A 72,089-nucleotide genomic window follows, 5' to 3' on the forward strand; every position below is an offset into this window, starting at 1 on the left:
ATTCTCGTGGCCCTACGTTGCACCTTTTCCAAGGCAGCAGTGTCCTTCTTAAGGTATGGTGACCAAACCTGCACACAATATTCTAGGTGGGGTCTTACCAAGGAATTTATACGCTGCTCAAAAAATTAAAGGAACACTTTGAAAACACATCAGACATCAATGGGGAAAAAAATCATGCTGGATATCTATACTGATGTAGACTGGGTAATGTGTTAGGAATGAAAGGATGCCACATCGATTGATGGAAATGAAATTATCAACCTACAGAGAGCTGAACTCAAAGCCACCACGAAAATCAAAGTGAAAAATGATGCGGTAGGCTAGTCCATTGGCTGTCATTTTATTACAGTAGCTCAGAATCATACTCAGTAGTTTGTATGCCCCCCACATGGTTGTATGCATGCCTGACAATATCGATCCATGGTCCTAATGAGACCACGGATGGTGTCCTGGGGGGGATCTCCTCTCAGATCTGGACCAGGGTATCTCACAGCTTCTGGACAGTCTGAGGTGCAACCTGGTGCCATTGGATGGATGAAACATAATGTCCCAGAGGTGTTCTATTGGATTTAGGTCAGGCGAGCGTGGGGGGCAGTCAATGGTATCAATTCCTTCATCCTCCAGGAACTGCCTACATGCTCTTGCCACATGAGGCCGGGCATTGTCGTGCACCAGCATAGGGTCTAACAGTGGGTTCAAGGATTTCATCCTGATACCTAATGGCAGTCAAGGTGCCGTTGTCTAGCCTGTAGAGGTCTGTGCGTCCCTCCATGGATATGCCTCCCCAGACCATCACTGACCCACCACCAAACCGGTTGTACTGTAATACGGTGGCCCTCAGCGGCTGGATTTACAGTGAGAAAGACTACCCCAAATGCAGTGGAACAACACGTATTTATTTTCCATGCAGCTCTTCTTACAAGCATCTCACACGTCGAGCGTCTTCACAGCAAAAAAGAAAAAAAAAAAAAAAAACCCTCTAATGACAACTGGCAGCCTTCAATACTTTCAGCTGTCACAGACTAAACCATTCTTCCACTCACAGGTAATTTCTTAAATCCCCCCCTTCCACCATAGTACACAACACATCAACCTACATAAATAAATATACAACTACATTTCACATTTTCATATTAATAAACATCTTCCTCTTTAATCTTACCCAAAAAACCCATATTATAAAACCCCAAACCCCAGCACAAAAGATTCCCCACCCTTCCTTAAGCCATGGTCTCTCCCGGAACCTTTAAATGGTGTCTGGACCCCAGGGAAATATTTGCCCAAACACCTTGGAGAGAACACAGGAAAGAAAGGTGAGTAACTACATCTTACAATTACTTCTTTGCACCCCCTTTAATTCTAGATCTTTCACCCCCACCCATCTGCATTAGTTGTCCTTACTGGTAAACCTTATTCTCCCTCAATCACCATTCCTTTTCACAGACACCACCACCTTCCTTGATGAGGAGCCGCTGTGCAGTATCTGAAACAAGGCTACCAACTGATTTTAAAATTCCCAATAAATATTCAATAAATAAACTTTGTTTGCAACTGTTCTGTGCAAATCCATGGTTAAAGTCCGAAGCTAAATAAAGTGCTGTTATTAAAAAGGAGGATGTGCTGCTAACGTGCTATACAAATTACAATATAAATAATAGTAAGGGAGTCCTCTTCCTTACACTGGTCATGCTGAACAATGCTGCAGGCAGCATAATGTTCTCCATAGGCTCTCCAGACCCTTTCACATCTGTCACATGTGCTCAGGATGAACCTGCTCTCATCTGTGAAAAGCACAGGGTGCCAGTGGCAGACCTGCAAATTCTGGTATTCTATGGCAAATGGCAATCGAGCTCCATGGTGCTGGGCAGTGAGCACAGGGCCCACTAGAGGACGTTGGGGCCTCAAGCCACCCTCATGAAGTCTGTCTCTGACCAAACAATCAGAAACATTCACACCAGTGGCCTGATGGAGGTCATTTTGTAGGGCTTCAGCAGTGTTCATCCTGTTCCTCCTTGCACAAAGGAGCAGATACCGGTCCTGTTGATGGATTAAGGACCTTCTATGGCCCTCTCCAGCTCTCCTAGAGTAACTGCCTGTCTCCTGGGATCTCCTCCATGCCCTTGAGACTGTGCTGGGAGACACAGCAAACCTTCTGGCAATGGCACGTATTGATGTGCCATCCTGGAGGAGTTGGACTACCTGTGCAACCTCTGTAGGGTCCAGGTATCGCCTCATGCTACCAGTAGTGACACTGACCGTCGCCAAATGCAAAACTAGTGAAAAAACCACCAGAAAAGATGATGAGGGAAAAATGCCAGTGGCCTCCACCTGTTAAACCATTCCTGTTTTGGGGGTCGTCTCATTGTTACCCCTCTAGTTCACCTGTTCATAATTTCATTAGCACCAAAGCAGCTGAAACTGATTAACCACCCCCTCCACTACTTGACTGACCAGATCAATATCCCAGAAGTTTAATGGACTTGATGCTATACTCTAATTAAAAAGTGTTCCTTAAATTTTTTTGAGCAATGTATAATCGTAGCATCACTTCCCTTGTCTTAAACTCCACACACCTAGAGTTGTAACCCAACATCCTATTGGCCTTTTTATTGCTTCCCCACACTGGCGAAAGTGGGACATGGAAGCATCAACATACACACCGAGATCTTTCTCATAATCAGCTACCTTTATTTCAGTGGGACCCGTAAAATATCTGTACTTTATATTTCTGCTCTCTGAATGATTATCTTACATGTATCTACTGTATGTTAAATTTCATCTGACAGGTATCAGCCCAGTCGCTAATTAAATCCAGATCCCGTTGTAGCCTCTCCGCTGCTAGATCAATATCTGCTACGCCACCCACCCTGGTGTCGTCTGCAAATGTAACCAGTTTACTGTATGTATTGGTGTCAATATCATTAATGTAAATTAGGAACAGTACTGGTCCTAAAATTGAACCCTACGGTACCCCACTATGAACGCAGGCCCACTGTCATGCCCGGCTCATACGATCGTTGTGTGCCACGCCCCCTGATTATCCACGTGTGCTTCCCCTATCATGCCCAGCTGTACCTTGTCGTTTCGCCATGTCTTTTGTCTATATCAGTCCACATCTTGCCCTGTCCGATGTCCGTCATTGATGTTAGTGCTGTTGTCATGTCCCGTTCTGCCCATAGCCGTCTTCCCCCTAATAAAACCCCAGTTTTCCCCGTATTCTACCTCCCTGCTTCGTCCTTCCCTGCCTCCTTCCTGCCAGCCTGCCCGTTCGCACACGCAAACTCTGACACCCACAATATAATATTGTGTACAGTACATACTGTAATCAATCCAGAGGTAACATCACTTCTCCAAATTCAAGTTGCCAGTTATGTTTACTGTAGGTCCCAGGGGAAGGGGCTGCACTAAACCAGTATTTCAATTGATTACGAAAAACCTTAGTGCTTAATTAGTAATCACAGATGGTTGCAGCGGAATTTCTGAAGAGAACCGTCAAACGAGAACGAAGGAGTATATTCAAACAACATTTATCCAAAATGGGAAATTTATGACGCTTTCACAAACTAGATAATATAAAAAAGAGAACTTTATTTTAAGTATGCAATGTCAGGAGAAGATTCAACTCCGACCTCCAGCAGAGCTTCTCCCATGTCCTGGAGGACGCAGGGGACATTGAGTCCGAATGGGCCTTGTTCCATGCCTCCGTTGTGGAGGCGGCTGACTGGAGCTGTGGCCGTAAGGTGGTCGGTGCCTGTTGTGGCGGCATTCCCCGAACCCGCTGGTGGACAGCAGTGATGAAATGATGGAATGCGGCTTCGGCGGTCGTCGAGGCAAAAACTCAGGTGTGGGAGGAGCTTAGCGAGGCCATGGAAAATGACTTCCGGACAGCCTTGACTTCAAAGACCTCGATCCCACCAACACACCTTCCAATGAGGAAGCAGAGTCTGGGGAAAAAAAGAGGTGTCAATAGAAACTCACTGTATATTATAGGGAAAGAATTCGGGGTTGGGGGTGTAAATGAGGTTACGTACTGGGCATGCTGTTGTGGGCAGATGGGTTTCTCTCCTCCTTGGTGGCCGTTAGGGACTAACGAGGTGAAGCGTATTTTATGATGCGGGGGTGCGCAGGCACTACGCAGCAGCTGAAGTGTTTTCTGGCTCTGCTCATGTCCTGCGCACGATACCAGCTGCCTGTCCCCGCATCATAACACTCCACCTTGTTAGTTACCCTAAACCCATCGTGGCCGCCCATCACAAACAGGAGGTCGTCCACCACTGCGATGCCAAATTCACTGCGCGGTGTGGACATGGGGGCCACAGCATGCCAGCGGTTTGTGGTAGGGTCATAGACCTCCATGGTCTGCAGGTCATCAGGCCTGTTGATACCGCCCACCTGAGAGATGCCAAAGATTCATTATCACTTGGTTGCCAAAAGGATGGGCAAACATCAACTTTCCCAAAGTCATGAACTCTTAAGCAATTTTCACCCTATGAAGGCAGGCTCTTTAGAACCTCCCATTGTCTATAAATGACACAAGCTTATATACACATGTCAACCTATATGCAATGAAAACATGGATTTGGGCAACAGAATACTTGTATGATTCGGTGAAAACTGTGAGCCTTCAAAAATGACTCCTTATGCTAATATATTTTGCTTTTTTATTGTTATTACTTAAAACGAACACTTGAAGCTAATCAGACACTGAAAAAAACAACAATCTGACCAATTATATCTGGAACTAGGGAAAATAATTAATAAAAAATCTAAACTTTACAGCCCGAGCTAGTAGCAGAGACCCCCAGCAGATCCATTTATAACCCAGAAATAAATGCAGGGAGGCTAAAGAGGGTAGCATATATGTTTTTTATGTGTATTAAGATAAGCCTTTGCAGCAGGTATTTCTGGCATTTAACTGTTTTGTTTGGTTTAAATGCATCACAATGAAAGACACAGCAGCAAAGACAAAAAAACCATGAGTCTTACAGGTAAAATGTGAGATTTGACACAGAAAGGAATCACTCACCGCATAGATCTTCCCTCTATACGCCGTGACTCCAAGGCTGTGACGGGGAGTGCTCATTGGAGTGATCAAGCTCCATTCATTAGTGAGGGGGTCAAAGCACTCCACTGTAGAAAGGCTCTCTGTTCCACTGTGGCCCCCACAGATGTATATCTATGAAAAACAATTTAACTGTGAACACCGTTATACTGTATATGACTGGGGTTTGGAGGTTACAGATGAAGTTCATTGTGACTCAAAAATAAAAGTATATGCTATGCATAGTGTATGACAGGGTTCCCCAGTTCCGGTCCTGGCGGAACACAGTTTGCAGATTTCCCTTCTCAAACACACCATAATCAGCTAATTTTCAGGTTTAGTATGGCTGTTTGAAAAGGGAAATCTGCAAAGAGTTTTGAATTCTGCTCCGCCAGGAACAGAATAAAGGAAACCTGACATGGGAACACCATTTCATCTATCTCACAAGTCTTGGATATGACACCACAGCACTACCCAATGTGCCCCTAATGGAGACCAATAATGCATTTATGCAAATACTTAAATTTATTGAACATAGTAATTATGGATTAAAATCAGCAATCTGAAGAGAAAGAGAACTTATGATTGAGTAAAATACTCAATTTCAAGGGGAAAATGAAGGTAAACACAGGCAGACGCCCTCCCATTACCCTACCTTGCCATTCAGGGTGGTGGCACTGGCATCGTTTCGCCTCTCATTCATGGGCTCGATCTGGGTCCATTTGTTGGTTACTGGGTTGTACCGCTCTACTTTATTGAGGGGCCTGAAACCAATATGGCCACCCATGGCGTAGATGAACCCATCAAGCACGACCACACTAATATTGCAGCGCTGCCATCTGCATTGGGGCCATCTGCTGCCATGCTCGTGTGATCGGGTCATATCTGCGCACGGTATTAATAGAGTTTTGGCCATCAAACCCCCCAATGCAGTACACAAATCCATTATGGTACACCATGCCATGACCAGCTAGGTTGGTCTGCTCCTCCTGCGTGATATCCACCCAGCGGTCGGCCCGTGTGTCATACGCATCGATGCAGTTGGTAGTGCGCATGTTCCAACCACCAACAGCCAGCAAAATGTCAGAGGGCAAGCGTGGGCGGATCAGCGGGTTCTCAAAGTCAGAGAGTGGACTTTCGTCAAGATCATAGATGACCTTTAAGACATCGCTGATAATTCGCCTGCACGCCGCATTGGCCTTCAATAGATCGTTGTTTTTGACGATCTTCATAAAATATTCTGGATCCATACGAGCCATGCGAACCTACACAGAAATCAAGAATGAGAGAATTCCCATGAGTTCCTTAGTGCTTTCTGTGAATCTCTGGAGATGAGCAATTCCTAACATTAAGGATACAGCAGGAAGTGCAAATTTTAATTTCTTTAGCTGTAGCCATTTACATAGAAAGTCTCAGATGTGTCAGCTAACACTTATTTTATGTCAGTGTGTTGTTTTCCATTATTTGTTACACTCTCCTCCCAAGTGTAATACCTGGAAGCCTTGGTTATAGACTTATGGGACATGGAAATGAAGGTTCAGTCTCTAGCTACAGTAATAAAGACTTCACTCAATGAGCATTCTATTGTTATATACACAAGTCAATGCGAACATAGTATAACTATACTCACCTTGGGCAACAGAACTGAAATGTGGGCCTCTCGGGTGGCAGGCTCGTGCTCGATCCAACGGAGGATGGCGTCAAACACCACATCTTCTTCTCTGACATTCAGTTCATCCCGCTCCATGATGTCACAAAGTTCTTCGAGCGTGAGTTCTAGGAAATCGTTTGATGTGATGGCAACCTCCTTAAAGTTCTTCAGGAGGAATTTGAATGCAGACTGGTGCAGCTCATTGAGGCAGTAGACTTCTCCGATTTTGACAAGCCCAACACAGTTGTCAAGGCAGAGATGCTCATGCAGGAAGTCACAGCAGCGCTGTACGATGCCCAGGACACTGAGATAATCAGCAGCTGCCAGGAGGTTCTCCACATTGTCAGCTGTGATGACCACAGAGTATGTGTAGGCGTACTCGATGACCTGCCTCAATGTTTCAGGGGAAATGCCTGGGAGTTGGTACTCCCGCTTTCCTGAATCACTCCAGTCACTGGCGAACAGAGCCCTGAAACACAATCCAGAAGTGACTCATCTAATAAATATGGGTTTTGCAGGCAAAGTTAATTAAGGGGTTTTCTAAATCTTCTGAACCAGGGACCCCCAAATGGAAATAAACCAGAGATAAGGACGCCCTGCTACAGATGATCACATAGGCATCAAAGAACTAGGGACCAGGGGCTTTAACTCTTATTTTTCCAACAGTAGCTCCCCCTTTAATATATTTTAGTTGGGCTGGTGGGCAAGTCCCCCGGAATACTTTGTTTTTCCTGTTTGACATGGTCCCCTTTTTATATATTTATACCATTATTATTGTTATTATTATTATTATTATTATTATATGGTAAAAGTTAAGGTGGTACACTTATCAGAAATATTTCTGATCAGCACTGACCTACATTAATATAATTTAATATAATATATATTAATATAAACTTTCTGTCATCCTAGAGCCTTATTGCCAAGGAGAAGTCATTGCTAATGAGAGATAAAAACTGACTCCTTGCTGTTTTCGCATCTTCATATATGGGTCACAGCTACTTACTGGAAGTAGGAGCTACAGCCACACAGAATCACTCTATGGGCGTTGAACTGAACACCGTCTGCGATGAGGACCATGTCACAGAGCTGTCCTGCCAGCCGAAGCTTGTTGAACACTTCGAACGCCGGGGACATCAGTACTCGCTCCATGTCGTGTGCCATCATTATTCAAAAATGTGGATGTCTCGTCTCTTTCTCCTTTTTATACCACTCGAAATGACGTACATACGTTCTAATACGCAAAAACCGCACTTTTGCGTCACAGTGTTCTAAGATACCGTAACGTTTATTTTTAAATCTATATTTGAGATTCGAAATTGATTGGGGGGAAATATTTTCTATGCGCAATCAGCTGTACAAGAAGAACAAGTGAAATGTTTTTAATATCACTTTTGGTAAATGTATACCGTGCTTATCTTAGCATTTACGTTTTGTATTATGTATGAATTGTCAAATCACGAATTCCCGAAATAAATAAAATAGTTCCTTAATTAATAAAAAAAAAAAAAATCATATTTTTTCTCCTCAGCTGCGTTTCTAAAACTGAAAAACAAAAACGGTCCTTCACATGTCTGTCAGGAACGAGGTTAAAGTTCGTATCTTATTCCCTAGTTTCCACCTTAAACATAAGCCACTGAGCAACAAATGTCCACAGGACATTATTTTATGGGCTAAATCTGGTCGGCTCGTTGTGGCCTTTATTTAGAACAAAAATGGTCCTTGAAAATTGGGCTGCGTAGTCCGTCTGTTTTGGTCCACATTTAGCACAAGGCGGACGTATTTATCGGACCGCATATTTCCCCAATACAGTCATGAAAACGTATTGCAGCAAGTGTGGAATTATCACAATGATTATTGTGCTGTGTACACTTCACCCAAATCCTGAACGCTATTGCATATAATCGATTATATATTATAGAGCAGTTATGTTACAATCAAGGTACAGTGTGCAATATCACTCCATGTGCTATTGACCATTTTCCTGTTTTATGATCTTTTCTTGAGAAATCGTTTTTTTTTTTTTTTGTAATTCCTCACTTCTGCCGACTAACTCCTCCACGTTTAATATATTTCCGTGCAGGTTTATAAGTTTGTTTTCCTGCAGCTTCACGGCACCCATCGTTCTTGCGCACCCCCACACAGATGGACGAGTTAAGTTAGAAGTGGATGGGAGTAGCGGCAGGACAGATATTCCGAGGGCGCCCATTGAACGATGTGAGTAATTATTATTTCTCGTTAGAATTCTCACTTAACACAGAATGTTGTGTTTGGCTGAAGTTTAAACAGTCGAGCTGAATTGTGGCAAGATAAGCTGAAGCTGTTCGCGTCCGTCGCTAATGCTCGCGCCATGACTAGCCAGCACATAGTGAAATGGCGAATGGATTTGGCGACATTTTCCGTTTGAATTGAGCACAGAGACGTAGGTGGTGTTTTATTTGTGGCCCTGCTTTTACAGTGGACGTGTAGCAAAGTGAAGTTGGGATCAGCTTGCGTCTTTTGCAGCTAACATCACACTCGATATAGCCTAGCCGCAGTGTATGGTGGAATCGTCATTTTTGGTGTACACAACGCAAGAGCGCACGAGTGTTTTATATATTTATATATATATAAACAATTCTACTCTGGCTGAGTTTTTTTATTATTATTATTTTTCATGCTATACTATATACAAACGTTGTACAAGTACATCTTAGGATATAGTTCACTGTGACAATATAAATGGTAGGATGGAACTGAAACAGCAACGACTGTGTTTATGTAATTATTTAGGTCTGTGTATAATATCTTACTGTATCTAAAATCCCAAAGTAAATTAATTACTTTTACCCACCCACACACACACAAGACATATTAAGGATTGTACATTAACATATTTTATCGTAAAAAAAAACTGTTGTCCGAAACATACTGAATTTAACTGGATATAGATATATGCACACACAAACAAACATAATAACTAACATATAAATATAACGTTAAATATAAAACAAGCACACACAGAAGTCAAAATATGACATACATATAAAATGTATGGTCGGTTGATGGCCAGTTTTTCGCTGGTACTTGTGACTAGTGACATGGTGTATTGCAACAGCAATAAAGGGTTCTCATCATCATCTCATCATCAAATAGAACTTTAAATAAATATAACTTTAAATATAAAACAAGCACGCACAGAAGTCAAAATAAGACATACATATAAAATTATTATATTAAATAAGTATAAAAGGCAGATACAATTAAAATAAGGCATTCCTAAATGACACAATTAACATGATTGCACTTTGCACAACACACAGTGATATGAAATAATTGTCATCTATATCAGGACCTTCCTTGACTTCCTTGATGCAAAGTCATCAATAATGTCATCATATGAAATCTGGCCAGCAATTGCATGATTAATGCTGATGATAGCAAGGCCAGTGAGGCGTTCTTGAGACATAGTGGACCTCAGATATGTCTTCACAAGTTTCAGCTTTGAAAAGCTCCTCTCTGCTGAAGCCACAGTTACAGGTAGAGTAACTGCAATTCTCAGAGCAATGCACAAATTTGGGTATATTTCTGAGAGTTCGCTGTCATGCACAAAGTTCAGCAGCTCAAGACAGGTCATAGATTTTGATGGTAAGTCAGACGAATTCTTAATCTCCTGTGCAAGCTCTCCGGCATCCAAGTCTGATTGGTCCTGAAAAAGCTAAGTAGCACCGAGGGTCTTACACTGTTCAGTGAGGTCATCATTTGAGAGATTTGGAAAATGTGTCAGTCCTCCAAATTTCTGTCCCACATTTTCCAATGTGGTGAATCTCTCTTGGATGGAAGACACTGCAGCATCAACAACAACATTAAAAAAGGTCACCTCCAGGTTCTTTAAGTCATCACTCAATGGCTCATCAAATGATTTGTGAGAGAAGTGCCGCTTTGTAGTTCTCTGTCTTTTCTGCTGTAGAACAGCCTCTACGTTCATGTCCTCACACATATCTTTGGCTGACATTTGTGCAGATGCAAAGCCTGTTGCCCTGTACTTGCGGAGACCTCTCTCTGTCTTTTTGAGGAGATTGCCCGCTACATCCACATGCATGTTGGGAGACTGCATGAGCTTGCTCACATGGTGGGTTTGGTTCAGGATGTCACACCACACCACTGTACAAATGCTGAATCTGTCTGATCCCACCTCCTCCTCAATGACTGACTGCAAGTGCCTTTCTGGACACGGTTAATATGCTCTTGCATTATGGGATCAAACCTTGCCATGAGTTCAACTTCTTTTAGAAAATTGCCATTTGATGGAGAAAACAATGTTTCTGTGTGTCCCCTTAGTGCTTAATTTCTGATTGCGAGAGACTGAGTGATAATAGTGAGACGAGTCAGCGCCGCTCTCCATCTTATTTTCTCAGCCTGCAGAAGTGCCATCTCTTGTTTGTTAATTGTTTCACCATTTTTAATCCTCACTACCAGCTCTTTCCATGCTTTCATGGAGTTATGGTGTTCAGGACTATTGTCACGTGAGGTGAGAAGAGAACTGGCATGCTTCCAATCTATCAGCCCAGAACTTGTTAAACGGATGTGTCTTTTAGAAAACAAAAAAAAGCAAAAAAGGCTGTTGTTTTTCTCAGAATATACTAGCCAGCTTTTAGGCATCTTTTCACCGCTAACTAGTGTTTTCTTAAAATACTGCTGGTGGCAACTTCTTCCATCACCCTCATTTCTAGGAAAAACAAAGTCAGGTGCTACCTTACTTGGTCCTTTGCAAAACCAGCGGTATTCGAATGCTGTCAGTGATATCTGAAGGCCAGTTTGCAGGTTCTGTAGGCATGGGCTTATCCTCAGGGGGTTCAGCTCCAGGCATTTCTATGAGCATACATTTGCATTAGCATACACAAGTTATTTTGAATACACAGCATTCATCGTGGCGGAACAGTCTTTGCAAAATATTTTGCCACACACACACTCAGGCAACGCACAATCACACCTGAAGTGGCTGCTATTGGCTCTTCATCCTCGGGATCAGACATTTGTGGAGACACATATGTGGCTGAGGAGGTGGACGGCTCCTCATCTTGGGCGGTGGCAGTGGCAGAGGGTGCTCCAAAATGTTTCAGAAGTGCCCCTGAATAGAAACCCACTATAAAACTCTGATACATGCATGCATCATTTTCATGTTTAAAACAAACATATGATTTTGCCCAATTTATCAAATATTCAGAATTATATGTATAACAAGCATTTAATTGAATAGGCTATCACAACATCGCTGTTTGGAAGCAATGCATTACTCTGTAATTACACTAAGGTGACTTTCCTAAATAATGCAGCCTTATAGTGTAAGGGATTTTTTTTGCTAAGTCAGCTAGACTACAACAGAATTCTGTCGTCCGGTTTTCGCATAAGATAGTATGCAAACGGCTAACAAACAGCCATTATAATTCGTCATACACTGAGAATAGGACACAAATCAAAAGTACTTGTCCATCTTCCATCTGTGTTAATTTTGCACTCCAATATCAACACCCATCCCCCAGCCCGAGAGTCTGGTGCTTTTGTGTTTGTTTCTTTGTTTTTATTTTGCTTTATTTTGCGTGCTGGTTATTTGACGCCACTCCAGCCAGCCGGAGAATCCCCCGCCGCCCCGCCCATCCTCTCTCCTCTCCGCCCCTCCCCTCTCCTCCCTGTGTGGCAGGCAGCAGGCACACCCCACAAATGGAGTGTACCCTCACTCCCCACAATAGGGCAATATAAAACCAGTCAGTGCCCATGAAATCCCAAAAATGCGCTGGCATGATGTCGGGGCAGCATGGGAGTGCAAAAAAATATATATATTTTTTTGCCGATACCCATGATGCTATGAGGCACCAACAACCTTACGGCCACAGCTCCACACTGTTGCCTCAATAATGGAGTCCTGGGACATGGTTCATTCAGGCTCAATATCCCCTGACTATCTGGGGATGCAAGAGAAGTTCTGCCGGAGATGTGAGTTAAAGATTTCCTGGACGAGGACCTCCGCCAGACACTCCCTATGCACCATCACCAGTGCTTGGTCCCATACATCCATCCATCCATCCATCCATTGTCCAAACTGCTTAACCTACTGGGTTGCGGGGGGGTCCAGAGCTTATCCCGGAAGCAATGGGCATGAGGCAGGGAACAACCCAGGATGGGGGGCCAGCCCATTGCAGGGCACACTCACACACCATGCATTCACACATGCACATCTACGGGCAATTTAGCATGCTTGGTCCCCTTGTTAAATATTGAGATTGGGAAAATCTATTGTAGCATTATTTTTAGGGGATTTCCCCAGTCCTAGTCAACTCCATTTCCTGGATGGAACCGTGAGACAGTCAGAGAGACAAACCAAGAAACAAAACTAACGGTGGGTGTTTTTGAATATTATGACTTATGACAAAAATAAATATTTATTAAAATAAGATTTCATTTTGTACTTTATTCAATTTTTCACATTTCTCATGTTCTGAAAGGGCAACTCTGATGGAATTTTATGCATTGAAATAAAGAAATGACTTGAATTATGAATTTACAGAGTGTACAATATTTCAATTTGAAAATACTGTTGACTGTAGCAATGCCAATGTAGGCCCATACAACTGTAAATAAGAGGGTTCTTTTTTATTCAGTTTCTTTAATGTGCAAAAGGAACATATCAGTTCAGTCGTGTCATTTGCAAAACATGAAGATTAGAGTTTACACCTGTTCTGTATATTACACAATTAAATGTAATACTGTGACCTGGTTTGAACCCATATGAGACACAGTTTGTTCCGTGCTTTTGGGTTACACGATCAATCTCCTCCCCCGCCTGCAAATTTTATTTGTTCAGACCAAATGTGCCAACTTGAGTGAAGATTGATAGTTTGATCAATGAAGCCATGCATCTCCAGGTAATGGGGGCACATTACCTGCATTGTGAGGGATTGTCAGTTAGGGCACTACGGCCATGTGGCGCGTTTCCCTGAGGGTGATCCGGGTCGCAGGATCCTCATTGCTGAGGACCCAAGCGGCTGGACCAGACCAAGGGGACGCCCACGTACATGTAACACCTACTGTAGCTGTGGCAGATGGATGGCCGATGGATTGGTAGAACTGGACCGTGTATTTGCCTGGGGGATCGCCGGCCAGGATCCCGAGGAGATTCGCTGTGTGGTGGTTGACTTCATACATACAGATTCGATTTTATATCTTACATGAAATGCAAAACACAACAATAATCCTGATGTAGTTTTCTGAAAATCTGTAACAATAGAGTGAAGGAACTGATCAAAGGCTGGGTTACTCATATATGGTATGATGAATACAATTAAGTGTTTGTTTAACCCTTTAGCTAAAAAACACACACACAAATTCCATAGCACAACTGATTATATATATTTTATATATTTTAATCATCCAGCGATATTGTTTAACGTTGTTTCGTTGTTCACATTTCGTGGTGTGTCAACAATGATCAATGAAAAACAAATTAAATTGTTGTTATTCCAGTCCTCCTGCCTGTCGTCTGCCTCAGTCTGTCTGTGGCTGAAGGAGCACAGATGCCCTCCCCAGCTTCCAGATGTCTCTGTATGGTAAAGTGCAGCAGTGTCTATTGGTATCATGGTCTCAGAAAAGAACAGCAGAAAATGACAGGAACAAATGTCCATCATCTGATACTCGGACTCCTGGTGACAGACAAGTAGTCTCTTCCCGCCTCCCAGCCCAGCATTCACCAAATAGCTATAGAGACACTGTTGCATATGCATGAGCTCCTACATAATTGTTAGACTGAACATGTTTCCTTTGTGTGGTTACATTGCAGCATTCTTAGAAAACTAAGAAAGTATCCCAGTGTTCTGTAAGCACTGTACATTTTAGGGAAAGAATTTGAGGGGGGGTGTACTTGAGGTTACCCACCAGGCAGGTGGGTTTATCTCCTCCTGGGTGGCCATGGGGCTACCGAGGTGCAGCGTGCTGTACGATGCAGGGGTGCGCAGGCACTACGCAGCAGCTGAAGTCTCTGTTGGCTCTGCTCATGTCCTGGGCGCTAAACCAGCTGCCTGTCCCCGCATCGTAACACTCCACCTTGGTTGTAACCCAGACGTCATCAGAGCCGCCCATCACAAACAGTAGGTCATCCACCACTGCGATGCCAAAACGGCCTCGTGCCGTGAACATGGGGACCACAGCACGCCAGTGGTTCATCGCAGGGTCATAGGCCTCGACGCTCCGCAGGTAATGTGACCCGTTGGAACCGCCCACCGGGGAGACACCAAAAGCAAGTGATCACTCAGGTACCAAAAGGATAAGCAAATATCAGCTTTACCAAAGTCTCAAACTTTTCAGGAATTTTAGTCCTATGAAAGCAGGCTTCCATTGTCTCACAAGCTTATAACTCATTTGTGTTAAAGACACGTGAACCTAACTGTACCAAAGACAGGGATTAGGGTGGAGGGAAAACCAGCAGAATTAGGGGAAAATCATGAGCCTTCAAAAAAGACTCCTTATGCTCATATATTTTGCTTTTATTATTATTATTACTAAAAATGGCATTTGTAGTTAAACAGACACTGACAAAAACAACAATTATGTCTGGAACTAGAGAATATAAAACTGTGATCAGAAATCGAAACTTTACTACCCGAGCTTGTAGCAGAGTCCCCCAACATATTCGTTTATAACCCAGAAATGAATGCAGGGAGGCTAAAGAGGGTGGTATATATTTTGTACATGCATTCAGATAAGCCTTCACAGTGAGTTATTCTGACACTGAACATTTTGTTTGGTTTAAGGGAATCACAATCCATGACAGTAGCAAAGACAGATAGGTAAAACTTGAAACTTGTCACCTATGGTTCAAGGTGCAAGAAAGGAGTCACTCACCACATAAATTTTCCCGTGATAAGCAGCGACCCTAAGGCCACGTGGGCGAGTGCTCATGAGAGCGATTATGGTCCATTCGCCAGTGAGTGGGTCATAGCACTCCACAGTAGCATGTGTATCAGCTCCATTGTAGCCGCCACAGATATATATCTAAGAAAACCAATTCAAAAGTGATGAGTGTCATGATGTAAATGATTGAGATGGAGATCCAAAAAGTACAGGGTCGTAGTGAAGCTGGAGCCGACCACAGGAAGCACATGGCACAAGGTAGGAGATTTACAGATAAAGTTCACCGTGACACAAACATAGAAGTATGTGCAATGGATAGTGTAGGACAGGGTTCCCCAATTTCCGTACTAGCGGGCCAGAATCCAATGCAGCTTGCAGATTTCCCATCTCGAGCAAACTATAATCAGCTAATTAACAAGTTTACTAGGTGTGTTTGAATAGGGAAATTTATCTGCAAACTGTTTGGAATCTGGCCCCCAGGGCCGGTATTGGGGAACACCATTTCATCTATCTCACAAGTCTTGGACTTGAGAATGAGGGTAAACACAGTCAGACGCCCTCCCATTAACCTACCTTGCCATTTAAGGTGGTGGCACTGGCATCGTGTCGCCGCTCATGCATGGGCTGGATAATGGTCCGTTCATTAGTTTCCGGGTCGTAGCGCTCGGCTGTGTTGAAGCGCATGAAGCCGTCAAACCCCCCAATGCAGTACACGTATCCATTTAAGTATACTGTGCCATGGCCGGACTGGCGCCTCTCCACCTGCGTAACATCCACCCAGCGGTCGGCCCGGGAGTCGTACGCATCAATCCAGGTGGTTGGGTGGTCAACCCAGCCACCAATAGCCAACAGGATGTCAGAGGGCTGGCGTGGGCGGGTCAACGGGTTTTCAGAATTTGGGCTTTTAAATTCAAGTTCATACATGGCCCTTAAGACATCGTTGACAATGGGCTTGCACGCCGCATTGGCCTTCACTAGATCGTTCATTTTAATGTTCTTCATAAAATATTCCAGATCCATGCGAGCCATCTGAACCTACACAGGAAACAAGAACAAGAGAATGTCCATGAGTTCTTTGATGTTTTTTTTATATATCACTGGAAAAGAGGAACTCTTGAGATAAAAGATCGAACAGCATGTCCAAATTGTAATTTCTCATTTTCATAAGGCTTTAGCTGAAGCCATTTACTTTGAAAGTCTCACTTGTGTCAGCTACAACTTTTTTTAATGTAAGACATTTGAGTGTGTTGTTTTGGAAGCCCAGGTTGTAGACTTATGGGACATGAAAATCTCTAACTACAGTAAAGGAATTTGGTGAATGAACATTTTATTGTTATATCCACATGTCAGTAAGAATGTTGTATAATTATAGTCACCTTGGGCAATATAACTGAAATGTGGGCCTCTCGGGTGGCAGGCTCGTGCTCGATCCACCGGAGGATGGCGTCAAACACAACATCCTCCTGTCTGACATTCAACTCAACCTTCTCAATGATGACACAAAGCTGTTGGAGGGACAGATCCATGAACTCCTCTGAGTTGGTGGCAACCTCATTGAAGTTCTTCAGAATGAAGCTGAAGGCAGACTGGTGCAGCTCGTTGAGGCAGTAGCCATCAGCGAGTTTAAAAAGGCTAATGCAGTTCTGGGTTAGGGTTAGGGTTGGTCGTGCAGGAAGTCGCTACAGAGCTGCACAATGCCCAGGATGTTCAGCTGATCGGCGGCCGCCAGGAGGTTCTCCACGTTGTCAGTCGTGACGAGCACAGAGTACGCGTAGGCGTACTCGATGATCTGCTGCATCGTATCTGGGGAAACGCCTGGGAAGTGGTAGTCCCGTTTTCCTGAATCCTTCCAGTCACCGGTTAACAGAGCCCTGAAGGACAGTACAGATGTGAGTCATGTAATTAATAATAGGGTTTGCAGACAAAGTTAACAAGGGATTTTCTAATTCTTAAGTTGAGGAACCTCCACTACAGATAATCACATATGTACTTAAGAACTAGGAACCAGGACAGAAAGGACTTTAATATTTTTTTTTTGCGGCAGTGGGTCCCCATAAAATTTTTCACTTGGATCTGTGGGCAGTCACCTGCAATATTAGTTTGCCTTTGATTGACGTGGTCCCATTTCAATATTTTTATACTACTACTATAATAATAATAATTATTATACTAATAATTTTAAGTATTATTTTTATTATCATTATATGTCCAATGTTAAGGTGGTTCACTTAATAACTAGCTCAGAAATATTTCTTATTAGCCCTGTACTCTAATTTAACACAATTATGCATTTATGAAACTTTCTGTCATCACAGACGCTCATTGCCGGGGACAAATCATTGCTAAAGAAACAAAACTAACATTGAATGTAAGAAAACAATATATGTGATGTTTAGTAAATTCATTTGAGTTAAAATTGTGTTAAAATTTCTAACACCGATGTTTAAAGGGACTTTAAGGGACTAGTTCATATGTATGCACGTGTATTTTGTGACAAATGTTTTATCACCTATGGAAAAAAAAATAAAGTACATGTATAATTAAAAAGTTTTAGATTTTTCCTATAGGCTTTTCCTTTGAGTAAAAAAAAGCAGTGAAAACGGGCTTTCAGGTAATTTACCTGGAAAAATAAAGTTTAAATAAATGAAATAAATGCTCTAATAGTACACGTAAGTTAGTGGTTTATTTATTGTTAGTTACTGTAATGTTGTGCTGCTTTATTTCTTTAATCGTCTAGTCTATGAGGAAGGCATTCAAGTACGAATTGCAATGTATTTTGTACATGACAATAAACTCTGAATCCTTGGAATAAATGTATTTGATCTTTTTCCTGGCAACTCTCTTTTTATACAGGGCCATTATATACAATAGTAAATTTTTTTCACTGCTGAGAATTTGTACCAGGACTTGGTTATTGTAAATTTAATGTGCATGCAGGTGTTATTTGTATAGATTCATCTACACCCTTCTGGCAGTGCTGCTATCGCAGTCAGGTCTCGCACACTTCGAGCAGTAGTTTTTACTCCACCCCTGCAGCCGCCGGCAGATGGCGCTCCACGTCCCGTCAGCTGCACACAGACCTAAGTCCAAGTCGTTAGTCCAACGCACCCATAGTCTTGTGATGACATGTGATTGAGAAAATGTCATCAGGTGGCTGTTTAGCGGTTCAGAGGATTAGCTGGACTTGATTTTGATTGAATGACACCTGGAGGAAGTTTTAAGGGTAGAGGACCTTGTTTAGAAGCAAGAAGGGGAGAGAGACGGCGGGGTTGTTTCGTGAGGCAGGGACGGTGTTGGATGCTCAGTTGACAAGAAAGGATGTTTTGTGCCATGTTGGATTGACTTTCGGATGGAGTGACCAGCGAGGGACGTGTGGAAAGACTTTGTGTGCGTTTTCGGTGGGCTTTTGGGACGCAGATACCCACAGACTGATCTACGGACATACGGGATGGTCTTGGCGGCTACTGGACAGAGGGAAGTTCGGTTGTTGTTTTAATCTTAGATCCTGTGAGTGTGAGTGTGTGTGTGTGTGTGTGTGTGTGTGTGTGAGAGAGAGAGAGAGAGAGGGAGGTATATTTACTATGGTTTAGCGTGGAAAGTGGGTGGCTTATTGGGAATGTTTTATGTATTGAGCATTTATTTATGCATAATAACGAGGTATGTTAGTCTAACCTATCCCTGCTTTAGACCTTTTGGGGGGTGTGCAACACTGCATGATGGTGGGTGGCGCTAGCTGCTGGCTTGGTGCTCCGTAGGTTAGATAGCATAACCCGTATTCCTGCCTGCATTCACTTAAACCTGGTATCTTTTATGAACAGTATATTTAGTAAAGAATAAAGGAAAGTGTATTTGTTACCGTGTTCTGTGTGGGTTTTTGTGAGGAATCTAGGGACGACGACCTGACCGGTTAAAAGAGGCGGTGGCAGCGTAAGGAAATTGCTGTGACATTACAGTCTATTGGGTGGGTTTCCTGGTAACGGTGACTCTTAGCATCTTGCGAAGACTTCAAAGGTAAACCTTACAACGAGAACACGTGTGTACTTTTCTAGGCGTGCTTCCAGAACAATCCCATAAGACGTTGCTTAAGGGACAGCTTGACTGCGGAATGAAAGAATGTGGTGTTCTCTGTAAATACAACACTGCAGGAAAGCTTCACAATCAGGATTGAGGAGAGCCTAAAAATGAGACGCAATTTGAATAATCTAACCGTAAATTAGATTTTCGCTGATCGGGTGCAGGATCCCGCCTTCCCAGCTTGTAGTATCACAGCTTTTTATTTGTGTGCATACGTTCTTTAAAATGCCTGGTGCGCATGTCATTTGTTTTTGGGATGAGCAATGCCACGATAGCCGAAAGATTGTGTTACTGTTATAACGTAAAAGAATGTACAATGTGCGTTGATTACCTCATTAGTACTATTCCAGGGTGCTTTCTTAGGGAAAACATATTAAACTTGTATGAAATGAACCTGCAGTGTCGACTCAACCTTATCAACCAAAGTTTTGTTATACCGCGACAAGGCTGAAGTTGTCTTCTAATTCTCCAGCTTCTTCGCAGGATCCGTGCCTCCTTAAAAGGGGATGCCGTTTCGACCGAATCCACTAGAGGGCGCTGCTAAATTGAAGACTCCATAAATGTATTCCTTATCTCTGAAATTTGTTCTCTTAAATTAAATTTGGAATCTGAGCTGTGTATTTGATTTCTCAGATATTATTTGAAGATACGTCACTACAATTTTCAGTTTAATTCCCTCTGAAATTGGAAGTCTTTCATTAAGATGTACTGCACAAGCTGCAGTTTCTGTAACTTGTCGGATTTAAGGTACCGCAGTTTAAATGGACTTCATATTCGTTCACTTACATTTTGCCCAGACTACCTCAAGTTCGACAAGATACCCCGATAAGCCAGTAACTCCGCTTCGTAGTACAGGCCGCTGTTCTCGTCTAGCTCCATTTATTTTTGTTCCTTGTTATAACAGTGTAGTCTTCAGAGTTTTATAATCCTGCTCCCTCTGTTATACCTCGTCTGTGTATATGTATGTGTGTGTGGTGAGACACATTAGGGGATGACAAGAGGTTCAATATTAACTTCAGCTCCGGGTCTAACGCACACACACTCAACTTCACTGTGTTGCCTTCTTCGACTTCCCTCCTGTGCTGCCTATAACTATACGCTACTACTGCCCTCTCGTGGTTGAATCCAAGCTATTACAGTATCTATGTATGTGTGTATTTATATGTATGTATATATAATATAGTGTGTGTGTGTGCAGGAATATTTCAAAGACAAGTCTGGTGGTACCTGAAGCACAGCCGTCTCTGTGTTGCACAGTTGGTTTCAGTATCCAAATGTCCCTTCAATTACAGTACGTGCTTCATTCTGATAACGCGAGATATTTTTAATGATACGGTTTGTTCTTTATAAATGTATATAATTTCTTTCAGTATTTCATTAAACAGTATGATTGAGTGAAAGGATCAGATGCTATAATAAAACATATATTGACCAGTTCTTGTCTTTTTATCAATCTTGGAGGGACTTCCAGTTCTTGGTGACTCTGCGGTGTGTTTCATGGTATCTAATGCCGTGGAAACTTGCCCTTCCTGCTGACACACCTTTCTGCAATATGATCCTTTTCATGTTTTGTAAGCTTTCTGTGAAATATGACTTTTGGTGTAAGATACAACTGAGTAAAGGTCATGAGAGAACCTACCTGGACAGCTGAGCTTTATTTGGGGTTAATCAGTCACTTAACTGATGGCAGGTGTGTCCCCAAAAAGCCTGAATGCTGTAATTAAATCAAAAGCTGCTCCAACATAATATTAGTTTATGGGTGTGCGCACTTAGCTAGCTTATTGTACGTTTCTTATTAAAAAAAATTTCCCCCCAAACACATTTTTGTTTTTCGGTTGAATTGTATAGGTTTTAGGTCACGTTAAAACTTTTTCCACTTTTGAAATGACTTATTGTGGTCAAATTTTTTTTACATCATGAAAACCTGGTATGTTAACAGGGATGTGTACATTTTATCTCCACTGTACCAGGGCATATCAGTGTGGAACAACTAAAATAACCAATCAGCACAGGACAACAAGAAGCAGATGGCGTAACAAGGACCGAAAGTAAGAAACCTTAAACACTAAGGGTTAATAACGCTAGAGAAGACTTGGAATAAGAGTCTAAGCAGAACAAAGTTAGACAAGCAGGTTACACCTTAAACAGGGACACAAAGAGAGACAAAAGATACTAAGGAAACCAAAAACCAATAAAACCTTGAGAGGTGAACTCATGACTGGAGGGGTTTAGCCTCTAAGCCATTTACTCAACCCACTGAGCGACACCTGCTGATCAAAAGGACACAAGACACACAGGACAGGATCGGACAGGTACTGGCGCAAACGTTTAATTGTCTGGTAAAATTTAACTTCATAGAGGTTTAGGAACTGAAGTGGTGTCCATTTAGCCATCCAACAAGATATCAGTAACTTTTTGGAGAACAGAACAAATTCTTGTTAGTTTTTGTTTTACTTTTTTTTCTGAGCATTTTACTAAGCTTTCTAGCCCCATAAATAGCTTTAAACATTTTCTTTGACTGCCTACGACTTTTCTTCAGTACTGTGTATGCGTCTACATGCATTTCCTCAGACAGAAAAATGACCTGGAACATGTCGTCCTTGGTTAAATTTGAGGCATTTCTGTATGCGATTGACAGGTAATCTGGGTGTTTAATGTCATTGCATGCTTGTTGATTTTGACTCCACTCTTCTTTGTACACATTATTCTCACAAATAGAACATGACAGCTGTACAGCCAAAGGATTTATAGCATCTGCTTTACCCTGAGACACATGGGGCTCTGAGGCTCACAGCTGGGACTCAAAATGCTAAATGAGAATCACTGAATATTTACTACCACATGTATGTATGATGCCCTTATTCTTTTAAAAGTTGCACAATTTCATTTTCGTAAATACATTAATAAAACAAACCTGAGCAATTTCATAATAGGAAATAAATGCTTTTGCATGATTATTTGTCCAGCTATGGACATTCAGTGGCACCCCCAGAAAATATAGATTTAGATCCTTCCCTGAAGACACCCACAGCGTCAGGACCAGTAATATTACTTTTAAGGAGGAAAAGTTGCAACTACTTGAAGCTAGTCCATAGCCATACTAACAACTGAAGCTTACTTTATGTTCCTCATTGGAGTTGGTACGTTCCAGCGGTCTCTTCTGCAAGCTCAGTCAGTGATGCAAACAAGAGATGTGATTAGTGCGGATATTTCTGGATGTTTGGCGCAGATTATGGTTGAGTTTCGATACAGAGAACTGTCTATACAGCATGCCAGTTACTGATGGAAGAAATCACTGAGCCATTTCTCCAGTTTATTTTAGGAACCTTGGTTCCTGTTTCTGACCTGTGTGTTCCTAGTTTGCATGTTCTCTCTCTCACGCACGGATCTGGCAGTTCTAGATTCCACCTGCAGTCCAAAGACATACAGTGAGGCTGATGGGTATTTCCAAAGTGCCTGGAGGGTGGTTTGCCTCATGATGGTCCCGGGTGAACCCAGCTTTGTGCCCTGTGTTGCCTGATAGACTCTAGTCCAGTCTGTAGTGCTGCACTGTATTCCGTGGTAGGAAGGAAGAAGTGGGGTTTGGTTAGGCTTCAGAAATATTGCATAGAGGTTATAAAAAAATGCAGCCTTGCACAGATGGCACAGAAGGGTGCAGGGGCATGTCAGATGAGCCGTGGTACCTCCTCAATGCCAGTTCTAGTGACCAGTTATCAAGCCCAGTCAAGCGGGCAGAGAGGAAATTATTCTTATTCCTCCATAAAAGTTGCTGCTCTCCTCCATGCATGGATGGATGGATGATTGCAGGAGCCCGACCATGACCTGTAGCAGCAGCGTTTGTCACCACTCAAATCACACGTTTGCCTGTGGCCCCCTGTTGGCCAGAAGCAGTTACTACACTAAATATTATGTATACACATTCCTTTTAGGAAATGCTGAAGCAGCCCGATCTGCTAACCAGGATCATGCGCCATGTCAAGCAGCTCATTTAATCTCAGACTGGTTTCTTGAATGAGTTCCCTATATTCAAATGGTCTCTACCGTCACCAGATCTCAAACCAATAGGGCGCCTATGCGGTATGGTGGTGGAATGGGAGATTCACACCATAAAGGTACAGCTAGCAAATCTGCAACGAATTATATCTATTATGATTCTGTCATGTCAACGTGGAACAAAGTCGCTGAACAGTGTTTCGAGCACCTTTTTGAATCTATGCCATGAAGAATTAAGGCAGTTATGAGGACAAAGTGGGTTTCAACCTAATACTAGCAAGGTGTACCCAGTAAAGTAGCCAGTGGGTGTATTTATAGTGGCGGTGGGTGAGTTCTGACCACCAGCACCGTGGCAGTGCCATGCATGTGGATACCAAAGCAGGCTGTCTCATTACATTGTTACTGCAGTATAATAGGCAGCAGACATCAGTTACATTACAGCGATCAGTTATATTACAGCGACAGTGTTTATAGGCTTAGGGACCGTATTTATTGTCTCAAAATAATAATAATAATAATTTATTAATAATTTATTAATGATTTTATTTAAAGGGGACTTTCAAAGCACACAAGGACACAGCACAGAATTACACAACGAATAAGAACAATCAGAATAAAAACTAATTACAAAACTAAAACAGTGTAAAAATGTAAAAGAATTTACAGGGAGAAGGCACTCTTAAACAGATGCACTTTGAGTTTTGATTTAAAAAGAGAAAATAATGTACGTACTGAGTTTTCAGATGTATCTGCGAGGTTTTTACTTTGCCAGAAAACGTCTCGACGTTTAGACCCAAAGGTCTTGTCCGGTGGCCCGGAGCTACACAGACAAGTTAATAATAGCAGTGTGATAGATGCCGGTATTGTGCGATCGTGACAGGCTGGGCCATTTCACACTTTAGTGTCGTCAGCTGGCTGCCGTTGCTCTCCTGTGATTTATAGCACTTCGGAGGCTCAGTGAACCCAGTCAGGTGTGAACATGCTTAAGAGGCGTACAGATCATTAAAAAGCTGGAGGGTCCCGTAAATTGTAGAAACACAAAGGAAAGGATCATGTATCTAAAGGTACTGTGAGAAAAAGAAGCGTATCGCAGTGTGTTGCTCAGTGGGTTACAACACTGTGTGTGTGATCTGACAGTTGCTAGCTGAAATCCCAGGGTCTGCAGAGACCAAGCCCCCCTAATGGCTTAACCCGTTTTTTCAAACAAATTTCTAAAACTCAGTCAGTACGCAAGGATGCATTTCTGTGGAATTTGTTTTGGAAGTTAAATGAAAGTTTTTTTTGTGGCATTACATGAGGACTGAATGAGATTTTGTTCCCAACACTGTAAGTTTTGATCAGAGAGGCTGACTTTACGTTACTGGTGGTCTCATCTCAAAAGTGATTAAAAAAATGGATCTGGTGAGTTTCGGAAATTTGCTGTTAAATCTGTCCAGGGACCGACTTACCCTTCTTTCTCAGAAATGTACGTTGCTTCGGGTGAAATTGCCAGCTCAATAAATAAGATGTAACAGAACTCTGCCATTCATTCGGATTTTGGGTTGGCCGATGTTTTAGTACAAAGGAAAACGCAGAGATAAAGAGCTCAGTAAACGTGTTTCGCTCTCATTCAGCATCACTGTGGCTCTGGACTGTTCCCCAGTGCGTGCTGTGGGTGCCGTACACAGCTGAGATCCACACACTGCGCTTCACAAGGCACAGCCCTTACACGGCCCCTCATGCCTCTATCCTCTGCTTCACCTTGATCACTTAGCCTATAACTTAACCAGCCTGCTCCCAAATAAAGGCTGATTTACATCCGCTCCCAGGCTGGGCCGTGGACACCCTCCCTCAGCATTACCCCTGACTCGCGCTGTGATAAATCAGATTATGTATTTGGCATTGGTGGCGTGACCTTATGCCACAAAAGGAGCGGGACATCTTGGTTACACACACCTAATATAACAGGGCTCTGTGACATTACCCATTCAGTACAGATTAAAGTGGGGGTTTTACAAGCATTTCGGGGGGGTGGGCAAAGGTCACTCTTTGCATGCTGGAAAGCACATGGCAGGGAATCTGCAGAGATGGCTGATAATTATATGGGCTCAGCTGTGGGCTTTGACCTGAACTCTAAAGTCCAAAATATTGCCTTCCACACACATATACTCTGCAATACGCACTGCTGTCTGGTCTCCGAAAAGGGACCACAGTAAAGGGAACTGACTGAAATCGCACTGCACAGTGATAACACACTGCACTGCAGCGATGAACCTGGTGTCCTGTTACTCTGATACTTCCGGAAGGTGCTTGAAAATTGACATTTTAAATGATGACCGCTATAGCCACCTCACTGTACTCCACTGTACTCCATTGTACTCCACTGTACTACACCAGCCCACAATGTTTAATTTGCATCTTAATTTTACAACTACCGATATCATCACTTTCGTTTTACTGTAATATTTTATGGGTTTTTGTTATTTCAGTCTTAATTATGATAATCTATCTTTTTATATATTTTGTTTTTCCCAGAAGCTGGTGGGAAAATTATTTTGATGCACATATGTACAGTGTATGTTAGTATATGACACGTAAAGTACCCGGATAGAGTAATGATTAATGATATATACATGTAGACTAAATGAAAATGGAAAAATGGAAATTATATAACAGGGACATATGTGCTGTAAGTGAAAATGTAAATGTTTTATGAAACAGGCCTGGGGGCTGAAGCTAATTTAGTGGTAAAGACATGAGCTCGTCTCTTGGAGGTCGACGTTAGGAGGTCTGCACTGGAAAAGACCACACTGAGTGAGTGTACCCTTATTGGTAACTGAAGGGTAACAGCGGGAAGCTGTTACCCTTCAGTCAACTTCACTATCCAATGTTGTGTCAATAGTCATGATCAGCAAGGAACATTCTTAGATATTAAAGTCGTTTACTCTGGTATTTGCGCTCTGGCTGTGAATGCAGCAGGTGTCCACAGTGTAACAGGCAGGCAGGTACACAGACAGACTGACTGGCAAGCAGATAGATAGACAGACAGATGGAGAGGCAGGCAGGCAGGCAGGTAGAGAGATAGACAGACTGACAGATAGACAGACACGCAGAAAGACATGTCTAGGAGGGCAGAATGAGGCTGTGAGACCCTGATAAATACTCCTGCTTCCTGTGAGGTTTTATGTATTTCCTCTCCAGGACCAAAGAGCTCTCTCCCTTCCTCCATCTCTGAGCTACAGGATGGTATATGTCACCTAACCTCTGCACACTGCACACAGTGATTTGCAGTGATTTGCATATGCCATAGGACGCTTGGCCCTTTGCCTCCTTCCTGATCCAAACTTCCAGGGTCTCCATGGGTAACCAGCATCCTGGTGCCATGAAGAGGGTGTTGAGGAAGAGGAGAAGCTTCATGGTGTAGTAATACCAGCCACCTTTAAATCAACATGTAGGAAAAAAAATCACCTGAGCTGCAAAACACATAGCAATCCAGTGGGGGCGCTGTTTGGCACATTGAGTTTGGATGCTACAGTCAGGTCCATAAATATAGGAACATCGACACAATTCTAATCTTTTTGGCTCTATACACCACCTCAATGGATTTGAAATGGAATGAACAAGATGTGCTTTAGCTGCAGACTTTCAGCTTTAATTTGAGGGTATTTACATACAAATCAGGTGAACGGTGTAGGAATTACAGCAGTTTGTATATCTGCCACCCACTTTTTGAGGGATCAAAAGTAATGGGACAAATTAACAATCATAAATCAAACTTTCACTTTTTCACAAATCCTTTGCAGTCAATTACAGCCTGAAGTCCAGAATGCACAGGCATCATCAAACGCTGGGTTACATCCCCTAGTGATGCTCTGCCAGGCCTCTACTGCAACTGTCTTCTGTTCCTGCTTGTTCTTGGGGCATTTCCCCTTCAGTTTTGTCTTTAGCAAGTGAAATACACGCTCAATCGGATTCAGGTCAGGTGATTGACTTGGCCATTGCATAATATTCCACTTCTTTGCCTTAAAAAACCCTTTGGTTGCTTTCGCAATTTGCTTCAGGTCATTGTCCATCTGCACTATGAAGCACCGTCCAATGAGTTCTGAAGCATTTGGCTGAATATGAGCAAATAATATTGCCCGAAACACTTCAGAATTCATCCTGCTGCTTTTGTCAGCAGGCACATCATCAATAAATACAAGGGAACCAGTTCCAGTGGCAGCCATACATGCCCACGCCATGACACTACCACCACCATACTTCACTGATGATGTGGTATGTTTTGGATCGTGAGCAGTTCCTTTCCTTCTCCATACTCTTCTCTTCCCATCACTCTGGTACAAGTTGATCTTTGTCTAATCTGTCCATAGGATGTTGTTCCAGAACTGTAAAGGCTTTTTTAGATGTTGTTTGGCAAACTCTAATCTGGCCTTCCTGTTTTTGAGGCTCACCAATGGTTTACATCTTTAGTTGAACCCTCTGTATTCACTGAAGTCTTCTCTTGATTGTTGACCTTGACACACATACACCTACTTCCTGGAGAGTGTTCTTGATCTGGCCAACTGTTCTGAAGGGGTTTTTCTTCACCAGGGAAAGATTTCTTCGGTCATCCACCACAGTTGTTTTCCGTGGTCTTGCAACTCTTTTGGTGCTGCTGAGCTCACCGGTGCAATCTTTCTTTTTAAGAATGTTCCAAACAGTTGATTTGGCTACACGTAATGTATCTGCTATCTCTCTGATAGGTTTGTTTTTATTTTTCAGCCTAATGACGGCTTGCTTCTGATAGTGATAGGTCTTTGCAATCTCATATTGAGAGTTGACAGCAACGGATTCCAAATGCAAATAGCACACTTGAAATGAACTCTAGACCTTTTATCTGCTCCTTGTAAATTAGATAATGAGGGAATGACACACACTTGGCCATGGAACAGCTGAGCAGCCAATTGTCCCATTACTTTTGGTCCCGTAAAAAGTGGGTGGCAGATATACAAACTGCTGTAATTCCTACACCGTTCACCTGATTTGTATGTAAGTACCCTCAAATTAAAGCTGAAAATCTGCAGTTAAAGCACATCTTGTTCGTTTCGCTTCAAATCCATTGAGGTGGTGTATAGAGCCAAAAAGATTAGAATTGTGTCGATGTCCCAATATTTATGGACCTGACTGTATGTCTATGATGGGAAGGTCACCTGTTCAATGTCACTACTGGGCCCCTCCGTAGGGCCCTTAACCCCCCGTTACTCCAGGCACTGTTTGGCCCTGCTTTCTCAAAAATGTCGCTTTTTATGAAATTGTCTGTTAAATCTAACATTCCTTTAATTGATAGAAATGTGCATCACTGGTGGAAGGTAAGCAAGTACTTAATAACAGTGATAAATTCAGTGTCTTACTTTTAACAGGGTTTTAAATACATATGTAAAGCAAGCTGTGATTGGAAAGCAGTTCATACCCAAAATGGTACAGATGGCCAAAAAAATCCATCCGTCTGTGTCTGCACTCGTTCTGCCGTCTCATTCGAAACCAAAGCAGGTCGTACCTCCCACTACACCTGTTGTCAGTCAGAAACATCCATCCATTTTCCTACTGGGTCACGGGGGGTCCGGAGCCTATCCCAGAAGCAATGGGCACGAGGCAGGGAACAACCCAGGATGGGGGGCCAGCCCATCACAGGGCACACTCACACACCATTCACTCACACATGCACACCTACGGGTAATTTAGCAATTTCAATCAGCCTCAGCATGTTTTTGGACTGTGGGGGGAAACCGGAGTACCCGGAGGAAACCCCACGACGACATGGGGAGAACATGCAAACTCCACACACATGTGACACAGGCAGAGACTCGAACCAGGGTCCCAGAGGTGTGAGGCAAGAGTGCTAACCACTGCACCACCATGCCGCCCCGATTTAATAAATCAACCTGTTTATTTCAAGGCAACACAAGTTTTAGATGGGAATATTTTACATTATTGATTTAGTTTTAATAGCAAGACCCCAAAGCTGGTATCAGTATCAAAGTCAAAATTTTGGTATAAATCCATCACTAATGTGATGTATTCATGACATGCAAAGTCTATACAGACAGGCACAGAGGCACACACACACAGAACATGGCTGGGGTTCGAGTGGCCTGTATACCTGGAAATGGGAGGCCACCATGCTAACACTATATAGTATATGGTTCTTATTTTTAATTATTGAAAATTATCTAATTATTTATATGGACCATAACAGTGTATGCAGAATTATACTCGTATGTGGCATTAATGGCTGATATAATAGGTATGGAATACGTACTGTAGAAGACTGTTGCAACAAGTTGTCAGGTGCCTGACCAAGCCTCTTCTCAAAGGAAAATCAAGAGATTATGAGCTTAAGGGCCAATAAGGCACAGTTTACGTCTCTGCAAGGTAATTAAGGAGAAGCAACTCTCAGCATTATTACTGTACATGCGATGTAATGATCGTGGGCAGCATGGTGGTTAGTGCTGCTGCCTCACAACAAAAAGGTTCTGGGTTTGGACCTGGGTTCTCTCTGTGTGGAGTTTGCACACTCTCCTCATGTGCGTGGGGGTTTTTGCAGGGGCTCCAGTTTCCTCCAACGATCCAAAAGTGTGCAGGATAGGTTGACTGGTGAGTCTAAATTGGCCCTGTGGTGTGTTGGCGACTGCCCAGGTTTGGTTCCTGGGATCGGTCATTATGAGCTTAGCTGAACCTGCTTATGTGATTATTTATTTTTTTGGTTATTCATTCTTGAAAAAAAAAAAAAGGCAAAGTATAATATCGGCAGATTTTGGGGTGAAGGATGGTATCTGAATACACAAATCACGAGTAATAAAATGCCACTATTTACTACTGTAAACATTACTGCACTGTAGAAATGTTTGGTTGGCATGCAATACAACAGTGAAACGACAGGGGGTGCTAAGGCGACAGAAGTACAGTGTAAAGTTGAATTGACATAGAAAAATGTTTTTGTCAGGTGAGAAATCGACATTATGGAGCCCCTGATAGAACCTGTGCAAAAACAAATTGCTCTTACTTTCACACAGTCCCTTCAGGGGCTCCGTAAGACACAGGCAAACTCTGTCAAAATGTAGTTGTCACAGACAAATGCTTTGTCATATAGTCAGTCGACATGGACTGTGTGCTGTTTACATATTTTTGTAACAGAAACACAACAGAAACAATTTCTTAAATTTCACAGGCCATTTATTGCAGTGTAGTCAGTTTATTAATGAAATTGGAATTTTGTAAATATAAGAAAATTATACTTGCTTAGATTTTCATTTTTTGCAGTAGAGTTACAAAACCTGCTTTCAGGTAAGTCACTTCAGCTTTCATAATCCCTGGTGGATGGATAAATCATTGCAAGTACTTTACACACAAAGAGGTAAGGAGCGGATCATGCCGGCCCCCATGTTCATTACGTCATCGTGGGGGGTCTCATTTTATGGTGTGTTCGATTATCTCTCGGAACTCGGAAATTCCTAGTTGGGTGACATCACATCCGACAATCTCCCGTTCAAGCTACCACAACTCGGAACAAACATGGCTGCCTGCATGAATACGCTGCTGTGTTGTTGCTTTATATTTTAGCAGTTTTGGAGTAAGATTGTTATTTCAGAGAGACAAACAAACAAGAATCAAGAACTAGTCAAACCACATTAAAAGCTTTATAAAGTATTTTAGTACATTCATAGCGATATTCTTTTTTCGAGAGGCAAACAAACTACAAACAAACCAAAAACACTAACAAGTCTGGTAAAAATCTGATATTGCATGTTAGGATACTGTTTACGGTCACGATATGGTATTCCTTCAATTGAACATGTGCAATTGCATTTATAATTATACATTTAACAAAAAAAACATTTTTAAATATTTGCAAAATAGAATTACTGAGGCTTACACACTATTGAGTGTGTAAGCCGCCATGTTGAAATTACGTCACAGGGGCAACTTGGACAAGAAAATTCTGTCCGACATAAAAGAGGCATGTTTCCGAAGGGAAGTGACATTTTTCGTGACGTTTTCGGCCGAGTTCCCAGTTGGAGACAAATAATCGAACGCATCAATAGTCAAGGTTCCACCCAGAACCCAGCAGGGGCCAGTCATGGATCAGCCAATGACCAGCCAAGGCCCCATCATGGAAACAGGGGAAAATTCAAGTGACTGCATCTGTGCTTGATCCTTACAAAACATCCTCGGGAACAACTATGATTCTTTAGGCTTTTATACATGGTGATTATGTTCTTCAGTCTTATGCCCCTGCAGGTTCGGGATCTCCTCACTCCCCTGGTTGACGTCCTCCTTGTCTGTCCACAGAAACCAAACTCAGGGCTTTTATGTGGAGAACTTGTCCACTGTTGGACACTCTGGAGGACTTTACGTTATCTGGATGTGTCTCTGTGGGTTTTTCTGGTTTGCTGACTGCCTTGCCTCCGCACACATTGTTCCAGGTTTGACGAGCAGACACACATCCTCGCAGGCCCAGAATGAGCTCTCCAGCCGCAGCCACTCCATCCTGACAGTCTCCATCAGAGCTAAAGCAGTGAGACGCCTGTCTTTCTACCCTCTGCACATTCCTGTGCTTCTCCTGCTGCACTCTTTAAGAATCCATCTCTGCTTTAATGGGGGCTGATCTTGGGTAGAGTGAACATCCTCCGAAACCTACATCTTCTTTCTTAGGCTAATAGTGATGAAGGCACAGCCACCCAGGGGAAACTGTGCCTAGTGGATGTAGCCAGAAGTGAACGGCTGAGGGGGCCCAGTTCCTCAGAAGATCTCCTGGAAGAGGCTGCCAACATCAACCAAAGTCTCTTGTCTTTGGGTAGGTGTCAGCTGTACAGTATCTGTCTCCGACAGCAAAACAGGATCTTCTAGGTGCCTCATGATCTCCCCTGTGTCTGCTTTCTCTCTCTGTGCAGGCAAGTGCATATCCGCACTAGTGGACCCTAAGAAGAAGAGCGGGCACATTCTGTACTGCGACAGCAAGCTCACCAAGCTGCTCTCTGATTCCCTGGGTGGAGCAGGCATCACACTCATGGTTGGCAAGCTTACCAAGAGGACACGCTTCACAGAACCCTTGCTGCTTGCTTGATGAGCCAGTTTCTTCCCCTCAGATCACCTGTGTGTGACATCAAAGAACTGATTACTGATTGCAGCAACTCAGCCTTTCCACAACATTAAAGCTGCTTATTCCCCCCCCCATACCATGAAGAAATAATCTCTGTGGCTCCCCTCTCCCCCTCCCTCAGCCCCCAGTCTGACCTGAACATTTGCACTTCCAGTAAAAATGCGCCCCAAACACACTGACACCAAGCTCCCCTGCCCTCCTCTGAACATTATTAAAGCTACACCCTGAACACTCTGTGTGACTGACATGAATGAGAAGCATCTTTATTCATAATCTCTGTAGCGGAGGTCAGAATACAGAGTGTCATTATTCCCGTCTTTCTTCTGTCTCCTGGGTTTTGGCTTCTTAAGGTTCAGGGCAGCGTAATTCAGTGTGTCCTCGTCATGGCACTGTGGAGACAAAGATGGCAGAATTGGATGGATCAAATTGGTTTGCTATTACTTTCACAAATAGCACTTAAAATGCTGATCCCAGGATGGAAATCAGTCTGAGGTTCATTTGTTTTACTGACGATTTGTAATTTGAAATATTTATTACATACTTGCTTGAATGACCATTCCACTTTTGATATATCACTGTTCTTTTCATCTGTTTAAAATATATAACACATCAATATATTATTTAATTTCACACGGTATCATTCAGTGGTCAGATAACATTCCAAATTTTCAAGCAATCAACATCGTTTTTGTCTCAAAAATGAAAGTAAAAATGACTTCTGTCAATGTAAGTGTGCATGTTTGGATATGTGTTATTTGTTCTCAGATATCATATATAATAAAATTGCTATAAAGGAGATCTTGGTAATAAAAGTTATTGATATGCAACTTATTGCAACATGCATATTTCAATATATTTTGCAAAATATGAAAGATATACAAAAATGTAAATCTTGCAGTACAAAAAGTTTTATGTAAATAATGTGAGTTTTTAAACTGGGTTACCTGCAAGAGTGGTTTTAATATGAAAATTTTATCTATCATAAAACAATTTTATATTTCTATAATTTGTTAAAACTACATTTTGTTCTTCTTCTGAGTGCATAAAGCCGGGCAGCGTACCTGCACAGTGTGTACAGGTCAGTTTACATCTCATACAAATGAGAGCAACGTTCAGAATAATGCTGCAAGATAAAACTATCAGCAAGCCAGAGTGAAGAGGATCCAGCAGCTTCTGAAAGCCTGTAACAAAGAGATAGATTTCAGCATAATGATATAGAGACACATTTCCCATTTGCTTACATTACATTAGTTAAAGATCAAATCGATAACACATTACAGCAGTTGTTTTGTAAATAGTCCATTTTTAACATGAACTTCTAGTATTTTGCATTTTAACAATTTCTATTAATATTTGAAATAATTATTAAATTAACATCTGTGTAATTAAATTTAAGCACTTAAATTAGAAAATTCATTACATTAAAATAAGAAATAAATGTCTTAATAGCAGAATAAGCTAAATAAAACTTTGAAGCAGATATACTCTCCACACTGGGTGTTACCATCTATATCCAGCTGTGTGCCGTTCCCAAACAGCATCTCCCCACACTGGGTGTTACCATCTATATCCAGCTGTGTGCCGTTCCCAAACAGCATCTCCCCACACTTGGTGTTACCATCTATTTCCAGCTGTGTGCCGTTCCCAAACAGCATCTCCCCTCACTGGGTGTTACCATCTATATCCAGCTGTGTGCCGTTCCCAAACAGCATCTCCCCACACTGGGTGTTACTGTCTATATCCAGCTGTGTGCCGTTCCCAAACAGCATCTCCCCACACTGGGTGTTACCATCTATATCCAGCTTGGTCCCATTGCCAAACAGCATCTCCCCACACATGGTCACGGCGCAGTAGTAAGTCCCAGCATTGGAGAGGCTGAGGTTCCCCTTGGGGAGGCTGTAGACGCAGCTCCGTGTAGGAGATCCAGCCTCAGGGCTCTTCTCACACTCATCACTGCTGTTTCCGTGGCTGTAAATGACTCCAGGAAGGGATTCTCCTGATCCATGTCTGAACCAGTAAACACTGTGTTCTCCTGCACAGCTCCCAGTCTCTATCGTACACTGCAGGCTCACAGAGTCTCCTGGCTGCAATGTGTCAGACACAGGCTGCTGTACCACAGTCCTGCTGTTGGAGTCTTTACCTGAAAAGCAAAATAGTCATGATGACAGCGCTTTGAGAATAACAATGGAAAATACAGATCCTCAAAAATTGTTCTTACAGATTTTTGGGAACTGAATCGATGTTCTTCTAGCCATCCAAGAAATCAGTAACTTCTTGGAGAACAGCTGACATTCTTGTCTCTTATTATTGTATTACTGCTTATTAGTATATATCCAGTAACACTATACATTAACTGCACCTACATAATACCTAAATAAAAATTATATGACAATAACAAACATTATAATCATATAATGTCTGGTATTAATGTATGAAGATAGATTAATTTAATTAATTTCAAATCAAAGAAATTAAGTGTGTAAACTGTACTTTATATTTTCATGATTTTCGTGACTTTACATTTGGTTTATGTTGCCCCTTTTCCACAGGAAGGTACTTATTGTTTTTGCATATTTAGCTCTTGATGTGTTTTGGTATTTTTGAGCATTTTGCTGTAGTACCTGCATGGTTTAATTCAAGAGCCGAATGTATTATCTTTGCTTCTTACTGTTTGCCGATCTTTTAACATTAAAGAAAAAGAATTCATAGCAAAAGGAATTACTTGGTTTGGTAGTTGCTCCTATTTATTTTCTTATGTGTGGAAAAGTAAGTTTTTTCGTTCAACCATAGCACTACAGCGAAAAGCAAAACGTCATGGCAAATGCAATTATGCTTTATTCCAAAACACATGGCCAATTTTTTATTATTATTACATTTAGTCAGAATAATATCTTATTTAGGATGTAATTTGCAATCTTCTGGCCTGAAATCTTTTCCTGCTACACTGAAGACTCTCTCAGCGTGTGCAGAGAAAGCTGCAGCCAAAGGGTTGGCATCCTCTGATAAACATGGTTGGCTCAGGTATCAGTGACATTATGTGAAGCTTTCATGGCAGGAATAGGCACTAGTTTGACTTTTGATGCAGGAAAAGTGTTTGGGACGTTTCTTAGGTTAGAAACTGCAGTCACTGCAGCCAACACTGACTTCTAAGGAGAGACACTCAGTTCTTCCTATGAGCAGATCCACCATGGTGCACAAAATGACAGTTTAATTATTATTTTAGGTGACACTTCAAATGTTGCATTATTTCATTCTGAACAAAACGACATTTTTATAACAATGATGTATAACAATGTTAATGTGTTTATGTATAATTCATATTTAAATTAAAGTTCATATTTTAGTTAAAAGCTACACCTACAGTACATATATGAACTTGAATTTGAATCCGAACCCTTTTTCGTTCTTCTTCTTTAAAATCAAATATAAATTTCAATGCCACAACCTGTTTTCAACCACAATTCAAATTTAATTCAGATTAACAAAATGAACTGAAATTCAAGTTCATATGCGTATTTCAAAATCCTGAATTTTAAGATACATATTTGAGAATTTCATTCTCAAATCAGTTCTGAATGGTGCACATCCCTAGTTCTTATGTTAAATCATGCTTTTTTTTTCAGAGTGAATACACACTGACTGCTCAGAGAAATAACGTCAAAAATAATTTTCTTTTGTTGCTTAAGATATTTGCACAGTGCTATACATTTTTTTATGTTATTTGTTTTAAAGAGGCTGCAATGTGTAACATTAACATCTCTATAAAGAGAAGGTTAGGCTTTTGGCTGAAGATTACTGACAGCAAGCAAAATGCAACAAATTGTATAATAATAATAGTAATAATAATAATAACAATAAAAATAATAATAAATGATTTTTGTTTGATGTTGTTTAGAAAAACATTTATGGAACAAAGCAGACAATAAGGTATCTTTGCTAGTTTTATATTGAGAAACAACTCAACTGTCATGACCCGGCTCGTCGGCTCCTCGTGTGTGCCACGCCCCCTGATTACCCGCGTGTGCGTCCCTGATTGTTTCCACCCTTGTCTGATTGCTTTGCTTAGTTTTGTCCTGTTTTAAGTCCTGGTCTTGCCTGTTACCCTTGTCCGTCATTGTGGATGATTGTAAGTCCCTGTCCGATGCTTCCTAGTCCCCGTTTCCTTAATAAAACCCCGTTATTCCCCGTACCTGGCTTCCCTTGCCTGTTTCCTGCACGATCGCCGTCTCCAGTATTCCCGGATCGTGACATCAACTGTCAAAATTATTTTACAGGGAATAATCTTACTGACATTATAATAAAGCAAATATGAAAATAGCTGGAATCTCATTTACCTGTGATTATGACAAAGGTTCCATTCCCAAAGGTGACCTCATGAAGAAACACAGCAGCACAATAATACACTGCAGAATCTGATGGCTCCACGTTAGAAATAGTGAGGTTAAAACTCCCCTCTGCATTCAGTAAGGAGTAACGTTTTATGCTTTTATATTCCTTGTAAAATTCACCAGGTACGTAGAGAAGTGCTTTCGCCATGGGCTGGGGCTTCTGACCAGCAGCTTGCTTAAACCAAGCAACAGAAGTTGTTTCTCCTTGACAGAAGCATGTCAGGGTCACACTGTCTCCAAGCTGAACCCTCGTCAGGTGACTGGGATGAACAACATCTGTAGTCAGTGCAGTGTCTGCAAAAACAGAAAAACAAAAAAATCATAATCAACTAAGACATATAATAGTAATCTAAATAACTATTAACTATGATGAAGATTAAATGGCCAAATTCCAATGATAACATCATACCAGAAATGAAAATATTAAAATCCAAAAATAATTTATATTTTAGGGCCTTACTAATGAAAATGAGAAGACCAAAGAGTCTGAACATCTTCGTGGTTCCACTGTTTAGAATAAACTGCTCTGCTGCTAAGTGAGAGATCATGGTCGTGGTCGGGATGAAAGGGCAGGAAACAGAGAGGAAACAGAGAGAGACACACATCAGGCTGATCTGATTGGCTGTTCACATGGGAATTTAAGTAACAGTGAAAAAGCGTCCTAATGTGCACTTGCATGACGTTTATTAATTTACTCCTTAACATCCAGTTAAAATGAGAACAATTAGATAAACAAGAGCAGATACTGAGCATATAAAGTTCTTTGTACAGAGTGCTGAGATACTGTGGGAGAGCATTTGCTAATCATCTCTCTCAGACAAGCTCAGCACAGTATGAGTCTGTTATCAATCTGATATTAGACATTCTCTCATACAATAATAATAATTGATACTTTACTGGTCCCTGTGGAGAAATTGTCTTAATTTCTCCCTCAACTTGCTCTCTTTCTTTTAGAGTAAACAGAGTAAGTTGTCTGCGAAGGGCGGCCACCTGTAGTGATGCCCAGTGAGCTGGGTGTTAAGGGCCTCACTCAAGGACCCAGAGATGTGCTGTGGTTGGGTTTGAACCAGCGATCATCTGATTACAAGCACACAGGCATTAGATCTTCTAATCACACTTAAAAGGCAGATTAAATGTTCTTTCCACCATGCAAACCGAACGTAAATTTTAGCTTTACTGCTTACATTTACATTCACACATTTGCATTTAGAGCAACATTTTGATAAGTGATGTACATGAGAGTAAATGAATCAGTTTATTTGCCACTCTACACATTACATTGGCACCCGTTATAAGGAACTGTACAGCGACATTTCAGTTCCTCAGTTGCTTTGATGCATTTCTGGAATCACCCTTAACATCTGCAAAACTGTAAGTGCATTTCCCAAAACAATTCGTGCAAACAGCACCACACAGATGGACTGTCTACAAAAAAGTCATAGAGGCCACCAGCAGCCCGCATACCACACCGTAAGGCCGTATGTTAGGATGCTCTCTATGGCAGAGCGGTAGGAGGCCACCAGCAGCCCGCATACCACACCGTAAGGCCGTATGTTAGGATGCTCTCTATGGCAGAGCGGTAGGAGGCCACCAGCAGCCCGCATACCACACCGTAAGGCCGTATGTTAGGATGCTCTCTATGGCAGAGCGGTAGGAGGCCACCAGCAGCACGCATACCACACCGTAAGGCCGTATGTTAGGATGCTCTCTATGGCAGAGCGGTAGGAGGCCACCAGCAGCCCGCAAACCAAACCGTAAGGCAGGATGTTAGCAGCCCGCACCCAGAATAATAAGCAAACTGTGCAGAATTTGGTTTTGTTATGGTGTTTGTGATTCAATATTAATGGTGCTTTTATTCTGAAAGATAATTTGTTGACATCAAGACACGTTGCAAAATGCTGCCTGTAAGCGGAGTTACACGGCTGTCTATAGAGGTAAAAATATAACTGTAGGCATGAAATAATGCCGCCTCTAAGCAAAGAGTTTAAGACATCGTGGCTTTGACGGCCTTTCGTAATATAACTCCACGTAAAGCAGCATTTTGCAGTGTGGTAACTAGTAATGGTAGTTTGTAAATCCTTTCATATCTTCCCACAATGCAGATAATTGACTGAGAACTGTGTGTCTGGTCAGACTGCACTGTGATGTGCTTAGTGAAGCTGCAGTTGTATTTTAGTGCATATAACCTGCTTTGGCAATGTAGTATTGCCACTGCTTTGCTATATTATCACAACTTTTTATCTTTTACTTAGTCTCGACCACAACTTGTAATTTACTGACAGCCACCAACATCCTATTAATCTTATTATTCTGAATTAAAAATTGGGTTATTAAATAAGAATAGCCTGTTCAAGCCCCCCTCCCTCCAGGCCAAGAATGTTTTTTTCTTTATGGCCCAACTCAAAATAATGTCATCTGCAGAAATACGGAGCACTTGTAATTTATCTGTATTTTAGATGGTAGATGATGAGCTGGGTGACGTCGTGGCTGGACGACTTGCAGTGTAGCTTGTTATCTGTGCATTCTGGGCAGGCTGCTGACTTCTGATTACTTTTGGCATTTGGTTCGATGTTATGTCATTTCTATGTGTGTCGGTGCCCAGTATGAAGCTAATCGCCGCATTATAGGTATGAAAAGAAGACAGAATAACAAAAATATTGAGGCAGAATTAATTCAACAAAGTATCAAAAATATTATTCAAGAAAATGAATCACCTCTTGAGACTGAAGGCGCCTGTATTTGCACAAACGAGCCTCGTGAAAAAGAAATGCATTACTGTCGTCTTTAAATGAAATAGTAGTAAGTGTCACATTTGCGATATTTTACAGGAGCATGTTTATCTTAACTTTGACTGTAAAATATCATAATAAACAAGAAATGTGAGTTTTTAGTCTGCTTAAACAAGACTACCGATGTTACAGCGAGCGGACGCTGCTGCCGCGCAGGAGAAGCGAAGCGACATTGCCTTTAAAATGAGAGATTACATTCCGTGGCAGGGGGACAGTTTACAGCACGACACCGGCATTAGGCAGCAGGATGGGTGGGTTAGGTGATCTCCCAGACTGAAAGGGATTCTGGGGACTCGGGGGACAGTGTCGCCCTGAGGGACTGAGGGCCACGTCAGAGGGGGCCTGATGTAGAGGGGCCCGGACAAGGGATGGCTGGTATAGAGGAGCCAGGTGTGGAGGTGCCACATATTGAGGAACCCTGGTGATCACACTACAGGGGGCCAAATGTCTGACCCACAAACCCACACACTGTCCATGGATGAGAACAGTGCAGACCCTGCACAGTCAAGGTTGGAAACTCCTTCCAATTTTAAAGCACAAGCCACAAGTAAAAGATACCCAAAATCAGACCCTTCATAAACTTTTCTATCTCCAAAAATACTCCATAATGCTGCTTAAAATTAAGCAATGCACGCACAAGTTAAAGCTCTTTTCTTTGTAATGAATGAGGAAAGAAATAGTTTTGGATAAAGAAGTGAATTAGTCTTACTTTATTTTTTCATGTGAGCATCCTCCTGCAGCATTTAAATATGGAAAAGTGGCTGATGGATGGACCTGTATTAAATTTGGGTGGGCCTGAGTGAAGCTCATTACCCTAAATAATACAGCCATGACTGTGGTGTTCTACCTAAAGAGCACCACTAGAGGGAGCTCACACATTCTGTCGTACTTGCCACAGTAACAGCAGTGATGTGTAGGAACAGAGTTAGAAGCCGGTAATACATATAAAAAATGTAATTTCATTAATCTGAATGGGTGGGCCCAGCAGAGCTCACCCAGGCCTATCTATAGCTCCGCCTCTGCATCAGTCCATCTCTTTACAGTCCAAATTGTACGTCTACCAAACTAGACAGAAAATTTACAACCATTCTGTTTTGGTGGTCAGATTTAAGGAATGTCACATTAGTAAATTCACGTTCTACATGAACATCTGAAATTGACAGAGACAAAATCGGCAGTACAGGAAGACCAATGTCTTTGAAACTTTTTCCTTCAGCACCCTCATACTGCAAAACCTCAGTCCAAAATTCTCCATGTTGGTCTTCTCTTTGAAACTGCAACAGGAGAGCTCTCTCCACTGGTTTTATAATTCATGAAGGGAACAGGAAAGGCCCTCTTTTGGTAGACTGCCTACTGCAGGCTCTCTTACCCGGGGATGAGGCATCTCCAGCTTACTCAAGTGACTCTGGAAATTGCATATGATACTGTGTCTGGAAGCAGTCCATGCTGCGCTTAGGAATGACGTCTGTTTTAGTGTAGAATTGACTGTGGAATTTACTGTAAATACCTAGCAAAAAAAAAAGCTGCCAAAAAGGTATTGCAAAATTGCTGTTAATCACTGTAGAACCCCCAGCTCCATGGGTGTCCCTACAGGTGGCTGCCCTTTGCTGCCAGGCTTGCTGTTACCTTTGTCTGTGCCCGTGTGTCAAGTAGAGCAAGATGGGGTAGGTGAAAAGAGAATTTCCCCAAGGAGAGTAACAAAGTATCTTCATTTCATTTAGAAAAGAATTACAAAATGTCTTTTACAGGTTTTGTCGTATGTAAATTACAGCAACTATCTTTTTAAACAGAAAAATTAAAATTAACTGTAATCTGGTTTAAAATATTATCTTGCATTTTACTCAAATTACAGAAGTTACCTTTTCAACTGGAATTGGCAATAAATACTATTAATACTTCACAATACTGTATGTGTCACGGGTGATCGCGGGCAGAGCGGCGATCGTGCGGGTAAGGAGCAGGCAGGCCAGCGGGATACGGGAAAACGGGGGTTTATTCGTGGGAATCGGGGCAAGGGACATCAGACATCAGGAAACATCAATGACGGACAATGCTAACAGGTAAGACCAGGACTTAAAACCAGACAAGACTAATCAAAGTAATCAGATACAGCGGGGTACAATCAGGGAAATACACGTGGGAAGGCAGGGGCGTGGCACACACGAGGAGCGGACGAGCCGGGCATGACAGTATGTTGTTGTAGAATGCTTTACAAGTTAATTTTTATTTTTTACATTAGCAACTATGCAATCTATGCATATTGTTAAGTGGTTTAAATGAGACTATGAATAAAATGACAGCCTGAGACAGAGACCCACACAGAACAAACTCACATTAACAGGAAAGATGACATTAACATGAAAATGAGTTGCAACAAAGTCAAGTGTTTTTAAAACTGACCATATTATAGATTAAAGGCTCAATCTTAAATCAGGACCTGAGACAGAAATCTATTAAGAACAACATGACATTAATGTTAGAATAATGTTATGATATTTTTTGCTGGTCTGTAATACAACAACTCTGTTCTAATAGCTCCCTGTTACTTTAATGCTGCATGTGTGTGCAATTTATAACAAGTTAGGCAAGCTACAGATTCAACCATTAAACTGCATTTTCATTCCACATTTTTTAACAGTTCGGTCCAAAAACATATTCCACCAAATCAGCCGTAACAAATTACAATAACTTCAACCTTCAAATGTATTAAAGTTGATCTTTTTCAGTGTGTTCCTAAATCTTACGGTACAAGCAAAAGGTATAAATAAAAGATTAAGAACAATTTCCATTCGAATAGTGGAGAAGAGTCCTCATCTTTTGTACATGTCTCATACTCAGAGTCCATCAATCGCCTGAGGAGAGAGGAGACGTGAGGATTGACTGAGTTGTTCTTCTCAGGCATCGTCCCACTTCTTTGGTTTACAGTCTTCATGCTGCTGGTTGGACTGATTCCAATGAAACATTTGAAACCATAAAATCACATGAATAAAACTTACGCTGACCCTCACTGAAGCGGCCTGGTATCTGTTTCATACCTCACTTTACAACACACAGGACTTTTTTTTTTTTAATTTAAAGGCACAAGTTATTTTACGTCATGGCCAACCCACGTTTGCTAGTTTAATGGCAGAAAAGTAGTCAAAGCCAGACGCCTGGTCCACAAGGGTTGTACTCAGTCACTGGTGTATTTAGGGTGTAAACATGCTATAAACTAATTTTTTCAAACAATTTCTTTAAGAGCTACATGCGCTTGCACCTTGGTGGATTGCTATTATAATGGTGGATTTGCCATGTAGAAGAAAAGATGTGAGTGATATGTTTCAGGAAAAAAGAATTAAAACAAATGTATTTTTTTGTTATCAAACAATTATTTATTTGCATGAGTGAATAGAAAATTACATTAACTCCCTATGACGCCACATGTATCATATTTAAGACCTCTACGTCAGTAATATGATTATCCCTTTCCTCAAAAACCCGTTGTATATAATCATATACCTGTATTCTGCCCTCTGGTGGATGACCTATGTAGTTCAGATGGAAAACGTCTTTTTTTTTTCAAGAATCACTGACGGCTGCAAACACGTTGTAGCCGGCAGGATTTTCGTGGGATAAGAAGTCCTATTTTGGGAACAGTTACAATAAACGCAATGTAGCGAAAATTAATTATATTTCAAAATGAATCTTTATTAGTGTGAACTAACTAATAATAACTTAATATATCATGGAATATTTTATAGAAAAACGTGCTGAAAATGTGTGTATCAAATATGATACTACGGGTATGAAAATGTATTATATTTGTCAGTGCATCAGGTGTTAATTTCTTGATTAAATTTTATATCATAATACAAACAACAATTAATTTATAACCGGTACGAGTAGCGACCATATAGCTGAAAAGGGGACCTTTATTTTGATACCCCGAGGGGATTTTTATGATGATATGGGGCGCGGTATTCCATCAGATTTATACCCGCATAATCTCGCGATTCGAATCGAAGTACTGTTTGGTCTTGGAGGTTTCTTGGGAAGAGGGAGTGCGGCAAGTAGCCTAGTCTTCCTCTGGATAAGGCGGACCACTCTTCGTGAAGTTTTGGGGCATTGATGGTGAGGGACGAACGCATTTGCCCAAAGGCACAAGGGGGTGAAGTCGTGTATCCAGAACAAGATTGTTTGCAAAGACAAGGTATGGGTTTTATCTTTTTCCTAACATAGTTCATTGCTATTGAGTCGGACATAGTTTTAATTATTGACTGACGCGATGGTAATATATAAAAGAGCGACCGGAGGTGAAAACCTGATCGGCTGGTGTGAGTGCGGGTCCTCTGGAGGTAGATAAACGCTTTTGCTGTGTGGGGTACATGTTGGTTTTATGTTTATTATGAGGAATGGAGTGTGGGTTTTGTAATTTCTGTTTTGGCATTTGCAGGAAACCGCAACCTTTGGGGAAAGTTGTACCCACTGTTTCTCTTCCCCTCTTTTAGGGCGCAACGTATATACTGCCTTTGTAAAATTATCTGCGAACGATACACATGTATAACTCCGCTGAGACCGTGGACTTTCTCGGGTGACTCTGTCCGTACCCTCTAGCAGGCTGTCCCTGGGCTTATTAGTTGGAGCCTGGGACCAGTGCTCTGACGACCCCAGTGTGCGTATTGGAGTGGATTTGCTGTGCGCTGTCGGTATTGGTTTTTATTTTGTTTTGTAGTGAGGACTATTTTGTTGTTTTGAGTATATGGTATTTTGATTTGTTTAAACCAGGGGTGCTAATCGAGCAATAGGGTCCCAGCCTGCTGTGAGGATATCTCTGGCTGCCCAGTGGCGCGGGCCGGGGTTTTAAACTACCTACTGGGGGATATACTTCACCAGTGGAAACATCAACCAGGTCACCGGGAGTTATTGAACCCTCCCCTTTTTGTTGTGATTGTTAATAAAACCAATAAATACTTTTATGATCCAGCCCTAATCACTCCTGTGTGCTCGCTTTGGATACCGCTTGATTAGGGGGGTACTCGCTCAAGGTCACAAATATAATACTCAATTTAAGCTTGATTATTTCTTCCAGTATTCGTTTTGAGAATTTGACGTTTATGCTGTTTTGTCTTGTTTGTCTGTTTTGTCCATGCGGGGCGACGGAACACCAGCGACGTCCATTGTGTCCGTGTGATTCACTTTTACTCTGACACCATGTTTTGTCTTGTTTATAAAGAATTACGGCAGGATAGCTGTGCAGAATCTTTATTGAATGACACGGAGTATATGTTGTACTCCGTACAGGCAGGTAGAACTACTCCGACTGACTCTCAGCGAGTATGCATTAACAGATCACGTGTGCATTAACCAATCAACATAAAGCTTCTATTTAACACGTACACATCATTTAAATAATCAATTCTGTGTCTACCAAATTATGCAATATATTCTGCACAAATATTACACACTCTATGCAGGATTTTGTATTGTATTAACTGTAAACTGGAATTTCTAATCAGGTTTTTAAACATATCTTAGACCAGAAATTGTGGTCCCAGCTGACTGATAGATCTGCCTCCCATGTTGCAATGAGTCATCCATTTTAGAAAGTGTCCTGTATATTTTAGACAGTAATTTGGGGGGTTTCAGATTAAGGAATTCTGCCACACTTTGCGGTATTTGTAATTTGATTTGATTAGGCCCTAATGTGTGTTTTTTTTTTTTTTACTATAGATTTAACTTGTTGATATTCTAAAAATCTATTCTTGCTAATCCCATATCGTTTAACTAATATGTCAAAGGGAATAAGGTCTTTTCCTTGGAATGTATGTTCCAAGTATTTAATACCTTTACAACTCCAATCTGGGAAGTTTATCATATTATTGTTTATTAGTACGTCAGGGTTGTTCCAAATTGGAGTACGCTTGCATGGGATTAATGAAGACTCAGTCATTTTTAGAAACTCCCAGCACGCTGTCAGAAAAGAGCTGATACTGATGCTTTTGAAGCATTCCTGTCGTTTTGATGTTTGAGCTAATGAATGGTAGATCCGAAATCTCTATCTTATTGCATAGTGTCTGTTCTACGTCTGGCCAAGGCTCATCTAAGAGGGTATGTTTTAACCACCCTGAGATGTTTTGGAGCCTGTTGGCTAAGAAATAGTGGTGAAAATTAGGCCGATCTATTCCTCCTTTGTCCTTAGTCCTTTGCAGTGTTTCTAAGCTAATACGTGGGGGTTTATCTTTCCAGAGGAATTTAGAGATGGCGGAGTCCAGACATCTAAACCAGTCAGGTGATGTTTTGCTCGGGATCATTGCCAATAAATAATTAGTTCTTGGCAAAACCATAATTTTTATTGAGGCATCCCTTCCCATAAGTTATATGGGTACGGACTTCCACCTAACCAGATCATCCGCTACTTTCTTTAAAAGTGGGAAATGGTCTAGTTTAGTTGAATCTGCCAGCCTAGGTGTAACATTAATTCCTAAATATTTAATATCTCCAGACTACAGTGGCGTGGAAGAATTATTCTGGAAGGAGCAATTAATTGGAAGAACTGTAGATTTTAACCAGTTTATCGAATAACCTGAGACTCTTGAGAAAGAGTTTATTAATGTAATCACCTCAGAAAGAGTGGTTTGTGAATGCTGGAGAAAAAGTAACACATCATCCGCATAAAGATTTACCTTATGTTCTACATTCCTGCATTTAATGCCTTTAATCACTGTAGCCTGTCTAATTGCTGCTGCTAGTGGTTCAATAAAAATCGCAAACAATGAGGGGGATAGAGGACATCCGTGGCTGGTGCCCCTCTTGAGATAGAAACTGGAGGATGTTTAGTCATTCGTCCTGACATATGCTGTTGGTGAACTATATAATATTTTGAATCAGTTTATGAAAGAGTTTCTGAAACCAAATTTGCATAAAGCTGCAAATAAAAAATTCCAGTTACTGCAACTCTATCGAATGCTTTTTCTGCATTTAGAGACAACATTGTAATTTGAAGGTTTTTATTGCATGAATAGTCTATCAGATTAAGTAATCTACGTGTATTTGTTGATGAGTGCCTCCCTTATGAAACCAGTTTGGTCAGGATGAATTATGAGAGGGGTTAACTTCTCTTCTTTTTGAGAGAGCTTTGCAGATTATTTTAAGGTCAACGTTTATAAGGGATATTGGACGATAGCTGGTAGGTACTGTAGGATCTTTGCCTGGTTTTAGCAAGAGACTAATGTTGGCAGAATTCATATTTGGTGGTAGCCGACCATTTTCCCTGGTTTCTTGCAACATTCTGCAGAATGTTGATGCCAGAATTGTCCAGAATTCTTTATAGAATTCTGCTGGAAATCAATCTGGACCTGGAGCCGTTTTATTGGGCATACCGTTCAGGGCTTCCTGGAGTTCACCTGGTGTCAGCGGAGAATCCAGTGCCATCGCTTGATTGTCTGATAATTTCGGAAGGGTTATACTATCAAGAAACTGATCAATTTTGTCTTTAGATGGGTTTATCTGTGGTGAATATAAAGATTTGTAAAAGTCCCTGAAAGTGCTGTTTTTTCTGACAGGGTCATATACTGTATCCCCATTTCAGTCTTTAACAGCACATATAGTTGTTTTTTTCCATATTTATTTTTAACTGATTAGCTAAAAATGACCTAATTTGTTACCATGTTCATAATTTTGCCAGCAAAGTCTTGAGTGATTAATAATTTCATTTAAATCTAGTTTTGCTTTACGTATTTTATTCAGCATTTCCTGTTCCTGGGATGCTACGTAGCCTTCTTCTAAGGATATCATGGTGTCATGATCTGCTCGTCGGCTCCTCATGTGTGCCACGCCCCCCTGCTTACCAACGTGTGTTTCCACCCATGTCCGATTAATTTGATCAGTCCTGTGTATTTAAGTCCGAGTCCTGCCTGTGACCGTTGTCCATCATTACATGATCTGTGTGCATGGTGTTGGTCGTATCTAGCTTCGCTTGTCTCCCGTGTCTCCCTTTCCCGAATAAACCCCGATTACCCCGATCCTGCTCGTCAGCCTGGTTTTCTGAACCACCGCCCGCACGATCGCCTGTCCACCCGAACCTTCCCGTGACACATGGTTTCTTCTAAGTCCTGGATACACTTGTTTTCTCTTCTTTTTATGTGATAAGAATGAGATTATTTTACCTCTCATCACAGCTTTGCCTGCTTCCCAGAGAACAGATGCTGATGTTCCAGGCAGGTCATTATAGTCTAAATATAAAGCCCACTCTTTTTTAAAATAGTTAATAAAATCTCCATCTTTAAGCAATGATGTATTAAATCTCCAGTTTCTGCTTGGTGGAATGGCCTTCTTATTTATTAGGGTTAAAGATACAGGAGCATGATCGCTGACAGCTATAGGGTGTATCTCTGTGTCTGAAATGTCACTCAGCAGTGAGCTACTGACTAGGAAATAATCCAGATGAGAGTAAGAGTGATGGACATGTGAGAAGAAAGTATATTCCCTACGGGTGGGGTGAAGTGAACGCCATGCATCGCAAAGTCCGTAGTCGCTCATGTGCTGTTTAACTATATTTGTGGATTCCCAATTGCGCTGAGCAGCTGTACTGAGCCTGTCCATTTCTTTATTTAGTCCAAAGTTGAGGTCGCCCCCAAGAACAAGTGTGCAATCCAGGTGTTCAGAGAGTGTGGTAAAGAAAACGTGGAAGAATGAGGGGTTAGCAATATTTAGGCCATATATACTAACAATACATAACTTTTTGTTAAGTATAGATAATTTAATGATTATAAATCTACCCTGTGGATCTATAATTGTGTTGAGTACTGTGAAATTGACATTTTTATGCATTAGAATGGGGAGGCATGGTGGTGCAGTGGTTAGCACTGTTGCCTCACACCTCTGGGACCCAAAAACATGCTGAGGCTAATTGGAGTTGCTAAATTGCCCTCAGGTGTGCGTGTGAGAGTGAATAGTGTGTGAGTGTGCCCTGCGATGGGCTGGCCCCCCATTCTGGGTTGTTCTCTGCCTCGTGCCCATTGCTTCTGGGACCGGCTATGGACCCCCCACGACCCAGTAGGATAAGCGCTTTGGAAAATGGATGGATGGATGTATTAGAATTGCTACCCCTCTTTGCCTAGAGTTATAGCAGGCTGAGAACACATTAGGAAACTCAGGTGTTTTAAGTTCATCATTTGGCAGGTCTATGAGTCTCTTGTAATAAAACAACGTCTACCTGTAGTTTTTTAAGCTGGCTACCAGGGAGTGGTACTGGGGTCGCCGTACAGCTGCCCATCCATGTAGAGCTGGTCTACGGCGATGAGAGCTCGGGAACCCTTCTAAATAAAGTTGCGTCGGATTGGGAGCAGAACTTTGCGTCGCTCCAGGATCTCTTTGGGGAACTGGTCGTTTACGCCAAAGTCTGTTCCTTTCAGCTCCCAGCCGCGGCTCTTCACCTGCTCCTTCTGCTTAAAATATCCAAATTTAGCCACAATAGGACACGGTCTCAGTGCACCAGGCCTCTTGGCTTCCAGCCGATGGACTCTCTCAAAATAGATGTTTTTCAGTGTCCTCTGAAAGCTTCAGGTGGTTCTTGGTAAAGGCTTTGACAGTAACTTCTGCGTCCTCTTCGGCAGATTCCGGGATGCCTGAAAACACCAGGTTATTTCTCATGCTACAGGCCTGTAGATCGATGAGTCTCTTATTTTTTTATTTTCTTCATTTAGATGGGTCACATTTTCAGTTAGAGACTTCACTGAGTCTCGAGTGTTTCCACCTGCTGCTGGTTGAATTCCGAAGATTCCCTCGGGGATTTGAATTCCTGATGTAGAATCTCGACGAGAGCCAACCTCTCGTCAAAGCTGGACAATCGTTTGTCGATTGAATCCAGGATGTCGGCAAAGTCTTTACCAGTCGGCGATGCTGTGCCAGGGGAGTCTGCCGGGCAACTTCTTTTGGAGGACGGCGTCTCGCTTTTGGCTGGAGAAGATGCATCTGCGTTCTTCTTCATGACTATAATGTTGAAGTACCAGTCGATATATTCCACAAGAGATTCCAAATTCCCCTCGCTGTTCATTCAGATTTTCCGCCAAGTCTCCGGCGTCTGACGTCACCTACAGCATTTCCGCCTCTGACGTGCCCTCCAACGTACTCATACTTGTACTTGCAAGATCTCAATTCTGCATTACAGTAGTGTACATTGTCCTGGAGGATATGGGTGTGAGGCAAGGAACAACCCAGCATGGGCCACCAGCATATCGCAGGGCACAGATACCAGTCACACCTACAGGCAATTTGGTAACTCCAATTAGCCTAAGTATGTTTTTGGACTGGGGGGGAACCAGAGAACCTGGAGGAAACCCCACAACAACACAGGAAAAACATGCAAACTTTACACACATGGTGTTATGGCCGCAACTCAAACCCAGCTCCCAGAAGTGTGAGGCAATAATGCTAACCATTGCACCACCATGCTGTACCATAAGTGGAAATCCAACAAGTGAAACTGATTTATTAGGGTTAAGCTAACAGACACCCAGAACAATTAAAATGTAAATCACTGCAGTGCCGTGCAAACCTGTGTGAACAGCCAATCAGATCAGCCTGCTCTGTAGCATGTACCTCCCTGTTTCCGGTCCCTTTGTCAGTTTCTCACTGGCTGATTCAAAAGAAGCGGAACCACTATGATGTTCAAACCCTTTGCTCTTCTCATTTTCATTAGTAAGCTCCTGATCACCGTAACCAGTCTGCATTTAAGACACTTTTCCCACACCCCATTCTCACAATAAAGTCCCCCGTCCTTGTCTGTAGAAGCACCCCTCTTGTTGGCTGTTCTCTCTGCCTGGGCCCCCTCTCCTGCTGCCTCACCTTTGGGTTGAAGTGGCTCCCCATTGCCTCTGTAAAGCTCTTTGTTACATGTATACAACCCTTTTCTAAGATACACATTCATTCATTTATTCGAGGTCCCAGCCAGAAGAGTGCAGTCCCACACTGTCCCCCACAGCCTGAATCAGCTGCATGTTATAGGATTAAGACACTTCCTGCATTAGGCCATTTACCCTCAGTGTATTTCCACATACCCTGACAGGATGGATGACAATACTGTGGCCCTAATTTTCAATACACAGTTTTCACAGGAGTCTCACCCTCATCCACATTCTCTGCATTCCTTATCTCATGCTTCTTTGCCACCCGCATCTCCTCTGCCTGCTTTGTCTCATTTTCCCACAATTGAAACACCTTCCAATTTGTCTCTGTTTTAGTTCTACCACATTAATACCTGAGCAACCAGTCTGATCCCGTTCCTCTAATTTCAAACGCATCTGGCTTATCTGATTGGGACTGAAGCTGCTGTTTCTAGGAAAACCACATTTGTCCCACTGGGGCAGGTCTGACGCCGCGTCCTTCCCATATTTCTCCCATAATTGTTGTAGAGAATTTCAGCTGGAGATCTTTCCCAGAAGCATGTCATTTCACTTTAGCACCTGTTACTAGTAAATGTCAAGTCAAGTAGGTCTTTAATGTTATTTTTAACTTTACACAGTTGAGTATAGTATAGTACAGTTACAAAAGACACTGTTTCCCTCGGACCAAGGTGCTACTTAAATTAACACAAGACTAACACATACCAACCTAGCAACATACTGTATGGTGCATAATGAGCAAAAACTGTGCAAACATTGCAGGACAGTGCAAAAAGAGAGGACAACTGACACCAACGAGCACAAACTGCACAGTAAACCCAATACTGATAAGGTGCAGTTTGGTTGTCCAATGAGGTAGCAATAAAAATAAATAAAAGTAACTGTAAACATGGCTACAATAAGATAAAAAATAGTAGTTAAATAATAAAGTGTGTTAATGAGTGTATGTGTGTGTGGTATCAGATTAGTCCCTGAGAGTTCAGTAGTCTGACGGCATGGGGGATAAAGCTGTTTGAGTCTGGCTGTGAAGGCCTGAATGCTCCGGTACCTATTTCCAGAAGGCAGGAGGGTGAAACGATAATGTGAGGGGTGGGTGGGGTCATCCACAATGGTGGTGGCTTTGCGGATGCAGTGTGTGGTGTGAATATCCGTGATGGAGGGGAGAGATATGTTAGGGTTATCTTCTTCTGAAGATGCGCTGGAAACAAACCAGTCTCTGAACACAGAACAACACAGACAGCTGTGATGACGTTTTACTTGCTGCAAGGTGTAGGGAATCCACTTGCAGAGTCTCCGCAGTTTCAGCAAAATGATGGTTTATTGAACAGCAAAAATAATACAATGTAATACAGTGTAGAGACACACCGGGTACTGAAAGGCAGCTCAGATACAAATTGAAGACAGTTCTTCACCCCCCTTTATACCCAAAAAGGCCCTCCCCACCAAGGTGTTGTGTGTAGGTGTTGTGAGTGAATTTACATATAAAGAGTGACCCCCTGGAGTGTGAGGATCCTGAGACGGGGACAGGACAGAACAGGGTAGAGACTTTTATGATCATTGTAATTAAATTCTTATCACCTTATCTTATCCTTATCACCCTAGTGGTGCCAACTGGAACCCCCATTCTCTCCCTGGCTTCCCCCATGATCATAAATTCCTAACATTGTCTGCATTCAAATGATCAACCAAGAACCTTGGGGCATTTTTACCACTTTTCCTTACAAAGGGAAGCCCGGTCCTGACCTCGAGGTGTCAGCCTCTCAGTCGAACTCGGCCAACTTTGAAAGAGGAACTCCCCTCGCAGTGTCTTTTATTGAGGTACACAAACAGGATATGCAACTGACATTGAACATTGTTTGTCACCATATATGGGGTGGAAATATTCAAGCGACAGTTCTTGAGACGTGTTATTGCTCAATTAAGATCAAGCTGCGGCAGGGTGTTGTTTCCAAGCGTCTAGCAAAATGATAATAAAAAAAGTACATATTTCTCTAACAAGATACTCCAATGATTTTCTCACCTGTCATCACTATCTGTTGTAGGGACTTGCGATCTGAGGCGACACAGTTCCCAAAGCAGACCGTGATGCAGCTGCTCAGGGTGCTTTCAACAGTTCCCCGATAGAGTGTGAGGATGGGAGATGGGCTTTTCTGAGCTTCCGTGGAGAGTAGAGGTGCTGCTGTGCTTTCCTTACTATGGAGCTGATGTTGAAGGACCTGGTGAGATTCTCCGCCAGATGGACAACAAGGAATCTGGTACTCTCTACGATCTCCACAGATGAGCCATCGATGTGCAGCAGAGAGTGGTCACTCTGTGTTTTGTGTTCTTCTAAAGTCAACAACCATCTCTTTGGTCAGCAGTCCGATAGTCATCACACTTCCTCTTTGTATGCTGAGTCACCGTTTTTATTGAGGAGACCCACAGTCTTGTCATCAGCCTGATGTTGATGATGTGATTCGAAATGTGCATTGCTGCTCAGTTGTGAGTCATCGGAGTTAACAGCAGTGGGCTGAGCATAAAGTCCTGGGTTCCTGCTACAGCGTCTGAGCAGCCGCCTTCGTCGCCCGTAGCTCCTGCGTAGCCCGAGCCGCCGCCTCCGCTGCCCCCTGCGGCCCCAGCGCAGCCTGAGCAGCCGCCTCCGCTGCCCCCTGCAGCCCCAGCGCAGCCTGAGCAGCCGCCTCCGCTGCCCCCTGCGGCCCCAGCGCAGCCTGAGCAGCCGCCTCCGCTGCCCCCTACGGCCCCAGCGCAGCCTGAGCAGCCGCCTCCGCTGCCCCCTGCGGCCCCAGCGCAGCCTGAGCAGCCGCCTCCGCTGCCCCCTGCGGCCCCAGAGCCCGAGCAGCCGCCTCCGCTGCCCCCTGCGGCCCCAGAGCCCGAGCAGCCGCCTCCGCTGCCCCCTGCGGCCCCAGAGCCCGAGCAGCCGCCTCCGCTGCCCCCTGCGGCCCTAGAGCCCGAGGCGCTCCCTCTGCCTCAAATGACTGTGCCCCCTGGGGCTCTTGTTCCTGGCCCCACTCCTGTCCCTGACCCAGCTCCAGACTTTCCTGCCCTAGTCCCCGAGGAGGTCCCGGACAGTCCGACCACCGTGTGTGCCACGCCCCCTGATTATCCACGTGTGCTTCCCTGATCGTACCCAGCTGTGTCCGATTATTTTCAATCAGTCCTGTCTATTTGAGTCCATGTCTTACTAGAGTTCAGTGTCCGTCATTGAAGTCCGTCTGCGTGAGATGTTTCCTGCACCCCGTGTTCCTAATAAATCCCCGTATTTCCCCGTATCCTGCCTGCCTTGCCTGTTTCCTGCCCGTCCGCCGCTCCCGTTAAACGGCGATCATGACACAAGGCACACGCACATCAACAAGTACCAATGCAGCAAATACAGATGAACAATTTAGGAGGAATACTAGTCAAAGGAAGGAGGAAAAGCAGCCCACCCTATCTCATGGTCACGGACACAAACATCAGGGAGTGTTATGAAGAAGGCACCACACTTAACACCATTGGTTTTACGCAGTGAATTACACCAGAGAGAGTTTTTGCATTCTAGCTGTGTTACGTAACATTCCTCAGCCTTCAGGTTTTTTCCACACAATGCAGGACACGCAGGGGTGCCAAACAAAACAGCGGAACTGCAGTGTAGCCAATTATTTGTTTCAGTAGTTTTAAGAAAACTAGAACATAAAATGTTTGTTTTACTTAGGTAAAAGTCCAGTTGAAACAGACTTTATTTTTAAAAAGTTAGATTGGCTTTAAGTGATGAAACATGTTGCTTGTGTTAATATTGCTTAATGAAGTGTAGGTGACATAGAAGCATGCAGTTTGATGTTTGGGGGCTGTAGTTTTTAATGGGACTATTTGAATATGGAGTACTAGTGTTGTACTTTTTAAGGGTACAGCACACGAAAAAAATACAGAGTATTAAAAGTGCCTCTCTTTAAAGGAACTGAGTTATCTTAGTGTATTTTACATCACATACACTCTCGGTCCGCTGGGGGAGTCCATCCCGCTGTAGTTGGAGAATGCTGCCATCAGTCGCTCGGTGTAGCACTCGCAGGATTTACCAGGCTCCTGTTTAAACTGATGCATCATGCCCCAGTCCATGCGCAGGAGGACCAGTCTCTGAAGGGCTGTCGCATGGTGAGGCCTGTTCTGCCTGGGGTCCAGCAGGTCACTGGCAATGTCCTTCAACTCCTTCATCTACAGTGTCAGATGAGCAAACCTCATCTCCCCCTTGAGGATTTGGACAAACCAACATAGGCGCAAGAATTTCTGCTACCTTGTCCTGCTGCCTGAGTGTTTCGCCACGGCACTTCATCACAGAGAAGGAGGTAGAGTCGGGTGCTGAATGGTTATGATCCTCGTCTGCAGGGGGGAGAGGGGAAGGGGCAGGGGAACCACTTGCTACACCTCCATCAGTGGCATAAGGAGGAGGCTGCTGTTTGGGCAGCAATGCTTGGGCAGCAGCCACACAGTTTATTTCTGGGTATCTAATTAGCGGACACCATTAGGTCCCTTCAGGGGCTCCACAGGCAAACTCATTGACAAAATAGAATTGTCACAGAAAAATTCTTTGTCACATGCTCAGTCGACATAGACTGTGTGCTGTTTACATATTTTTGGCACAAACGAAATCTCATATGCATATTGACATATCTTTGGCACAAGTGGACCTCCATCACTTTAAAGAGGGTAAACTCTGATCAGGAAATTTACGACGTCAGAATAAACTGATTTTTAACAGAAGTAACTGACATGCCCTAATAAGGAAATGCATACAATCAGAATACAATATCTGTGGTTTTTAACAGTGGTAACAATCTGATAATGAAAGGAATCAGATCAACATTTCTATAGCATGTAACAGAGCTTGCTCCCCTCCAGAACTCATTGTTCCAGTAGTTATCTGAAATCATCTGCAGGAGCTATTCTTTTATTTGTATATTAAGCGTAATTATTCATGAATATTATTGATGATGTTTATTTGTTTAATGTTTTTATTTATTCGTATTTATTGTTTATAATATAATGTTATATATATATATATATATATATATATATATATATATATATATATATATATATATATATATATATATATATATATATATATAGTATTGTAATACTTGAAACGAGAGGTACTGCCTGCCTTAGTGATCTTTACTATTGTCTAAGTGTATTCCCACCTGTAGGGGGCAGCAATGGTTGTTATTAGAGGTGCTGAGATTACGCGGCTCAGGGCTGAAGGTGCAAAGTGAAACAGTCATTGACCGTATTTGCCGTGTGTGATGGTGTCTGCATATCGACCCTTTCGAGCCAAACAAACCAGTTCAAAGTACTGTGCGTTAATATATCATATGAATAAATCCACTCAAGAACTAAACTCAATATCGTATCCTCATCATTCAACGCGTCCGACTTTTCCACCTCTTACCACAAGGCAGTGGATTACATGGGGAAATTACAAACAAGGAGAATTTAATCTGTTTTTCCTCTACATTGTCGTTATTCAGAATATTACAGACTATGAACAAAAACGGACAATGTAAGAAAATAAAAAAATGTGTATGACAGAAAGCTAGAGTATTTTTGCAGTGGTGAACACTAGCTGGTTTATGTACTAGCTCACACTCAAGAAACAGCATAAATGCTACTCATACACAGTTGGGGGGCAGGGGTCAGTCCTTGTGCCTGTAATGAGAAGGTCACCAGTTGAAACTAACCCAGCCACAGCACGTCTGTGGGTCCTTGAGCAAGGCCCTTAACCCCCAGCTCCCTGGGCGCCCCAACAGGCAGCCGCACTTCGCGGACAATTTACTCCACAAAGAGTAAGTTGAGGGAGACATAAAAAACAATTTCCCCATGGGGATTAATAAAGTCCATCCATCTATGGAATATTATTTAGCACTATCTAACGTAGAATATAAGAATTATGATTTTATAAAAAGTATGCCAAATATCCATGATATAATCATTACAATGTAAACATTGTAATGTAATCAACACAATGGAACCAACTGAGTATGTATTTGCACGTTTTGTTAATCTGAGTTTCTGTTAGCTACTTTATGTTAGTCATGAATCTATGAATATTCACTTTTATTAGCGTATATTTCATCATTATGTAAAAGGACAAATATATTATCAACCTTTTAGTGAGACAATGTGTAAACGGCTGAAAATACCAAGGTTTACTACTGAAGGAAGGGATTCACCTGAGTTCACCAGAAGTTCATGGCTGAGTATTTTTAAAAAACCAAGTGGAGCTGCTCGCGCCACTATTATGTTCAACCGAGAGACCAAACGGTAAAAGAAATGACTATCAAACTTATCACCTAGAGGTGAACATAAATCTATACAAATATCACCTGCATGCACATTACTTCTTTTACAATAACCAACTCCTGATCCATACTGTTAGTCGTGAAAAAAATAACTATTGTGTACATAGAGGCCCTGTGTAAAAAGATAACTGCCAAGGAAAAGATCAAAAACATTTATTTCAAGGATTCAAAGTTTTTATGGTCATGTACAGTGTACAGTGCAGTTCTTATTTGATTAACTTGAATGTCTCCACAGACAAGACGATTAAACAAATAAAGCAGCGCAACATTACAGTAACTAACAACAAACAAACAAAGTTCACGAGTACTATTACAGTATTCATATCATTTATTTAAATTTAATTTTACCAAGTAAATTAATTGAAAAGCAGTTACCACCGCTTTACCTGCTTCTCGGGAGAAATAGCAGATATACAAACGTCATGTATGTAACTAAAATCTTAAGCCAATAAGGGCAAAGTTGTGTCGTAATGCCCACGCTCGCCTCTCCTGCTCCTGTTTCTCTCCCTCTTTTCTCCACTTTCCCCGTTGTAACACCCTCGCTTTCACTAGCTCGCGTCCTGCCTCGTCTTTCAGGCCGCTATGCTCCTTTACCTTACGCCATAAAAGTGCTCCTAATGATTGCCTATCCTCCGGTTTGTATCCTGCACATTTCACTGCAATCCCCATACGCTTCCACGCATCTGCCGTCTCTCTCTCTCGGCCCTTTTCCTGAGCTGTTTTTCCCACTGCTATTTTTAACAGCTGCATCTGTTCACACAGAGGCTTCCACCGCCCGCGCACTGGTGGACCCCAGCCCCCGTCATCCAATTCTCTATCAAATTCGTGATCCATGTTTTAGCTTATCTGACCTACACTTCTCCTGATCCAACAACCCCTGTGCCTCAGGGGATGGATTTATCCACCCACACTTAGTACACCTCTTAGTTGTCTCTGAGTGCCCCACTAACAAACACCACCAAAACCTAAACCCACACTCACACACAATCACCGAACCACGCAAAACAGTAAATAGTAAATGGTAAACCCACTCACACACACAACTGGAATAGTGAATAGTAAACACGCACTTACACACGCGAAATAGTAAATAGCGCTGTGTACACTTTTTGGTACCTTGGGACCCCACGTCTCGGGACTTTTTAGCCCGATGCTTTGAGGACTCTAATCTCGGGACTTTAACCCAATACTTTGAGGACTTTCACCTCGGGACTTCAACCCGTTTTAAGGAGGATGAACCTTACTCCTCCGACCAATTTAGCTGTTCGGGGGTCCTGAATTTCCCGGGACGCTCAATCCCAGCTGTCCTACTGCTCGTCAGCAGTAGGTGGGTTGCCAAACCAAGGACATGACAGTGGACTCAAATCCTCCGCCAATAGGTTCTACTACGGGGTCCCGTACCCTCTGTTCACAGGCCGTCAGAGCTACGCACAACAGGCCCTCGCCACAATATTGGTCGACAGATCCTGAGACACTTCCAGCCACTTTATTTAGCAATCGCCAATATGCAGAATTCGATAAAACAGGCTCTGCTCACCTAATTGCTGGGCGCCCGTGGCTGTCTGCGTCCCCAAGACCTCGTCTCTGGTTCCAATCCAAACAACCTTCTCCTCATCCCGGACGAGCCCCCAAATTGTTGGAGTTAGACTCCACCGAGTCCGTTGATGAGGAAAAGATGCATTCGTGAGGCAAAGGATGGTTGTAAGTCAGCTCTCTTTATTTGTTGTACAGATCGATCCGGGAGCCACTCTCAGATGCACAAAAGTACACACCAAGGGAAGCTCAGCTCCCTGTTGTCTGTGTCTAACTTTTATACCCCGTTTAGGGCGTCTACTGTTCTTGTTGGTATCTTTCCAGTTGACGTAACATATAACTATTGTTTGGACATTGCTGGCGTTAGTCCCCACACCCGTTCCCTTTGATCTTATCTTGTTATGTTGCAATTTAGCAGCGTCAGCGACCCCCTCCCTTGTTATGTCCCCGCAGGTCAAGCGTAAGCTTAATGTCACCACGAGCCTGTCAATGTACCTTCTGCTTTCCGGAATTTACTTACACAACGAGGAGGGCTGGAGCCCCCCTTCTCTTCCTGCCTGTGTTCCAGTTTGTTCCCCTTTCTCAGTGTGACAAAGTTTAGCACTCAACCTAGCCCCCCTTCATTCGCCATTTATATTTTCCGCCGGGCACCCGAAATGCTGCCACACAAAAGATTTAAAAGTGTCTGGGGTATCTACTATAGTAATTTAGTCAGATGCCGACATATTCACAGCAGCTAATTTGCAGCGCATTCGTGAAACCGCTTTTCGCTCCAACGAGAAACTCGTCATGTTGTAATATCGCGAGATCTCGTGACACGCGTTTCACTCCCACTTCTTAGTAACAGTCATGATTTGATAAAGTGACAACCTGCGTAATAATTGGTAATACATAGAGTTTGCTATTGTTCAGGCTAGCAGACTGTTATGGCTTGAGGTTAATGGTGCCTGTTACTTGGGAATTTTCACATTTGCAGGGATCTTTTGCCTCGTGAACGTGAAACGGATAATTATGCTAAAAGAAGAAAAAAGCAGAACTGCAATGTGTGTAAGGCTGGTGCTGATTTTTCAGTCTGAACACAGTAAAATTTATACAAATTACCTGTATTCAAACTTGTATTCTTTATATAGTTTGGTTAATTACTATTTAAAAGTTTTATCTGCGCTCCATTGTATAACTTGTACTGGAGATTTGTATGTACTTTTTGATTGGAAATGGTTAGTTGTATATACATTGAATATTTTTATGATTAATTTCTTTGTTTATTTAATTTGGCAACAGATTTGCACTTTTAGAAGTATTGCTGTTCATTTTTGTGAAAGTTGTTACTAAAAAAAACAAAAGAAGCAGACTTGTGTAAATCCTATATTGGCCGTGTATTCTTCCTGTAGCGTAGTGACAGCTTTTTGTACGGAAGCCGTGAACGGCTGTGCTTGCAAATATATTTTCTTCTGAATAATTAGAAGGATAAGCATATTTTGTCGCCGCCGCGAGATAGTCATGCCATACACAGCTCTGCTCGTTTTTGTACTGTTACTGTGTTACTTAATTTGCGCGTCCATGAATTTAACGTTGACATTAAGTCAACATTGACATTGACAACGTTGACATTAAGTGTTGCACCTGTCTAGTGTTTTACTGTGAAGGGCATGTTATATCTCGTCTCTAAGTCGCACTATGGTCCAGGGGAATGCTATGTCATATCAGAACATGTGTCGATTATGTGGCAATATAAATATTTTATATTACTGTCAGTTTTAGTTTCAGAAATCCATCATTTGAGAAAAAAGGCCAGTCACGACAAATATATATGGAATATAACAACAGAGTTTAGGCAGCTGTATTTGTTTAAGTGTAAAGATGCACATAGAAACATGCATGAGCTCATCTGAGAATAAACTGAATGCAATGAAGATTTGTGACTCCTGCTGGAAAATGCGAATAGTGGCAGGGTCTTCAAGTAGTACATTTGTCTGAGAGTCAATTAATATTAGGAAAGGCACAGTTTTTTTTCAATGGCGCTAATTATCAAGAAGGAAATGGAGTACCCCAGCACCTGGTTTACGGGCACTGGAAGCTCCAGTATCAGTCAGACTTTCATGTAAGTATATGTGTGTTTAATGACTTAGCAGTTGGTTAAAAAGTAGACTTGTGCATGTTTCATCTTTACCAGGGGCAGAGGGGAAACTCAATAAATAGCCTTCTCTCACACTTCCAGACCTGCAGAACTGAGCATGATCCCTGGTTTTGTGCATATGTCTGTAGGCTTTGAGTTTTTCCTATGGGGGCTTCAATTTCCTCCCAGAGTACAAATACGTGCAGATCAGTTGCATTGGGGAGTCCATACTGTGATGCTGAGTGGGTGTAGGAGGAGATTGAGAGATGAAACTCCGGATGATTTACTCCCTCGGCTAACTAACCAGAACAGGATCGTACCAATACCAAAATGATAAGTTTATAAATGTTTTTCACTACCCTGATTCATTCAGTTATTTCTGTTTGTTAATTCCACCTCCCAAGCAAATACATAAATAAACAAACAAACAAATATTCAGGGGGAATGTGTCATAGGTGATAGAATCAGTGGATGAATCTAAAGAAAAAAAGTTATGATTTCTTTCTCTCCAAAACACAATGCACAAAACTCTTAAGTTAGGTAAGACATTGAAATTTTATGACAGTAGCATGATGCAGAGGAACAACAGAAGGAAAAATCTAACTAAACCTGAGTCAACTAGGACTAATTACACTAAATTAAGTGGAACACACAAAATACCTAAAACCACTTAATAAACAAGCAAGAAATATTACATTTGATTAACTATACTGATGCCTGAGGGAAGTTCTTGTGCTTAATGCAGCAAGTATGTACAGCTGCAGAGACACTACACATAGTGCAAATAAATTAAAAAGTATACAGTACACACACTGATTCCTGAAAAATCAAAATACCATGGAATACTAATGAAATACTTATCAGGATGATGATGATGACGATGATGATGATAATAATAGAAATAATAATGAATTAGTTTAGGGTATTATGCAATTGACATGTACAATTAAAAAAGAAATTGCACCAGACATTTCCTGTGGCAAAGAAGGGTTGCTTTGTGCCACGTTACTCAAGTCAATTCACTTTATTTTGTATAGTGCATTTTCACAGCCTTACATAGTCTCAAAGCACTTTACTTTGTCCCTGCCCAATTGTCCCAGTGAGCAATATCAAGCCTGAAAAATTATAAAGCCACATTGGCAAGGATAAACTCAGTCATAGTAAGAAACCTTTGGAGGAACCAGAGTGAAAGGGGGAGCCCATCCTCCACAGGGCAGAAGTCAGGTTAACAAAGTCCTGATCTATATGGTTCAATTAGTTAAGTCCGGATGTAAATACAGAATAACTGGCAGCAGGGCACACAGGAAAGATGTCACAGGCAGGAGGGTGGCACAGGCAGGACGTAATGGGCAGGAGGGCGGGCAGGCAGGGCAGCACAGACAGAAGGGCTGGCGGGCAGCCAGAACTGTTCTGCCACTGCAGTTTGTTTTACAATTTCATCTGCATTTGTTTCCCCAAGGTATAACAGCAGCTAATTTATGAACATGCTGCTTTTCAGAAAAGAAGTTTAATTTCCAGGAGCATGACCAGTGCAAACATTTAGTGTTGACAGTTCTTTGTAAAATGGATGTTCTGTACTTTTATTGATCTGTCGGTCCGTCCATCCATCCATCCATCCATCCATCCATCCATCCATCCATTTTCTAACTACTTCTGATGAAGTTCCGGGTTATGAGGTATCCTGAAGCCCAGGCAATATGGGACACACACACACATGCACACACATATAGGGTATACCTATCTTTATGGGGCCCGCTCATTCACTTCTATGGGATAAATACTAACGCTAACTATGACAAGCTTAACCCCCACCCTGCCCTAACCATAACCATAAGTAACCAAGCAAAATACAAGAGGTTTTGCATTTTTAGTTTTTCCATAGCAGTCACAGATTTTTATAAAATAGAGTTTTCCTGGTTTTAAGTTTTCGTGGTCCCCATAAGGGAAAAAAACAGGTATTTATCACGTTATGGGGTAGGATAGGTATACCCGCTCGCACACACACACACACACACATGCACACAAATGGATAGATCAACACAGTTACTATGGATGTCGATCCTGCATTAATGAGACAGAACTATCATACTTAATAGGATCATATCTCTAGTTCTACATATGCATAATTATATTTAAAAAAGATCCCACGCACCCAGCACATGAGATGTTTGAACTTCTGCCCTCTGGTAAACGTTACCGCAGTATGCATTGCAGAACAACCAGATTTAATAAGAGCTTCTACCCCCAAAGCCATCAGAATACTAAATGCTAATGAACATAAGTTTATGTGAAACCCTACTCTCACTTCCTCTCTGTGCACTTTATTACCACAACTGGTACTTGGTAAGTTTACTTTTTATTTATACAGTATAGTGCAATAATATAATCACGAATGGTGTGTGAGTGTGCCCTGCGATGGGCTGGCCCCCCATCCTGGGTTGTTCCCTGCCTCGTGCCCATTCCACATTCCGGGATAGGCTCCGGACCACCAGCGACCCATTAGGATAAGCAGTTTGGAAAATGTATGGATGGATATAACTAACATAAGACAGACATTACACCTAACAAACAATAAACACGAAATAAAGGAGTGGACACGAAAAAAAAAATGTAATGCAATGACCACATTTAACACCTGGATTATGTCCCCCCTTAGTCTCCTTTGCTCGAGGCTAAACAGATTCAGCTCAGCTAACCTCTCCTCATTAGACATTCCTCTAAGACCAGGAATCATTCTCCCAGCCAAGCAAGCCTGAGTCCGGCTTCCACTCCCCCGATCCCCAGCAATGTTAACTTTTAGCTGACCACCGGGGGCGCAATATCGAAATGGAGTGGTAGTTCTATGCCTGGCCACTAGAAGCGCAATTTCAAAATTGAGTGGTAGTTCTATGCCTGATCACTAGAAGCGCAATTTCGAAATGGAGTGGTAGTTCTATGCCTGACCACTAGAGGCGCGATTTCGAACTGGAGTGGTAGTTCTATGCCTGACCACCGGGGGCGCAATATTGAAATGGAGTGGTAGTTCTATGCCTGGCCACTAGAGGCGCAATTTCGAAATGGAGTGGTAGTTCTATGCCTGGCCACTAGAGGCGCAATTTCGAAATGGAGTGGTAGTTCTATGCCTGACCACTAGAGGCGCGATTTTGAAATGGAGTAGTAGTTCTATGCCTGACCACTAGAGGCGCAATTTCGAAATGGAGTGGTAGTTCTATGCCTGACCACTAGAGGCGCGATTTCGAAATGGAGTGGTAGTTGTATGCCTGACCACTAGAGGCGCGATTTCGAAATGGAGTGGTAGTTCTATGCCTGGCCACTGGAGGCACAATTTCGAAATGGTGTGGTAGTTCTATGCCTGACCACCGGGGGCGCAATATCAAAATGGAGTGGTAGTTCTATGCCTGACCACCGGGGGCGCAATATCGAAATGGAGTGGTAGTTCTATGCCTGGCCACTAGAGGCGCAATTTCAAAATGGAGTGGTAGTTCTATGCCTGACCACTAGAGGCGCGATTTTGAAATGGAGTAGTAGTTCTATGCCTGACCACTAGAGGCGCAATTTCGAAATGGAGTGGTAGTTCTATGCCTGACCACTAGAGGCGCGATTTCGAAATTGAGTGGTAGTTCTATGCCTGACCACTGGGGGCGCAATATCGAAATGGAGTGGTAGTTCTATGCCTGACCACTAGAGGCGCGATTTCGAACTGGAGTGGTAGTTCTATGCCTGGCCACTGGAGGCACAATTTCGAAATGGTGTGGTAGTTTATCTTGCACTTTCTCCCTCTGTTTGTGCTCCTTTCACTCTGTATAGTTCTATCTTGCCCGCACTTGTGTCATCTTGTGTTGTTTCTGTTTTTCTTCTTTGTCTTGCACCGTGGTCCAGGAGGAACAATGTTTCCTTTCACTGTGTACTGTGTATATTGCTGAAATAACAATAAACCCACTTGACCACCTGCCTCGATTCATCCTGAAGAGTTTTCCAATGTTGTTCAAAGGTCTGTTTGTTTCGGGTGAAGGACACGCCCCTGGACGTGCTGGATAAGGGGACCACAGATCAGTGTCCTCAGTCCTGCTTCTCCCTTCAAAGCTGAGAGGAAGATGACCCGCCTGCTGCTTCTGGTTTTGGCTTATGGAGCTCTGCTTATCTCCACAGAGGCCCAGCAAGATTACCACAGTCTCCCTGCACTCACAAGACGGCCATTAAACTCGCAGTCGAAAATGCTCATCAAGGAACCCGTCAGCACATGAATTTCTATAACATCCAGGGCCGTCCGAAGGTAACTGCTGAGAAAGTGTTTACAAAAGTGTGAAACTTTCATCATCTGCAAGCTGAACTAATGAGTATCACATTGATTTTGATGTTTTAATTTCAATGCATATGATGCTTAATGTCTCTTCACAATGAAAGTGATGGTTGTATATCTCAGCCCTGGTCAATTTTACCTTCTCACAGTTTCTCTCTGAATCTGCTGCAGTCAAGTCTGTGACAGTTTGCCATTTTTTGGGTGATTATTGTTTGTTATATTGCCTTTAAAACAGTTGTAGGCAATTTTGTATATAACGTGTTTATGTGATTTAGATCAGCAGTGAATACATTGACATTGAGATTCTCTTGAGAGCAACAAAATGTCCAAAGTCAACTGCAACAGACCATCGGGCTGACTGTATTTTCATGGACAAGAGGGTAAGTAAAGAGTCACTGTGACTGTGAGCATTGGACATATCAGTTAGCAAATTAATTTAGGTTCATGTTAACTTTTTTGATGCCCTGCGGGGGAAAGTTAGCCAACAATAAAGTAACAAATAGATAGGTGGCCTCAAACAGCCAGTTCCATCACCTTATTCTCAAATTTTAGTAGGTTTACAGGCTTAAAGGCTGGATTACCAGGCAGAAGCAAACGCTAATCATCTGAGGGGTGACCTGTAGATTATGCTTCGAGCTATGAACCCTAGCTGGCCTTATTTAAAGACCTGTGGGCTGTACTACAAAGCGGGTTTTACATACCCAGAGTTAACTCAATCGAGCCAGGTTAACTAACTCTCATTGTTGAAATCAGCCTTAAATTGCAGTGTGGTGTTTTGTGGTGAAAGTGCAGGACTTAACTCTTGTTTTAATTAGAAAGCCAGCAATTAAACCTGGTCAGAGCAGGGTAGATGTGCAGTGTGAATTACCCTTTAAATTTACCTCTTTAAAAAGTGAACTACAGGACCACTTAGCTTGATCGGAGGACAGTATTTTAATACAGAGCAGTGTTCAGTTAAACGGGATTTGTTGTTCATACTTTTAGATGAACTTGCTTTGTATAATATAGCCTTAAGGTGACCCTGCTTTGGAAGCTCTTTCCTCTAAAATTGTTCTGTGTCATTAAACCCTGCAGTCCAGCAGCTCTGCCTTAAATCATTAGATATATCTTTACTACACCTTCTCTCACTGTATTTATTGCCCACCACTCTTTAAATACTGTTTTTGTGTGTCTGTGTGTTTTTGCAGCCATTCATTAACTGTAGAGTTTGCAGCAGACGGTCTGGTAATGATCTTACACATCCATCAAATGACTGTGTACCAAACAAGAAAGTGGATGAAGTAAGTGTAGAGAGTCTTAGCATTATGGAAATGTAACAGGTGTGTGAATTGTGTCTAAACATGTGGTTAAACTTTGATTGTGTTTGTACATGCAAAAATTTGATCAGAGTACTGTTTATTAATGACAAAGTTACTTTTAATCTGAACAACAGTGGCAGCACCAGGGAAAAGCTTGGGGGGGGGGGGGGGGGGCTCTAGCTCCTCCTCCAATGACCAAAGTACCCCCACAGCACCCCCAAAATATTGGTTTCATTTTTTCTTTAACTATCTGTAAAATCTGTATATTGTGTAAGACATTTTTGCGGTTTTTATAGCATACTTGTAGTGTATTTTTTCTTCAAAGTACACATAGAGGCTCTGTGAGCTAGACGTTAGAATTTCATATTTTATCATATTTTATCCATGCTGTAGCTTATCGTGCTGTGTGCTTCTATACATCATCTACATAAGCTGAAAAGCTAAAGCACCCGCTCTAAATAATCTCATATATAGCACCTGTAGCATTAAGTCACTGGCGCTGCCACTGCTGAATAAACGACTCCAATCTGACTAAACCGCTTAACTTTTCCTCCCCATGTTACATTTCAGGACAAACGACGTAATATGTGTCCTTCTGATAAACCTCCTCTCAGATCTAAAACTGCCTTGGCTTCCAAGGACACTAAAGAAGCTGAAGGAGACTGTCTGGGCTGTTTCTGATGGCTGATGGTCCTGCAATGTGGACCAGAGGAGGAAACTGGAAGGGAAAATGCTTTGCTTTATATCATGCCCACCCAAAGCCCCCAGTGAGTAAGCCATAGGCGCCGATAGCATGGAAAAACTCCCAAGAAGGAAGAAACCTTGGGAGGGACCAAACTCAAAGGGGGAGCCCATCCTCCTGGGGCCGGCAAAGTGTAGGTGCAGGATCACAAAAAACTTAACGAGAGAATTCGACTGTCCCTCACAAAAACTGTAAAGTTTTAGTGGCTAAATTGCTTTTTCTATGCCTTTTCAAACAGGAGGAGATTTGTTTGGCTATATGTAGAAATTTTCTATACAAATTAGACAGCACAAAATCATTAACCTACTTTAATGCATTTATTTATACAACCACATATTTCACACATTTTGACATCAGTCATGCAGTGAAGATACAGTCTCTTTATTTCTTGACGCCAACCCTCCCCATTAATCCGGGCTTGGGACCGACACCTAGTTAAGCTGGCTTGCTCCCTTAAGTGGCTGGGTTAGGCTAAACTATGTACATATTTATAAAGACTACAATAAATTTATAAAGACCTCCCTAAATATGTAGTCTAACAAAACGCAGTTTAAAGAAGGTAGCCTACCTGGTAAACAAAGAAATTAAAAGGCCCACAGCATATAATCGGGCTATATCCAAGCAGTTTTTAAGAACGTAACCTACATGGCGAAATTGAATTACTTTCTGGACCAACAAACGCAACCAGGCATGAACATTATGCACCTTCCTAGTCTTGATGTATGTCGTCATACAGATGAGGACATTAGGCAGCCTTTAGATCCGACCCATCATGCACTGCAGTGTTTTGCAAATTCCTCAGACGGAAAACCATTAAATACCTCTTCTATTACCTTATATTCATGTAATAAATATACAAATATCAATTAGTTGGAAATCAGCCAGACAGACGTAATTACTACAAATGGTTTCCACTGTATTTGTGACTCTGAGTGCCGCAGGCTTGGATGCAGTGCCGCACCATTTTGTAAGGCATGCACTGGCCAATCATGTAGCACTTCTCTCAGAAATATTAATGAGACATCACCTACCACCCTGCAAAAAAGAAATTTGCCGCTTGTCCCCCTGCACATGAGCCAACTTGGCTGCGTCAACCAGCGGAGCTCTGGAGCCTCTGGAGAAACACGCGGCAAAAAAGGCTCGCATGCGGTCTTCCAAAGTTTGGGAATACTTCAGTCATGACACCTTTTCTGCGCCTCTACTGTAGCTGGCGTTAATGATGCTGTTTCAGCCATTTTATATTTTCTGTTTACTTATTCTGTCATGTAAGACTGAGACAAATTATCGTTTACGACAATTCTTACACACTGTAGCCTGACTTGCTGACTTAAGTAAGTTTAACTATAAGCTACCTTTGCTAGTGTTTGTGAATAACATGTTTCTCTAGTTATGAAATTATTCCATGTTTTAGCATCTGTTTCAACATTAAAGTCAAATTTGTATACTGAAATATATAAAAACTATTGAACTATTAACTTAAGTCTAACATAGAAAATCCTACTGAATCTCTTAAGATTTTCCTTTTTTGTTAATGCACTAATGTTTAAGAAGTGTCTTAATAAATTGAATTTCAGATTTGTGTGTGGGTGGGAGTGGGTGAATTGTATTAAATTCATACATTCATTCTTTTGGCTCAGACATTACTGACCTAAAACAAATTGAGGCATTGGGTAAGTGCTTAAATTAGCTACTAAATGGCAAAAAATATTCAAAATATCACATTTTCCATTCTTCGGTATAATTTTAACGAATCACCTATGCTGCCAAACATTAACGCATAGATTGTCACAACACTCTATGTTTTAGTTCTTCTTTATGTGTATAGGACGGTGTGATGGTTCTGGTGGTGGGTGTGGCTGACGCTGCGCCCGATGTTTGGCTATGCTGCAGTCCCAGGGACCAAGTTGGAACACATTTCCACCTTCAAGCTTAGGTGGAAAAACGGCACCGAGACCCAGCAGCAGGACAACTTCACTTGTCCAGACAACCAGCCCTGCTTCATCATTGAAGTAAGCCCTGTGAACAGGAGCGAGATGTACTTCTGCAGTGGATGTTATAGCGTCTGCAGTGGATGTTATCCTCACGTCTGCCGGAGTGCCCCCTCAAGTGGGTGTGTGACTTAACTCGATGGATGAATTGGACAGAATGTACTGTTACTAGAGGTCGACCGATATGGGTTTTTCAATAGCCGATGCCGATATTTAGGAGTCAGGGTCAGGCGATGGCCGATATATGCTGCTGATTTTTTTTGGCCGATAATTGGACGTTTTCCCCTCTATTTGCATGGTAAAATATCACACTAATAATAACAAACGATACACAAAATTTCTCAATTTAGCATTTATTGAATACTCAACTTGGAAACAATAACACATTTATAAACAATAAAAATAGCAGCATCAGAATCTCTGTTAGTGCACAATATAGCAGCAAACTCCTCATGTTTGACGGAAGGAAATTTGTAAACAATACAAAAAGTAATAAGCAGGTTATCTTCAGTTGTAATCCCACTTCCAGTCCCTGAGTCTTACTCACCACACTCATACTTCACAGCAAACAGACAGCAGTTAATTAACCAGAAGAGAAAAATGCAAAAACACAACAGAACTTGTAAATAATAACAAACTAATAGACAATAAAAATAGCAGCATCAGAATCTCTATTAGTGCCAAATATAGCAGCAAACTCCTCATGTCTGACGGAAGGAAAATTTGTAAATACACAAAGGAATGAGCACATCTTCAGTTTTAATCCCATTTCCAGTCCCTGAGTCTTCCTCATCCCACAAGCAGGCAAGGCATGTCACCCCGGTTGTGTGACACTTATTTTATATAATAAAATAAGTGCCCCCTGCGGCCCCAGAGCCCGAGCAGCCGCCTCCGCTGCCTGCAGCTACCGCGCCCACGTCCGAGGCGCTTTCCCTGCCTGCAGCTCCCGGGCAGGCGCCCCCTCTGCAGCCTGCAGCTCCAGTCCCTGGCCCCACTCCAGTCCCTTCTCCCCCTGTGACTCTGGTACCCTCACCCCGACGAGCCCGACCCCGGCCGCGGGTCCTTATGTCTGTGTCCCATAAGGGGAGAGGACACAGACGCACGGCTGGGGTCCCACCCGCCCAGCCCCCTGGCTCGCCCTCCCTCGCCGGCGCTAGGGCTTGGTCGGCGCCTGCGGGTCCTGGCCCTCCGGGTCGGCTGTCGTCTGCGGGTCCCCCTCCGCGGCCTCGTCGCCCTGCCTCGGTCCCTCCTCCGGCGTCTTATCGGTTGCCTGCGGGCCCCCCGACGGCGGCTCCTCATTCGCCTGCTGGTCCTCCCGCTCTGGCGTGTCGGAGGACGTCGCCGTCTGCTGCGGCTCCCCCTCTCTCCTTGCCCTCGCCAGGGTCCCTTCCAGCTCCTTCGTCCCCTTCCCTGGTCTCCCCTCCGACTCCCTCCTTCGTCCCTGCGTCTGTCCCTCGCCCCGTCTCCTCGGCCCCTCCGGCTCCGGCCTCCCGGCCGCCTGCAGCCCTTCCGGCTGCCTCCCGTCGCCCGCTGGGTCTCCCTCGGGCTCCCCTTGGTTCCCCCTCCTTCTCTCCCTGGCCTCCCGTCTTTGTCCCTCCTGCCTCTGCTCCCCCTTGCTTTGTTCCTCCTGTCTCTGTCCCTCCTCTCTTTGTCCCTCGTCCCTCTGGCTTCTGCTCCTCTTTCCCCGATGTTCCCTTCGTTCACTCCCGGTCCTTTTGTCCTGCCTGTTCCCTCTGTGTCCCCCTTTCTGATCTGTTTGTCTGCCTTTCCTGTCTTATGTCAAGTCTTGTCCTGGCTCCTTCCCCTGTGCCAGTTCTGTCTGTCCGTTCTGTTCCCTGTCCCTCGTTAATGAGGTTTTATATAGATATACATATATGCCCGGCTTGTCCGCTCCTCGTGTGTGCCACGCCCCCTGATTACCCACGTGTGTTTCCCTGATCGTCTCCTGCTTTGCCCGATTACTTTGATTAGTCATGACCTATTTTAAGTCCTGGTCTTACCTGTTTGCCCTGTCCGTCATTGTAGTTTGTCAATGCCTGCGTTCCGTCCTGCTCTACCCGCTCCGTTTCCCCGATGAAAGACCCGTTTTCACAAACACAAAAAAAAACTATGTATATATATATATATATATACATATATATTTATGGGTGTATCGAGACTAGATGGTCATTATGGATAACTAAGGTGCACTAAAATTGGGTGAGCAGGCAAGGCATGTCACCCAGGTTGTGTGACAATTATTTTATATATATGTATATATATATTCCATCCACCATCCCTCCTTTATGGAGAACTGCGTCATTTTTATTGTCTATTGCAAAAAAAAACACAAAAAAACTATATATATACATATATATTTATGGGTGTATCGAGACTAGATGGTCATTATGGATAACTAAGGTGCACTAAAATTGGGTGAGCAGGCAAGGCATGTCACCCAGGTTGTGTGACAATTATTTTATATATATGTATATATATATTCCATCCACCATCCCTCCTTTACGGAGAACTGCGTTATTTTTATTGTTCACTACGAAAAAAAAAAAGACTATATATATATATATATATACATATATATTTATGGGTGTATCGAGACTAGATGGTCATTATGGATAACTAAGGTGCACTAAAATTGGGTGAGCAGGCAAGGCATGTCACCCAGGTTGTGTGACAATTATTTTATATATATGTATATATATATATTCCATCCACCATCCCTCCTTTACGGAGAACTGCGTTATTTTTATTGTTCATTACGAAAAAAAAAGACTATATATATATATATATATATATATATATATATATATATACATATATATTTATGGGTGTATCGAGACTAGATGGTCATTATGGATAACTAAGGTGCACTAAAATTGGGTGAGCAGGCAAGGCATGTCACCCAGGTTGTGTGACAATTATTTTATATATATGTATATATATATTCCATCCACCATCCCTCCTTT

General features: G+C 42.4%; 2 protein-coding genes and 1 long non-coding RNA gene across 3 annotated transcripts; 1 reads left to right on the forward strand and 2 right to left on the reverse strand.

Moving 5' to 3' along the window:
- Positions 1–3,568: 3,568 nt before the first annotated feature.
- On the reverse strand, positions 3,569–5,172 carry LOC125722751 (uncharacterized). Its single transcript, XR_007386573.1, has 3 exons — positions 5,027–5,172; positions 4,032–4,392; positions 3,569–3,944 (listed from the first exon to the last, which is right to left on the reverse strand). It is a non-coding gene; the product is annotated as an uncharacterized LOC125722751 (long non-coding RNA).
- Positions 5,173–5,687: 515 nt separating this feature from the next.
- LOC125722678 (kelch-like protein 10) lies at positions 5,688–7,885 on the reverse strand. Its single transcript, XM_048998878.1, has 4 exons — positions 7,699–7,885; positions 6,672–7,161; positions 5,963–6,306; positions 5,688–5,880 (listed from the first exon to the last, which is right to left on the reverse strand). Exons 1-4 carry the CDS (start codon positions 7,857–7,859, stop codon positions 5,688–5,690), a joined length of 1,188 nt encoding a protein of 395 aa, XP_048854835.1. The 5' UTR covers positions 7,860–7,885.
- Positions 7,886–19,023: 11,138 nt separating this feature from the next.
- LOC125722680 (kinesin-like protein KIF12) lies at positions 19,024–33,080 on the forward strand. The gene is made up of 5 exons (XM_048998879.1): positions 19,024–19,053; positions 21,931–21,961; positions 32,084–32,175; positions 32,313–32,454; positions 32,552–33,080. The coding sequence occupies exons 1-5, from the start codon at positions 19,024–19,026 to the stop codon at positions 32,722–32,724; spliced, it is 468 nt and encodes a 155-aa protein (XP_048854836.1). The 3' UTR covers positions 32,725–33,080.
- The last annotated feature ends 39,009 nt before the right edge of the window (positions 33,081–72,089 follow it).

Source organism: Brienomyrus brachyistius, unplaced genomic scaffold, assembly GCF_023856365.1.
Source record: "Brienomyrus brachyistius isolate T26 unplaced genomic scaffold, BBRACH_0.4 scaffold41, whole genome shotgun sequence".
Taxonomy (NCBI): domain Eukaryota; kingdom Metazoa; phylum Chordata; class Actinopteri; order Osteoglossiformes; family Mormyridae; genus Brienomyrus; species Brienomyrus brachyistius.

Excerpts from the sequence above, each read along its gene's own strand:
- LOC125722678 (XM_048998878.1), bottom strand. The coding sequence starts at position 7,859 with ATGATGGCACACGACATGGAGCGAGTACTGATGTCCCCGGCGTTCGAA. Across the intron at positions 7,162-7,698 it reads GGCTGTAGCTCCTACTTCCA|GGCTCTGTTCGCCAGTGACT; the intron begins GTAAGTAGCTGT and ends ATTGTGTTTCAG. Across the intron at positions 6,307-6,671 it reads TTTCAGTTCTGTTGCCCAAG|GTTCGCATGGCTCGTATGGA; the intron begins GTGAGTATAGTT and ends ATTTCTGTGTAG.
- LOC125722680 (XM_048998879.1), top strand. The coding sequence starts at position 19,024 with ATGGTCTTGGCGGCTACTGGACAGAGGGAA. Across the intron at positions 19,054-21,930 it reads CGGCTACTGGACAGAGGGAA|GACACAAGACACACAGGACA; the intron begins GTTCGGTTGTTG and ends GCTGATCAAAAG. Across the intron at positions 32,455-32,551 it reads CCAAAGTCTCTTGTCTTTGG|GCAAGTGCATATCCGCACTA; the intron begins GTAGGTGTCAGC and ends CTCTCTGTGCAG.